The sequence below is a fragment of the Triturus cristatus genome, chromosome 7 (assembly GCF_964204655.1).
Source record: "Triturus cristatus chromosome 7, aTriCri1.1, whole genome shotgun sequence".
In the NCBI taxonomy this organism is placed as follows: domain Eukaryota; kingdom Metazoa; phylum Chordata; class Amphibia; order Caudata; family Salamandridae; genus Triturus; species Triturus cristatus.
The window spans coordinates 840,007,348-840,079,436 of NC_140590.1; positions in this window are offsets into that span (position 1 = coordinate 840,007,348).

Here is a 72,089-nt window from a genome sequence, read left to right on the forward strand (position 1 = left end):
CTTGAATATCCAATACCTTGGAGCATCTGCGAGTTTTGCCAATATTATCATGGGCCACTTGTATGGCGGGTCCTCTGTGAACGCGCTACTGGCCAGCACGTGAAGAAATGCGAAAACGTCGATCAGAAGAAAGACCAGAGGACACAGCGGGGTACTCAGTGGCAGACCTTTATTCACCGTGGCTTGCTGGCATGGTTGCATATATTGTCCAGAGCATGGATGTGAAGATATGGGGTTTGATCCTTGCTCTGTATATATATATATATATATATATATATATATATATATATATATATATATATATATATATAGGCATTGTATGTGAGAGTTGGTGTATATAAATAAGTATGTGTAAGAGTCAGTGAATGTGAGAGTAACTATATGAATGAGTGTATAATTGTAATGGTGATTTTTTAACATCTTAACTATGAGTTACTATGTGTTTGAATAAATGAGGGGTTGTTGGATAATTGTGTAAGTGAGTATATGTGAGTGTGATTAATTTTTTTCATGAGTGAGTAGGATGACTTCATAACCGACTAAGATGACTGCTGGTGTGTCAATGTCTATATATGTGTATAAGTGCATTTGATAGTGTTCTATTAATTAGTGACTGCATGTATAAATGATTCTGTTGTTGAATGGGTAGTTGTGTGTGTAGACTTAGGAATCAGTGAGTGGGTATGTAGTAACTGGTATTGGTGTGTCAATGGTTTCCAATATGGTACTCTGTATTTTACAGTGAGTGATGAAAGGTTATACTAGTGTATGGTAAGGTGTATCAGATTGTCACGTGGATGATGTCATCAGTGATGTCATCAGTGATGTTGTTTGAGATGTCATCAGTGATGTCATCAGTGATGTCACTGACCATGTCATGAATGATGCAATATGTGACATCATCAGTAGTGCATTGCGGGCACGCGAGTTATAGTTAGCAGAACTAACTATAACGGAGGAATTTCTATGGTTTTGTACGAGTGAAATGGCCAGCTAACTATAACACCCCTGAAAACTAATGTTTTTTTCTGTGAATTTCTAAGGATTTTTAAATGCTTATTTCTAACTATAATGTCTCTGAAACCTATGTTTTTTTCAGTGAATTTCAAAGCTTTTTAAAAATGCTAATTTCTATCTATAACGTCTCTGAAACCTATGGTTTATTCAGTGAATTTCAAAGGTTTTTTAAATGCTAATTTTTAAGTGTGATAGTAGTTATACCGATTTTTTTGTACTGATTTCCTACTGTTTTTTAACTGTGCTCATTTATAAATATTTTCTTCATTAAATAACATATATTTTTCTGAAAATTGCAAAAAAAACATTACAAAATTATTTTAATATATTTATATTATTTTCGGTGTGCGACGGCTGCGTGTTTTTCAGTCACATCATATACATTTAATATTACGTGATGTGCGAGATTGGTATGCAACCAGTCCGTGACTCCTGCTTCCACGCATTCGTGACACATGCGCATTAGGGTACGAGATGCTTGCACGGTGGCGGGTCCCGCGTGATGTCATATACGTGCTGGGGCACGCTGGGTGCGCAACTCCCGCAAAAAAATGTTATGTTCCAAAATGATATGTATGTGTCTTTAATATACATATTAGGGCAAGAGATTATCTAAGATAGTCATAAAAATAACATTGTACTTATAATAAACTTATATTATTTTTAAATATATTTTCGCGAAGTCGGGTGCGTGCATCATGAGTGCAGAGGTGCTGTAGAGCCAGAGAAACCAGGTCAGCAGAGCCGTTGTAGAGCCAGAGAACAAGGTCAGCAGAGCTGCTCTAGAGCCTAAAAAGCAGGCCAGCAGAGCTGCTCTAGAACCAGAGACCCAGGTCAGCAGAGCTGCTCTAGAGGCCGAGAACCAGGTCAGCAGAGCTGCTGTAGAGCCAGAGAAAGCAGGTTAGCAGAGCTGCTTTAGAGCATAGAACCAGGTCAGCAGAGCTGCTCTAGAGGCAGAGAACCAGGTCAGCAGAACTGCTTTAAAGCCAGAGAACCAGGTCAGCAGAGCTGCTCTAGAGCCAGAGAACCAGGAAGCAGAGCTGCTTTAGAGCCATAAAACCAGGTCAGCAGAGCTGCTTTAGAGCCAGAGAACCAGGTCAGCAGAGCTGGCCTAGAGGCAGAGAACCAGGTCAGCAGAGCTGCTCTAGAGCCAGAGAACCAGGTCAGCAGAGCTGCTCTAGAGCCAGAGAACCAGGTCAGCATAGCTGATTTAGAGGGAGAGAACCAGGTCAGCAGAGCTGCTTTAGAGCCAGAGAACCAGGTCAGCAGAGCTGCTCTAGAGCCAGAGAACCAGGTCAGCAGAGCTGCTTTAGAGCCAGAGACCCTGGTCAGCAGAGCTGCTCTAGAGGTCGAGAACCAGGTCAGCAGAGCTGCTGTAGAGCAGAGAAACCAGGTCAGCAGAGCTGCTCTAGAGCCAGAGAACCAGGTCAGCAGAGCTGTTGTAGAGCCAGTGAAACCAGGTCAGTAGAGCTGCTGTAGAGCAGAGAAACCAGGTCAGTAGTGCTGCTTTAGAGCAGGAGAACCATGTCAGCAGAGCTGCTTTAGGGGGGAGAACCAGGTCAGCAGGTCTGCTTTAGAGCCAAGGCACCAGGTCAGCAGAGCTGCTCTAGAGCCAGAGAACCAGGTCAGCAGGACTGCTTTAGAGCCATAGAACCGGGTTAGTAGAGCTGCTTTAGAGCCAGAGAACCAGGTCAGCAGAGCTGTTGTAGAGCCAGAGAACCAGGTCAGCACAGCTGCTCTAGAGCCTACAAACCAGGTCAGCAGAACTGCTTTAGAGCCATAGAACCGGATCAGCAGAGCTGCTCTAGAGCCAGAGAACCAGGTCAGCAGAGCTGCTTTAGAGCCAGAGAACTAGGCCAGCAGAGCTGCTTTAGAGCCAGAGAACCAGGTCAGCAGAGCTGCTCTAGAGCCAGAGAACCAAGTCAGCAGAGCTGCTTTAGAGCCATAGAACCAGGTCAGCAGAGCTGCTTTAGAGCCAGAGAACCAGGTCAGCAGAGCTGCTCTAGAGCCTAATAACCAGGTCAGCAGAGCTGCTCTAGATCCAGAGAACCAGGTCAGCAGAGCCGCTGTAGAGCCAGAGAAACCAGGTCAGTAGAGCTGCTTTGGAGGGAGAGAACCAGGTCAGCAGCGCTGCTCCAGAGGGAGAGAACCTGGTCAGCAGAGCTGCTCTAGAGCCAGAGAACCATGTCAGCAGAGCTGTTGTAGAGCCAGAGAACCAGGTCAGCAGGGCGTTTTCATTGCTTGTTTACTTGGTTCCATCAAGAAGGCATTCAGATGTATCATACATTTGCCATAAATACTGAATGGTAGCACTCTAGTTTCTCATTAGATCACTGTAGTAAAGCTACTGCTCACCAGGGAAGTCTGCTGCTGGTATTCAAAGTGCATGTTTCAGTCTGCATGTCAGAATTTTTTAATGAAATAGAAGAGGATTTGAGAAGTCAAAATGTGCCCTAATTTTTCTTTCTGCAGCACTAATCACAATTTCTATGGCAAAATGAACCTCCTCATTTTGTTCCTTTGCAAATTAAATGTTTTAAGTGTTACCACTTTATTCCAATCAAGATGGCTTCAGGTGTGCCATACTTTTGGCATAAGTAAGACTGTTAGCGCTCTAGATGTTATTTAGAACACTCTAGGACATTTTGTCATTGGGCTATACTTGGGCTACATCTGGGTGATATTTGTGCTACATTTGGGCTCTTTTGTCTCTGGTGGCCATCTTGGGAGACTTATTTGTTATGAAGTTTCCTAATTTCCTCATTTACTACAGTCTCCTCAGTAGTAAATACTTTCAGGTTTTTACTTTGATTCCATCAAGAAGGCATTCAGATGTGTCACACATTTGCCATAAATTCGCAATGTTAGCACTCTAGTTGCTTATTAGATCACTGTAGTAAAGTTACTGCACACCAGGGAAGTCTGCTGCTGGTATTGAAAGTGTATGTTTCAGTCTGCATGTCAGAATTTTTTTATGAAATAGAAGAGGATTTGAGAAGTAAATCAAAATGTGCCCTAATTTATCTTTTTTCAGCACTAATCATAATTTCTATGGCAAAATGAACCCCCTCATTGTGTTCCTTTTAAATTAAACTACTGACTCTCTACTACTCACTCGCTACTACTCTCTACTACTCACTCTCTACTACTCACTCTCTACTACTACTCTCTACTACTCACTCTCTACAACTCACTCTCTACTACTCTCTACTACTCACTCTACTACTCTCTACTACTCTCTAACACTCACTCTCTACTACTGTACTACTCACTCTCTACTACTCTCTCTCTACTACTCCCTCTCTACTACTCACTCTACTACTCTCTACTACTCACTCTCTACTACTCACTCTCTATTACTCTACTCTCTACTACTCTTTCTATTACTCACTCTCTACTACTCACTCTCTGCCACTCTACTACTCTCTACTACTCTCTCTACTACTTACTATCTACTACTCTCTACTACTCACTCTACTACTCTCTACCACTCACTCTCTACTACTCATCTCTACTACTCTCTACTACTCTCTCTCTACTTCTCACTCTACTACTCTCTACTACTCACTCTCTACTACTCTCTCCCTACTACTCACTCTCTACTACTCTCTACTACTCACACTCTACTGCTCGCTCTCTACTACACTCTACTACTCACTCTCCACTACTCTGTCTCTACTATTCTACTACTCTCTACTCTCTCTACTACTCACTCTCTACTACTCTCTCTACTACTCACTATCTACTACTCTCTACTACTCACTCTACTACTCACTCTCTACTACTCTCTACGACTCAGTCTCTATTACTCCAGTACCCTCTACTACTCACTCTCTAATACTCACTCTCTACTACTCTACTGCTCCCTACTACTACTCACTCTCTACTACTCTCTACTACTTGTTTTCTACTACTCGCTCTCTACTACTCTCTACTACTCACTCTACTACTCACTCTGCACTGCTCTACTACTCCCTACTACTCTCTCTCTACTACTCACTCTACTACTCACTCTGTACTGCTCTACTACTCCCTACTACTCTCTCTCTACTACTCACTCTCTACTACTCTCTACTACTCACACTCTACTACTCGCTCTCTACTACACTCTACTACTCACTCTCCCCTACTCAGTCTCTACTACTCTACTACTCTCTACTCTCTCTACTACTCACTCCCTACTACTCTCTCTACTACTCACTATCTACTACTCTCTACTACTCACTCTACTACTCACTCTCTACTACTCTCTATTACTCAGTCTCCCCTACTCCACTACCCTCTACTACTCACTCTCTACTACTCACTCTGTACCGCTCTACTACTCCCTACTACTCTCTCTCTACTGCTTACTCTCTACTACTCACTGTCTACTACTCCCTACTACTCACTCTACTACTCACTCTCTACTATTCTCTACTACTCACTCTCCACTACTCCACTACCCTCTACTACTCACTCCCTTCTACTCACTCTCCACTATTCCCTACTACTCTCTCTCTACAACTCACTCTCTACTACTCACTCTCTACTGCTCTCTCTATTCTCTACTACTCTCTACTACTCACTCTACTACTCTCTCTCTACTACTCACTCTCTGCTACTCTCTCTCTACTTCTCTCTACTACTCTCTACTACTCACTCTACTACTCACTCTCTACTACTCTCTCTCTGCTACTCACTCTCTACTACTCACTCTCTACTACTCTCTACTACTCACTCTCTACTACTCACTCTCTACTACTCACTCTACTACTCACTCTCTACTACTCTCTACTCCTCTCTACTACTCATTCTCTACTACCCACTCTCTACTACTCTCTACTACTCACTCTACTACTCACTCTCTACTACTCACTCTACTACTCTCTACTATGCACTCTCTGCTACTCTCTCTACTACTCTCTACTACTCACTCTCTACTCTCTATTACTCATCCTCTACTCTCTACCTCTCTCTACCTCTCTCTCTACTACTCGCTACCTCTCTACCTCTGTACCTCTACCTCTCTACCTCTACACCTCTACCTCTCTACCTCTCTCTACATGCACACATATGCACATATATATATGCATATATATGCATATGCATTTATATATATGTATGTGTATATATATAAATACATACATATATAAACATATATATATAATCTGCATATCTATATAAATACAAATATAAATGTATGCATACAGATACATATACATATACATATATGCATACATATGCATGTTATGTACATGAAAGTTTGAAAAACACTAATAAAAGCAAAGCTAAAAAGCCACCTAATTACAAACAGAATTGCTTTAACTTAAACGAGGGCGAGACCGATTGCATTTTCAAATGCTTGTTTATTTTGGTTCCATCAAGAAGGCATTCAGATGTGTCACACATTTGCCATAAATTCTGAATGTTAGCACTCTAGTTGCTCATTAGATCGCTGTAGTAAAGCTACTGCTCACTAGGGAAGTCTGCTGCTGGTATTCAAAGTGCATGTTTCAGTCTGCATGTCAGAATTTTTTAATGAAATAGAAGAGGATTTGAGAAGTCAAAATGGGCCCTAATTTTTCTTTCTGCAGCACTAATCATAATTTCTATGGCAAAATGAACCCCCTAATGTTGTTCCTTTGCAAATTAAATGTTTTAAGTGTTACCACTTTATTCCAATCAAGATGGCTTCAGGTGTGCCATACTTTTGTAATAAGTAAGACTGTTAGCTCTCTAGTTGTTCTTTAGAACACTCCGGGACATTCTGTCATTGGGCTATACTTGGGCTACATCTTGGTGATATTTGTGCTACATTTGGGCTCTTTTGTCTCTGGTGACCATCTTGGGAGACTTATTTGTTATGAAGTTTCCTAATTTCCTCATTTACTACAGTCTCCTCAGTAGGAATACTTTCAGTTTTTTACTTTGATTCCATCAAGAAGGCATTCAGATGTGTCACACATTTGCCATAAATTCAGAATGTTAGCACTCTAGTTGCTCATTAGATCACTGTAGTAAAGCTATTGCTCACCAGGGAAGTCTGCTGCTGGTATTTAAAGTGCATGTTTCAGTCTGCATGTCAGAATAGTTTAATGAAATACAAGAGGATTTCAGAAGTCACTCACAATGTGCCCTAATTTTTGTTTCTGCAGCACTAATCATACTTTCTATGGCACAATGAACCCCCTCATTTTGTTCCTTTTTAAATTAAATGTTTAAAGTTACCACTTTATTCCAATCAAGATGGTTTCAGGTGTGCCATACGTTTGTCATAAGTAGGACTGTTAGCGCTCTAGTTGTTCTTTAGAACACTCTGGGAAGCTGCAGTAGAACACAAAGGAATCAACTGACAGTCTCTGCCCTTGTTGGAAGTACATGTTTTACTGAGAATGTCAGACTTAATTCTCACATGACTGAGAAAGATAATGTGAATTTACAGAAAATATGCTCTCAGGTTAGCTTATAGATCACCTTCCAAACCTCTGTGGGAACAGCATGAAAAAAATATTTTTCTCGCAAACAGGATTCATGATAGCCCAGCAGAAGACTTTTTCACATGGTAAAAGCACCTTAGAACACACCAGAATTCCTAAAATGAGTATGATACGATCAATAAATGATTTATAATGTAACTAAAGTCTTAAAACGTTCTATTAACTGCAATGCTATTTAATGAGGTGCTATCATATTGGTCCCAAGATGGCTGCCAACACTTCTTGGATGAAGTGCTGACAGCCAATCAGATCTCACGATGAGATGTGTGGTTAGGCTGCGCCCAGATATATATGTGATTTTGATTTTCTCAGGAACTACTGAACAGATTGACACCATTTAAGCAAAAGGCATGAGTCTGAACTGAGGACTACCTCTTTGCCAAATTTGGTGTAATTCCTTTCAGCAGTTCGGGCTGTAGCTGCGGCTAAAGGTCCTAGGGGAAATGCATGGGGAAAACACGTTTTGGGACCCCCTTTTTTCTCGGCCCCCGCTATACAAATCATCCCGAGACATTCAGGATAGGAGCGGACCGGAGCTGGCCAAAAGTTTAGAAAATTTTGCGAAGATTCGTTAATCAGCGCCAAAGTCATTGGGAATAGAATGTTGCGGATTTCCTGTGGAAAATCGGTCCAAACTATAACTACCTACTGGCGACCGCCAGTAGGTAATATATATATATATATATATATATACATATATATATATATATATATATATATATATATATATATATATATATATATATATATGTATATATATATATATTCACACGCAAGAAATGCTCCACTGTGTTGTCATAAATGATGATGTGATTTAACAAGCTATTAGTGATGTCATCAATTATGTTATTTAAAATGTCATACTTGGTGAAATCTTTTAGGTCATAAGCAGAGCCTGGATGGGCACAATATATATTTAGCTCAGTAAACTACAACTGGGAAATTTCAGTGTTTCGTTTATTTTAATATGTTAGTTTTTAACTGACATTTACACATTACTATAACGTCACATTAGCTTTTGTTTTTTTCAGTGAATTTTTGATGTTTTCTTTAATGTAATGTAAGATATTTTACCATGCCCAACAATACCGTCACTTTATTTTTTATTTTTTTTTAGGAAATTTCTAGGGATTTTAATATAAAGTAAGATCTCATTACTATATTCAACAACTGGCAGGCAGCCATCCCTGCACACCCATGCCCTAAAGGCATGCGTTCTGTGAAGTTGAGCACATTGCTTGGCCTGTGGGCATGCCTTGCACCAACTCATCTACATAGGTGGCCAACCCCCCACCACACACAGCCTCTTTGTACTTCATTTTCCCAGTCCCTCAGAACTCTCACAGAACTCGCTCTTGAGTCCCACAGGATCACTGTGACCCCCACACCCAACACCATAATTAGCGAATTTTGGTTTATGGGTTCCACCTGGACACCTATACTAGGGACAGAGGTGTCACGGTATCCTTACCCTGCCCCCTTATGTCCTTTTTAAAAAACATTTTCAAGACGTGGGACCAAGTTTCTTCGTTCAGTGTTGGCTGCCGTGACATTACTGCTTATGTTGCGGTCTGCCAATCAGAGCGCTATCTTCAAAAAAGCCCCTCAACCAATCAGAAAACGTGATTTTTTTATTTGAAGCCCAATTGTTAATATATGTATATATTTTGAACTTTAATTTCTCAAAAACCTACTTAAGGGATATACACCAAATCACAAAAAGAAACCTTTCTGGGTAAAAATCAAGCTTTCTGTCAAAACGAATTCCATTTAGCCGTTTTGGCTTTAGCACTGTCCAAAATTCCCTAAGGAAATTGCATATGGAAATTGTGTTCTGAACTCCCCTTTTTCTCAGCCCCTGCTTGACGGATTACCCCCAAATTTTCCAGGAAGGTGTAGAGGTGCTTGAACTTTTTTTTGAGGGGGGGGGGGGAGAAATTTGTGATGGGTCATCAAACTATACCAAAACTATTAGCAAAACAAAAAGCTATCTTCCTTTGGTTAGTGTATCCTAAGTATAACTACCCAGTGGCAATTGCTACTGGGTAGTTATAAGTAGGATCACATTTTCATAGGAAATTGATTTTTTGATGTGCTTATAACTTTGGCACTGGCTGACGAATCTTTACAAAACTTTTCAGAAAAAGTGTAAGCCACCTCCACATCTTAATGGAAAGTTTCAGGGGGATCCATCAAGCGAGTAACGAGTTAAAGGGGTTTCCCAAAACCCATTTTCCCGTGCAGTTGTCCATAGGAAAATTGGATACAGCTGCAACCAAAAATGAGATGGATGTGATTTTAGAACTTGGGGTCTCAGTTCTCTGCCTTTAAAATAAGTAATACAATACATGCCGAAGGGTAGGTAGGGATCCCCTTCCCCTAGACCAGGTAGGAGGTCCAAGGGGCAACTCCTAGGGCCAAAAATGGTATATCGTTTTATGACTGGATCACGGACCTTGGCAAAAAAATAGGTGTTTCCCACCCTTTACAGCCAAAATCACATCGGGTAGGCCAGGATCAGAGGGTTGAATCATTACCTATTTTTAGGGGAAGGAGCATGCTGCCTCCCCCTTGAGCCTTGGGAAGGCCACGGGGACCTCGTCTCTTGGGGGTCGCATTCAAGTTTTTGGGGGAGGGAGGCTTGCAGCTCCTCTCCTTGAGCTTTGCCAAGGCCCCAGGTGCCCCATTCTCCAAGCCGTATTCAATTTGTTGTGTGGAAGGGGGTGTTCACCCCCCTTCCTTGAGTCAATTTCAGCCCCAGGGAGCCCACCACCTTGGGCTTGTTCAATTGCTGTTGCCTCTGTCTGTAGAAGTAAAGGTCCCCTGCTAGAGGAGCCGGCAAGGGTCAAGGGGGCCCTGGGGCTCCCTTCAATGCCCCCAATGGATTTGAAACATGTGGGTGCCCCTGGTGGGCACCGGGCACCCACCAAAAAAGAAAGTGGCCGGCTTCCGACCGCACCCATTATGGGTGCTGGCTGGGGAGCCGTAGCGGCAGGAAAACCCTGGGGCTCCTCTGACAGCCCTTACATTTTTTGGTTTTAAACTGCATGTATCCCAGGTCGGACCGGGACACCCACAAAAATAATATCAAAACATATATATTTAGTGGATATAGAATAATAAATGAGCATCTTGAGCTGCTCATTTATTATTCACTGCGCCACAAAGCAGCACCCTATAATGCCCTTCATGGGCTAATTTAACCTCTTCTGTGCCCATAACGAGATAGTCTCGTCATGGAGCACGGTCGCGCTGTGCCCATGACGAGACTATCTCGTCATGAAACCCGCCCACTAATGAAACGCCCGGCACAGGAGGGGGAAAGGGCGTGGCACAGAAGGGGTTAAATATACTTTCTTGCATGGTTATGCCATAATCTGGTTAGGGGCACAGCCAACATTTATTAAGTGTTGCGGGGAGCTGTGAGGAGCACAACAGCCCCTAGGAATATTTATAAAACTTAACTCAATATTTCCTGGGGTGTCTGTAACATGACCACCTGAAAAGTTCATAATTTGTTTAAGCATTCCAAAGCTGCAGTTTTTGCTCTTCGGCTTGTTAATTCAAGGGCCTCTTGTGGTTTTTTCTAAGACTGCATTATGTGGCTTAAGAAATATTAAAACATATTCTCATACTTGTTTAATGTTGTTTTGGTTACAAATGGTTAAATTAAATATTTTTAGACAGACACTGCAATATCCCCTTGACAAAACGAATAGACCTGTTTTTCATTGACAGTGACTTACAATAAAAAACCTTAATAATTCACGGGGAAAAAAACTAAGGTCAAAGTGATGTTATAGTTAAATGAGATAGGCCGCTGCAACATCACATTTGAAACAAAAAAAACATGAAGCTCGCCATTTTTAGTTAACTAAAGTAAGGATCGATGCAGACACATGATTCAATTGTGCCTTTTGTTTATTTTGCGAAACATCAGTCCGCCATAACACTTTTCGTCTGTCACTCATTGCCTTGATCACATGACATGCGCACCATTTTCATTTGTTTTTATACCATTGCATCGTCATGAATATGGGAACAATACTTTATGAATCAAGTGAAGGAGAGACTCTTCACTCCTGCAGTAAACATGTGCGGGCATACGTTATTTCCAACATCGCATGCAGTTACAAATATATATTTTTGCCACTTTTACTTTTCGGCACATATTGACCGCATTTGGGTGATATTGCACAATAGTTTTTAAAATGTCCTGATATCACATTCTTGCATAGTGGATTGAGCCAAAGTGGGCTAACAGACTGCATTAATATCCCACAAAATCATCCTTTCTTAACCCTTTCGATGCGCATGACGGAGCGGTTCCGTCATGCGCATCGGTTACGCTGTGCGGATGACGGAACCGCTCCGTCATGGCCCCGCCCGCGCACGAACCCTTCAGCACAGCGCGGTAATCCGCGCCACGCTGAAGGGGTTAAATGCATTATATTATCAAAATCAACTTTACTTGAATGCATTCCATGTTCGTGCATATATATTGGATTAAGTCCAAGTGCATTAATATCAAGCATAATTAACATTGCATCAATGCATTTTATAATGGTGCGTGAATTGATCTATTACTTAAATACAATCAAGTTTGAGTGGGCTAACTGTGTACATTCATATCGTACACACCTAGTTCAACACAAATGCATGTTATACAGGTACATAAATTACTGACGTGTCCCACTGCTGTGCATTTTGCATAACCCCTAAAGCTTTGGACCAAAATTAAAGTGCATTACTAACACACTTAATTTAAACACTGCACCTTTGCTTTCCTCATATTGCCACATTATATTGAGTCTAACTATAAATATTAGAAACCAACAAAAATCATTGTTAGAATTTCTCACATTCAAAACAAGTTTCTAAGTAGAAGACATGACAGTTGTATTTCTTCATCAAAATGTCATTTCTGCATCAGAGGGCTTTCTAGGAATACCTCAAAGACAAACATATACCTCTTCATCTGCATTGAGTCCATTAGGTATACTACAGTCTAAACTCAATATGTACCACACAGTTCAAGCTGCCTCAGTCCATGCACAGTTTTCTCATCAATAATTTTAGTGCAAATGTTGCAGTAATATTATGAATGATGTCACAGAAGATGTCATGACTGATGTAATATGTGGGGTAATTAAAAATGTATGGCAAGGGCACAAGTTATAGTTACCCTACAACATGAAATATAGTTTTCTTGAGATAAGTATAACTATAACTGCTGAATTTCTGTGGTTTTGTGTGAGTTAAACCTGAACCTAGGTAAAACACCCCTGTAACCTTCAATTTGTTTTTTGTGAATTTCTGAGGTTTTCTAAATTCTATTTCCTAACTATAACCTGCCTATAACTTTTGTTTTTTTCAAATGAATTTCTATGATTTTTAATGGCATTTCCCAAATATAACGTCCTTTGTAACCTTTGTTTTTTTCAGTGAATTTCTAGTTTTTTTCAACATAAAGTAACATTTAATTAACATACTTTAATCCAACTGCCACTCAGCACAGTGGGGAGATTGGCCTTAGAGCCTGGCCTATGGAAAGGCCCTGCACCCAAACCCCTGAATGCAGACAACCCCACATCACGTATGGCCTAAGACCCTGCGCAGCGGGGCGGTTGGCCGAAGGACTTACCCCTCACATACCGTCAACCCCATGTGTGCAGAAGGGTGTTGGCCATGGGGCCCGGTCTATGGCCGCCAACCCAAGAAGGGGTCATGCAGCCCCCTCCCTGGGACGGTTTGGGGCACTGGGTGCCCCATCCCCCAGGCCAGCCACATTTCTTTAGGGAAGTGGGTATGTGGCCCCCATCTCTGGGATGTTTTTGACCCCGTGGATCCCATCAACCGGGGCCCTCTGATAGATTTATGAGGAGGCGGCCAGCAACACCCCTCTCCTGGCTGATTTCAGTCCCAGAACCCCTTCTCCTCGGTCCTGGCCATATTGCAAATGGGAAGTAGGGCACGCAGCCCACTCTCTTGGATGATTTCAGCCCCAGGAATCCCATCCCACTGGGCTTGGCCACATTAGAATGGGGGAAAAGGGGCACACAGGCACCCTCCATGGGTCAGTTTGACTCCGGGCACCCCATTTATCGGTGCCCTCTGCTTTTTTAAATAGTGAGGGGTACACGCAGATCCCTTCCCTTGGGCCAACATCGGCCCTGCCAACTCCATCCCCTGGGGCCTGGCCAATTAATATTGGGGGAGGGGGGCCTTGAGGTCCTCCTCCCCATCTGATTTCTATCCCGCGGACTCAATCCACGAGGGCCCAGCTAATTACTTAAGGCAGAGTTGAGCTGCATGTCCCCCCTCCCTGGGCTGATTTTGGCCTCGATTCCCCATTCACTGGGACCCTGCCAATAGAGCCCACCTAAGGCACCCACTCCTTCCTTGTTCCTACAGAGAGAGCCTCAAGGCCCCTGGGCCTCAGCAGTCTATATACATAGGAGGTTATGGTTAGAAGCAAAGTTCACATAGGAAAAGCATTTTTTGTTTCGCTAATAAATTTGGTGCCGCTTGACAAATCTTCCCAAAAATTTCAAAGAACTTTCCCTTCTTCGATTAGCTGCTATTTTGAAAGTTTCTGGTTGATCCTTCAAGCGAGGGCCGAGAAAAAAAGGTGGTCCCAAAACGGGTGTTCCCCATGTTATGTCATTGGGGGGTTATCATTTTTTGAACAAGACTACAGCCCAAACCACTAAAGGGAATTACACCAAATTAGGTAGAAAGCTAGATGCTGGTCCAGAAATTGGTAATTTGGTGTAAATCTGTTCAGTAGTTTTTGAGGTATTTAATTTAAAAAATATAGATATCTGGGGACGCGAGTCCTTGCAGTGGAATCGTGGATCCTGCTAAAATTTGATTGGCTGCCAACACTTTAGTCAGGAAGTGTGGGCAGCCATCTTGGGACTCGGCTTGAAGGCGAGTCCTACAAAAAAAGTTTTAAAAAAAGATAAGGGGGCAGGGTATGAATTCCCTAAACCCCCAGATATGGTGGAGGAGGCCCACAGGGACTCCACTGGGTATTAAAAGCTTCTCTTAATTTTATTTTGCCACAATTGCGGGTGGATCTGTGTATTTGTGGCAAACGTTAAAACAAAAAAGCAGTGCTGGCTCCGGCATTTCTTTTTCATTAAGCACCCAGGTGGGCCAAATCTTGAGGGCAGTGTTTATAATAATACGAGGGGTGCCCATTAGGCATCCCTGCAACCCAAGTCCGACAATTTCCCGGGCACACATATATGTAAAGTGATGCAGAACCCGCACTTCCCCTGCATCCCCGGGGACCCGCACCTCCCCATGCAAACATATGTAAAGTGATGTGGGGGCCCGCACGGACTCCCACAGCCCCGGGGAGCGACACCTCCCTGGGGCTAGTGATTAAAATGGCCTCCCCCGCAGCCCCGGGGACTGCCACCTCCTTGGGGCTAATAATGTATTAATGCAGTAGAGGGCCCGCTTGGTCCCCTGCAGCCTCAGGGACCACCACCTTCTTGGGGCTATGTCTAACAGAAATGCAGGGGATGTGCACCCTACCACAACCCTGGGGACCGCCACCTCCCCAGGGCAAGCACCAATAGAAATGCGGGGGCTGCGAGGAATTCTGCAGCCCCCGCGACCACCACCTTCTCCGGGGCAATGTTTAACAGAAATGCAAGGGGCCGCATTGTCACCCTGCAGCCCCGGGAACAATCCCGGGGCAATTACTAATAGAAATTTGGGGGGGCCGTGTTGGCCCCCATGCAGCCCTGGGGACCAACACCTCCATAGGGCAATGTCTAATAGAAATGCAGGGGGTCACGCAGCCCCCCCAAAGCACCGGGACTACCACCTTCCCAGGGCAAATTAGAACAAAGGAGGAGGCCACACAGCCCCCATCCTGGAGTGGTAGATGGTCTTAGGGACCACCATACCCCAGGTTCGGCTCCTGCAATATCCCAGGGTACCCACCCTCCTAGGGCCGAAATTGGACTGGGAGGAGGGCAGAACAGCCCCCCTCCATTTAATTAATTGAAAAAAAGGAGATCTGGCCCTGGGTCAGGGCCGCCCCCCCATTGAAAAAAGGGCATGCAAAATGGCACAGGACGTCCATGGGGGCCATCTACCCCTCCTGTTACCTCCAGTAAGCCCCACACAGCAAGACTGCCAAGAGGTCTTCGGAGGCCATGCCCGCTTTCTCGACCACTCTGCAAACGTACCTCCAGGTGCACTACTGGTTGGGCATGATGTCCACTTTACTCCTGAGGGACCTTGGGAGCCAAGATTCCCTCCTACTACTTCCTCTAAGTCCTACACAGCGTGATTCCTGAGAGCTGGTCAAAGGCCCAGCCCCCTTTCTCCACCACTCTGCAAACGCAACTACTACTTAAAAAACCTTAGAAATTCACTGAAAAAAACAAAGGTTACAGGGATGTTAAAGTTAGGCTCAGATTTCACTCGAACAAAACCAGTGAAATTTAGCAGTTACAGTTACTGATATGTTTTTATAGAAATATGAGAGGCAACACAAGAAAAAAGCTGTATATAGGTAATACAACACAGGAACAAATTTCCAATTAACACGAAATATTCGCAGTGTTCAGATGTTCTTTATTCCATGACGCAGTGCAACAATCTTCACAGCCAACGCGTTTCGCCCAAGCATGGGCTTTTTCAAGGCTGTTTAGGAATCATACAAAGATATGGAATGTATCTTTACTCAGTACACATAGAGAATTCATGTACAAACCATAGTAAAATCAAAACGAAGGAAAAGAGACCTTAAAGAGAAGTGAAGATGAAAAGAAAAGAAAAGAGCATGCTGATGACGGATAGGGAAAAACGCCAACAAGTTGATTCAAATATAAAAAAATATATAACTAAAATAAATCAGTGCGTAATGAACCGAGTTGGTGAACTACCGTGAGTAGGCTAAAATCACCCATGTGCCCCATGTGAGGCGTGCAAGAAACTAAACCTGCATAGAAGTGGCAAAGCATTTGGGCTAACTCAAGTGACTGGACACAGTTGTCAGAAAAGAAATACACGAGGGCACAAGGTCAAACAGCCCTGTTAGCGACACCTTAATACTTTCCCCAATTGGACGGGTGTCTAACATAAACACGGACCCAATAAAAAATATAACGAAAGAGGAAGCGAGATATGAAACGCTTACCACGCAATAATAACCGTAGATACACAAAATATGTTCCACAGGTGTCGTAGCAAAAGGTGTAGGTAGAATCTATAGATAATAAGGCCACATATAAGTAAAATCGTAGGAAAAAATTAATGAAATCAGTTGTCCATAGAACTCAAAGACATACAAATACACTCACCTTGGCGCCGGAATTTAAAGCTGACTTTGACACTCCCCTGGTAAACCGTTCCGACACGACGGCAAACACGGCGTTACTGACCCCCCGATGGTACACCTGAAATACACTATTTGAAGTAAGCATGGGTCTGGGGTTTTTACCGTGTCTTCCTTGCATTCTACTACATACTTGTTATCACATTAGATGTACTTCAGCTGAATATTTTACTTGAGCCGTATCATGACCTTTTAACTGTTAAATTGGGGTAGGGCAGCTATGCGCTTGTTGAGAATGTGGTTGAGAAGGGTAGCGGTTAAATCAGAATTTCTGTCTTACGGTCAAACGTAGTTAAACGGGACTCTGCTCTGTCTATGGGGGCTTCATTTACGTGTACTAGTTCAGATCTACCGATTGATTGACGATGTTGGCGCAAAGCTCGAGGAACACGAGTATTTTTGTGATGAATATTATTCTATAAAGTGAGTTTTCCTTTGTTCCCCGTTTTTTGTCATGGGTAGAATCTAGCCTTGCTTTACTTAGGTTCACTTCAGTGATACTCTGATCTTGCATCAAATATTTCATGTTTGACTTTGAGTGTGCGATGCTATTCATCTTCCTTTGTGATCATAATTGGCCCGCCTACAGATAGGACGTACTTGTATTACAATGGGGCAGATACTAGCCCTTTTACTCAGTGTAGTTTCTCAGGAATTAGTTTTTTTTTTTACAAATTTGATATTTATGTTTTTTTTTTAGACCTAATACCACTAGGACTTCTTGCGAAATCTCATCCTGGATGTACTTTGTGACTTTTGTGCAGTTACGCTCTACTTTTCATTTTGGTGAGTGTATTTGTATGTCTTTGAGTTCTATGGACAACTGATTTCATTAATTTTTTCCTACGATTTTACTTATATGTGGCCTTATTATCTATAGATTCTACCTACACCTTTTGCTACGACACCTGTGGAACATATTTTGTGTATCTACGGTTATTATTGCGTGGTAAGCGTTTCATATCTCGCTTCCTCTTTCGTTATATTTTTTATTGGGTCCGTGTTTATGTTAGACACCCGTCCAATTGGGGAAAGTATTAAGGTGTCGCTAACAGGGCTGTTTGACCTTGTGCCCTCGTGTATTTCTTTTCTGACAACTGTGTCCAGTCACTTGAGTTAGCCCAAATGCTTTGCCACTTCTATGCAGGTTTAGTTTCTTGCACGCCTCACATGGGGCACATGGGTGATTTTAGCCTACTCACGGTAGTTCACCAACTCGGTTCATTACGCACTGATTTATTTTAGTTATATATTTTTTTATATTTGAATCAACTTGTTGGCGTTTTTCCCTATCCGTCATCAGCATGCTCTTTTCTTTTCCTTTCATCTTCACTTCTCTTTAAGGTCTCTTTTCCTTCGTTTTGATTTTACTATGGTTTGTACATGAATTCTCTATGTGTACTGAGTAAAGATACATTCCATATCTTTGTATGATTCCTAAACAGCCTTGAAAAAGCCCATGCTTGGGCGAAACGCGTTGGCTGTGAAGATTGTTGCACTGCGTCATGGAATAAAGAACATCTGAACACTGCGAATATTTCGTGTTAATTGGAAATTTGTTCCTGTGTTGTATTACCTATATACAGCTTTTTTCTTGTGTTGCCTCTCATATTTCTATAAAAACATGTTGTATTTGTGGTCTTACAAGCAGCAGGCCATTTGAGGTGGGCAATACTAGCACTACTGCAAGGTGACAGGTCTAGGCTGTGCACTCGTATATAACCTAGCTGCTTTTCTCTCTTAGCTATAAACAGTTACTGATATAGCTATAACTCGCACCTCTGCTATGCACTGCTTATGACCTCACATAATAAATCACTCATGACATGGTCAGTGACATCCCTAATAACAGCCACAGCCCGCATAAGGCGTGCTACCGGGGCGGTGACGTGGGGCGGGGGAGGGTTGTAAAATGCGGCATACAGCCGATTTCAGGTAAGTAACAAAACAAATAAATAAAACGTTTTTCTTTGCGTGCGCGCTGCATTGCCAAATGCGATGCAGCGCGCGCAACAAAATTTGTTTTATTAACTTTTTTCGATACCTACCTGAAATCGACCGTATGCCGCATTTTACAACCCCCCCACCCTGCCCCTCCCCCGCCCCACATCACCGCCCCGGTAGCACGCCCTGTACGGGCCGTGGCTGCCTAAGACCCCTGTGGCCTGAGCGACCTCCCCAAACTGCAACCATTGTGGTGCTGGTGGGAGCAAATCTCTTTAACTGTCTCTGGCTAGGTGAAAGCAATATTTTTCATTGCTCTCTCCTGGGCGGGAGCAAATTTGTGTTCCCTTCCTGGGAGATTGTGGACAGGGCATGCCTGCTCTCTCCCAGGATGGGAAGAGCAATTTCCGAGGGGATGGGGTCCCTGGGAAAATGCAGCTGTATCAGGCACATGGGAATGGGGCCCCCTAGACAAATATATGACTCTGGAGGGGGTGGTCACATGCCGCTCCACAAAATTAAAATAATGGCCTGGGGGATGGGGTCCTCGGGCCTCATAAAGGCTTAAGGAGGGAGGTCGCACACCATACTCCCTTAACATTAAATTCACATTGGCCTCCAAGGATGGGGTCCCTGGGGCCTCATGAAGGCTTGGGGCGACTGCTGCATGCCCCTTCCCCAATAATGTACTTATCTGCCCTGGGGATGGGGTCCCTGTGGCCTCAAGAATGCTTGGGGAGGGGGGCAGCATGCCAACCTTGCCGATCACAAGATTACTGCCATCCCGACTCTGGGGGCTTTTTTTAAGAACCTTTTGAAATCTCAAATCCACAGCATCGATTAAGAAAAACATTTCATTTTTGTCCCATGGCCTAGGTTGAAGAACTGTGACAAGAAAGTTAGCAGGTAGATGTGCCAGTAGTTGGCAAGTATGGTAGGGTTCGCTTAGGGCTTCTAAAGAGAGGGAGAACTGTAGTGTATTTGCAGGAATCTGGGAAGGTAGCTCTATTGATTAAGTTGTTCGGTATAGGAGTGAGGGCTATGCTGATGGGTCCAGTCCTTTGTGGAAGATATGATGAGGGCATAGGTCCGATGGATGTCCCTATTGTATTGATCGAATGGTAGCTGCAGTTTCTGCACACGCGTTATTCCAGAAGTTGTAGTTGGAGATATATCTGGTGAAGTTGATGAGGTGTTGGGTTCAGTGGTGTCAGAGCAATGAGGACCAGGATTCTTCGGAGACGTGTTTCAGTCACGAGAAGTGGATTTGATAGTGACAGTCCTGAGGTGGTAAGGGATGGGTTTGTTGAAGTGGACGAGGGCGTGGTCAAACCAGGTGATGGGTGTAAGATTGTTCACTGTGAGGTTGCTGTAGCTGGCTAAGATGGGGTCCATAGTGTCTCTTGTAGAGAGATTCTCCACAGACAGGACTTTTATCCATTTGTCCAGAGTAGCAGGGCTTTCAGCTTTTTCCTAGCTTTGAAGTAAAGGTCAGATTGCGGCTTCAAACAACGAGGAAGGAACCAGGTAGGTCCATATAATTCCAAGGCTTGCTTATTCAGATTTTCTGATGAGATGTTCCAACTTTTACGAGAAGCCTTTTGTATTTAGGCCAGCAGGTGAAGAAATTCAAACCAATATTCAATATTTGGACATCATCCAAAAAGGCCATGGCCATCTGTATATTTCGGTCCGCCTCGTAGACAGCCTAGAAAGAGTACTGTAGTAGATGAGCAAGCCAGGTTTCTCTTGCAACCAGCATCCTTTGACTGCAAAGTCTATGTGCAGCTAGACAGGTGAAATATATGGGTCATTGTTTTGTGGGAAATATTGCATATTCAAGCATGACAGCTACTTGGTTAAAACTGGGAGACGGGTTGATACACAGACACACACATTAGACAAGTCTCACACAAGCTGGGTGAAAAATAAAGGGATTCCCAGTCTTGGCGGTATAATGACCTTTCAAAAAACAATCAGAGGCCTCACTCAAGAAAACAAGTAAACTGCCACTAGACAGCAACATCAGATGAAAGAGGTCAAATAAGGTATCCTCTTGAGAGCAAATGTGGGGGAGGTGCTTTTGGTCATTCTCCTCTGCTCTAGAGCACACCACACATGTCTCTGAGGAGAATAGGAGATGCTGTTCTGGTGGCTACTGACCCTGGGACCACTCAAATTCAGTCCATTGATTATATATAAGATCTTCTGAGTCGATACATTCCTGTGTTTTGGGACAGAGAGTTATATGATTGATCTGAAAAATAAAAGACAAAATGTACTCTTCAAAACTTTAGAAATCCTCAAATAAACAAATGACTCATTATTTCAAAGAAGAAAACCTGGTGTAAAACAGGATATAATCTTGGAACAGGGATGAGCAACTGCAACTTTCCTAACAAACGTCATTAAATTGTATATTAGTGTTAATACAAAAATGCACTAATTTTTAATATTGAAAAATCATGAATTTCATTGAACTTCAATGGTGGAATACATATTTTGCAGGCGCTGCCTTTGGACCTACCATGCCTTTGTTGATTTGATATATGCGACTGACAGCTGTCACTCCATTTACTTTCCCTGAACTGCTCTCAAATGAAACTATACCTTTAAATAAACTTGATGATGTAGGAGAGACATCTTCCTTCAGAGACTCTTATTCAAGTACCGCAAGATGCCTGTAGGTTGGCACTAACGTGTTGACACAGGTCAGCTTGGCACAGATTTGAAACAACATTTCAATGCACATCATGTCTTCTCTTTTTATAAGGGCTGGGGGAAAAGTCCACTGACAAGCATGTGAGACATAGGACATGTGAGAAGCATCTGCCAGAAGTCTAGGCATGCTCCTGAAGACAATTCTATTTCAATGATCATGCTTATTAACAATACCACACATTGCAGCCATCTTAACCCTGGCGACCTCAAATATCCTTTCTCTTCCATGACCCAACCATCCTTCTATATGCTCAGGGAAAAAGCCCGCTGGCTTCTGCTCACTATGATTCCTCGTCCCACCTTTTCAACAACAATACTTTAAAACTTCTGCAATGCAGCTCATAAACATGGGCACAGGTGAATTATGTGGCATGGGCTCAAAGGTACAACTTAACTAGTAATCCCTCCATTCAGTAGTAAGAGTTTACTCAAACCTACAACTTCCTGATATTGAGTCTAGAACCTGTCACTGGGAAGCAGGCAGGTTGGGGGTTGTCTAATGTTCAAACATTGGTGTAGCTAGACCTATGACCGCCTGTGCCGCACCCTGCTTTTGCTGCCTCGTGGCCGTGTGTCACAGCGGGGGATGAGGGGAGGGCTGGCGGTTTCCTGGACTCACAAACAGCCACACCCTGGCAATCAATCTGTGACAAGTCAATTCAAAGAAAATGTGGATCTGTCAATACTTGACTACAGCGTGCTGGCGCTAGAGCGTCAAGCACAACCCGTAGGAACGATGGAAGAGAAAAATGGATTCTGGTAGCAATACCAGCCTCTTGAGCAGTTTATTAAAATTGGCAGAGGATCACGTAGCCTCCTTCACTGACTAGGTCTATCACATTTATTTACAAATGCCACCCAACTTGGAAGAAGCCTCTTTCGTGGGTCAGTCTGTCAGGGCCGTCCTTTGTCTCTTCTCTGTGTCCACCAGGCTCTTACAGGAAAACTGCTGAAAAAAAGCTGTTTATTTCTCCCATCCTTGGGTATATGCAGCTCCCTCAAGATGGGAACATGCCAGAGCTATTTATTAAAGCCAGTTCCAGGATGCCAGCCTATCAGTGCTACTTACAGCAAACAAACCAGCTCCTTGAGCTTTCCTTGAAGACCGCCTCCTATCCCAAATGGTTATCCTACCCAAAGCACCTACATTGCACCGACCTGTGAGAATTGTTTCTCACAACCACCTCAGGCTTGAATAATTCACTGCGGGTAATCCCGTAATTTGTGCGCCTGCTGCGACACAAGGCAGTGCATTGGAGATGCGCCTTTCTCCACTGCTTTTATCCCTTCCCGCCTCCCTCCTGCCTCCATCTCTAGGCTGATCCCTCCCGCAGCCTTGCATGTGTCTGGAAATCCGCATCCCCGGCCTACGATTAAGGGGACACTTGCTTTCTCACCAGTCACAATATCAAATCTTTATTAAACTCTGGTTCAACATCTGCAAGCCTCCGGGAAAATCCGGGCCGGGCCGCCATCGCCGGCGCGCGCAGAGGCAGCGAGAAAAAGGAAGTCATCCAATTAGCGACAGCAATATGCAGACAGCGGGATAAGTACAAAGGTCAGCGACCCCGCTCAAAAATCCGAAGCTATGCTTTTATAAATTACTTTCCCGCTTCAAATACAGCTTGATTCCTGGGCCAAGGGAAGGGAAATTGCTATTTCCCGCGTCTTACATCCAGTCGTATGAGGTTAATTCTTCTCCCCATTTCAGGAGGATTTGCAGGGATTTGAGGTTTATCTGTAACAAATTATATGTATTTTCCTCCATTGTGCAGCTATGAGGAGAGAATGGGAAAAGCAGCAGCTGAAAGGAAAGTAGAGAAATGGAACTGTCAAGAAAAAAGCGGGAATTAGTGCTTGTTTTGTATGGGGGGTCAGCTGTTAATGTTCTGTTTCCACCTTCTGCGAACACAAGTCTTGAAAAGGAATCCAGGGAAGGCCAATCGACGCTCATGGTGAATGTTAACACTGTATTGATGAGCGCTCAATGGGGCGGTGCCCTCTGGACACCAATCAATCAATCAATCAATCAATCATAGGCATTTATAGAGCGCTCTACTCACCCGGAGGGTCTCAAGGCGCTGGGGGGGGGGGGGGGGGTGCTGCTACTGCCCGAACAGCCAGGTCTTGAGCTTCTTCCTGAAGGCGAGGTGGTCCTGGGTCAGGCGCAGGTCGGTCGGGAGGGAGTTCCAGGTCTTGGCGGCCTGGTAGGAGAAGGATCTTCCTCCTGTTGTCGTTCTTCGGATGCGGGGGACGGCGGCGAGGGCGTGGCTGGCTGATCGGAGGTGTCGTTTGGGAGCGTAGAAGTTGATGCGGTTGTTGAGGTAGCTCGGGCCTTGGTCGTGAAGAGCTTTGTGTGCGTGGGTGAGGAGACGGAAGGTGATTCTCTTGTTGACCGGGAGCCAGTGCAGGTCTCTTAGGTGTCCGGAGATGTGGCTGTGTCGTGGGATGTCGAGGATGAGTCTGGCTGAGGCGTTCTGGATCCGTTGGAGTCTCTTCTGGAGCTTGGCGGTGGTTCCGGCGTAGAGGGCGTTGCCGTAGTCCAGTCGGCTGGTGACGAGTGCCTGGGTGACATTCTTCCTGGTCTCGGTGGGGATCCACCGGAAGATCTTCCGTAGCATGCGCAGGGTGTTGAAGCATGACGAGGAGACGGCGTTGACTTGCTTGGTCATGGAGAGGGAGGAGTCCAGGATGAAGCCCAGGTTGCGTGCGTGGTCTGTCGGTTTGGGTGCGGTGCCCAGGGCGGGGGGCCACCAGGAGTCGTCCCAGGCGGAGGGCGAGGATCCCAGGATGAGGACTTCCGTCTTGTCCGAGTTCAGCTTCAGGCGGCTGGTCGACATCCACTCGGCTACCTCTTTCATTCCTTCGTGAAGGTTGGCTCTGGCGGCGGCGGGGTCGTTGGTCAGGGAGAGGATCAGCTGGGTATCGTCGGCGTAGGAGATGATGTTGAGGTTGTGTTGGCGTGCGATGGCCGCGAGGGGGCTCATGTAGATGTTGAAGAGGGTTGGGCTCAGCGAGGATCCTTGAGGGACGCCGCAGATGACTTTGGTGGCCTCTGACTTGTACGGTGGTAGACGGACTCTCTGTGTTCTTCCGTCGAGGAAGGAGATGATCCATTCCAGTGCCTTCTCCTGGATTCCGACGTTGCGGAGGCGCTGCACTAGGGTGCGGTGGCAGACGGTGTCGAAGGCCGCGGAGAGGTCTAGGAGGATGAGGGCCGCTGTTTCTCCGTTGTCCATCAGGGTTCGGATGTCATCGGTGGCAGCGATGAGGGCGGTCTCGGTGCTGTGGTTGGCTCGGAAGCCAGACTGTGAGGGGTCGAGGGATCCGTTCGTCTCGAGGAAGGCGGCCAGTTGCTTGTTGACGGTCTTCTCGATGACTTTGGCTGGGAACGGGAGCAGCGAGATGGGGCGGTAATTCTTGAGTTCGGTGGGGTCCGCTGTTGGTTTCTTGAGTAGAGCGCTGAGTTCGGCATGCTTCCAGCTCTCAGGGAAGGTGGCGGTGGTGAAGGAGGTGTTGATGATGTCCCGCAGGTGGGGTGCGATGACGGCGTCGGCTTTGTTGAAGACGTGGTGAGGGCAGGGGTCGGTCGGAGATCCGGAGTGGATGGAGTTCATCATGCGGACGGTTTCTTCGGTGCAGATCGGGGTCCAGGCGCGGCGGGTGGAGGTGGGGGGCGGTGGTTCGGTCGGGTTGGACGTGGCGTTCGTCGGTAGGGTGTTGAAGCTGTTGTGTATGTCCGCGATCTTGTTGTGGAAGTAGGAGGCGAGGGAGTTGCAGAGTTCTTGCGATGGGGTGGTGTCGTTGTTTCCGGCGTTGGGGTTGGAGAGCTCTTTCACGATGTTGAAGAGTTCCTTGCTGTTGTGTGCGTTGTTATCCAACCGGTCCTTGAATGCAGTTTTCTTGGTGTCGCGGATCAGTTGGTGATGCTTCCGGGTGGCAAGCTTGAGGGTGGTCATGTTGTCCGGGGTTGGCTCCCTTCTCCAGGCTTTCTCGAGGGCTCGGCAGTTCTTCTTGGAGCTCTTGAGTTCGTCGGTGAACCATGGGGCCTTCTTGCTGCCGGGTCTGCTGGGCGGGGTCCTCAGTGGGGCGAGTTCGTCCGCGCAGTTGCTGATCCACTTCGTGAGGTTGTCGGCGGCCTGGCTGGGGTTCGCTGAGCTGGCGGGAGGGTGCTGGCTCAGGGAAGCGGCGAGCTGGTCGGCTGTGATCTTGCTCCAGCTTCTGCGGGCGACCGGTTGCTGGTGGTGGTGGGTCGTCGTTCTTTTGAAGGTGAAGTGGACGCAGCTGTGGTCCGTCCAGTGGAGTCCTGTGGCGTGGCTGAAGGCGATGTCTTTGCTGGAGGAGAAGACGGCGTCGAGTGTGTGTCCGGCGAGGTGGGTGGGGGCGGTCACCAGTTGCTTGAGTCCGAGGTTGGCGAGGTTGTCGAGCAGGGTGGTGGTGTTGTGGTCGTTGTTGTTCTCCAGGTGGAAGTTGAGGTCCCCCAGGAGGATGTAGTCAGCGGAGGGGAGGGCATGCGGGCTGACGAAGTCGGCGATGTCTTCGCTGAATTGTGTGCGTGGTCCCGGGGGTCGGTAGATCAGGGTGCCTCTGAGGGTGGTCTTCGGGTCGGTGTGGATCCGGAAGTGTAGGTGTTCGGCGGTAGTCAGGATGTCGTCGGTGTAGGTCGTGATGCGGATGGTGTTCCTGTGGATGATGGCGATGCCTCCTCCTATCTGGTTGGCGGTGCGGTCCCTCCGGGTGATCTTGTAGCCCTCTGGGATGGCGATGGCGATGTCGGGCGCTGAAGAGGCGTTCATCCAGGTCTCCGTGAGGAAGGCAACGTCAGGAGCAGTGGTGTCGATGAGGTTCCAGAGTTCGATGGCGTGTCTGTGGACTGAGCGGGTGTTGAGCAGGATGCACTTGAGGTGGTTGCTGCTGGTGTTCGGCTTGGCGGGTGCTGGTGTGGGGCGGGTCCGGATGCAGGTGAACTTGCAGGTGCGGCAGCTGAAGGGTCCGTGGGTGCGTCTCGGGGTGGCACGGTAGCATCCCGGGACTCGTCCGTCGTTGAGTGCGATGAGGGTGGCGGCGTCGTAGGTCCGGCGGGGGCCAGGGGTCCTGGCACTGGGCGCGGTCCAGGCGCGGACGGGCGTAGACGGGCTTACCTTTGGCGCACCTTCGGCGCTCATTCGGTGCTCCCGCTGCGCGCGTCCGCTGCGCGGTCGCTGAGGGGGCGTCATAAGAAGGGAGCCGGGAGGGCGGGTCAGCTGGGAGGCGGGGAGCGCGTGGTCCTATCAGCAGGCGTGGGGGCGGGGTCGCGGCAAAAACCGGCGCGAAATCGGCGTCGGGCGGCCCTGCGGCGGCTGGGGCGCCGGGCTGGATCGGCGATCGAGGCGGGCGGCCCTGCAGCGGCTGGGGCGCCGGGCTGGAGGCGTCAGCAGGTGGCAGGTAGGCAGCTGGAAGGAGACAGGCAGCAGGCAGTGGGCGTGGGGGCAACCAGGCCGGGGGCACAGTGGTCGCTGTGGAACCTGGGTCGGGGTCCCCTTAAGAAGGGAGCCGGGAGGGCGGGTCAGCTGGGAGGCGGGGAGCGCGTGGTCCTATCAGCAGACGTGGGGGCGGGGTCGCGGCAAAAACCGGCGCGAAAATCGGCATCGGGCGGCCCTGCGGCGGCTGGGGCGCCGGGCTGGATCGGCGATCGAGGCGGGCGGCCCTGCAGCGGCTGGGGCGCCGGGCTGGAGGCGACAGCAGGTGGCAGGTAGGCAGCTGGAAGGAGACAGGCAGCAGGCAGTGGGCGTGGGGGCAACCAGGCCGGGGGCACAGTGGTCGCTGTGGAACCTGGGTCGGGGTCCCCTTAAGAAGGGAGCCGGGAGGGCGGGTCAGCTGGGAGGCGGGGAGCGCGTGGTCCTATCAGCAGGCGTGGGGGCGGGGTCGCGGCAAAAACCGGCGCGAAATCGGCGTCGGGCGGCCCTGCGGCGGCTGGGGCGCCGGGCTGGATCGGCGATCGAGGCGGGCGGCCCTGCAGCGGCTGGGGCGCCGGGCTGGAGGCGTCAGCAGGTGGCAGGTAGGCAGCTGGAAGGAGACAGGCAGCAGGCAGTGGGCGTGGGGGCAACCAGGCCGGGGGCACAGTGGTCGCACCAAGCCACTGCCCTCTGTCTCATATGACGCTCCTGTCCACCAGTGCTCTGGTTGGATGCAGGGCCTAATCGTTTTCCCCTCTTAGTTCAACTTTTGAACAGATTCAAGGGAAAACCCTAACCACGTGCACATTGCAGGTAGGTATCAGTCTATCTTCTAGGTGGTCAGTGTCTTCTGAAAACCATCAATCCAAGTGTGCTGCTTTTTACTAGTTGCAGTAGAGAGGCCCTAATGGAATGGGCATGAAGGACAAGCTACTTCTCTGGGCACCCATATTTAATAACAGCTATTGACAGGTAGGCAAGGGTCATCTTCTGCAAGAATGTCCCTTCCATTCTTGCACATATATCTGATACATAAATAAGGTACAATCTGTTTTTCTGGGTCATACTTTAGCATCGATGTTTAATGGTGACATTATGACCCACGAGATTGGTGAGTGTTTGCAGGATTTTCCACTGCCCTGAAGAGGGGTCCAGATGGAGACTGGAATGTATTGGTTTGAGCAGGCCAGGGCAACCTCTCCCATATCAAACCATGTCTTCACTGTATGAATTTGGATCTGGCTGTCATGCATGTGGCATTAATGAAAGTGTGCACGATTTGATCTGAGGGATTCATTATTACAGGTCTTTGTAGAATTGTGTGGATCATGTAAAGTTAAAGTTTCAAGCCAAGCGAAGGAGCAGGAAAAAATTGTTTAGAATATTCACTAAGACTTATGTCCATTCCATAATGCATTGAAATCATACGGTAACTAGACATCATATCAAAAAAATAATATCGAATGGACATAATATCGAAGTAAAAATATAGAATGGACAAAATATCGAATTGACATAATATAGTGGTTAAAAATATCGAATTGAAGGCAAGTAATATCGATTGTCAAAATATCGAAGTATAAAAAATAGGCATTAAAATATATATCGAATTGTTAATAATATCGAATTTTTTAAAGTGTTTTGTATGTTAGTATATGTATTAAAAGTGTATATAATTTTTGTAATGTATGTTTAAATATTTTTAAGTAATGAATTTTATGTTATTTAATATTTGCGTAATTTAATTCCGTAGCGGTTTGTAGGGGAATAGCGTGGGAAGTAATTTAATTACAGTAAATTAAATATTCATTTTTAAGAATTATTAATTATTTTTAATTTAATTTGGCCTTTTAGTTCTGTAGCGGGTTGTGGGTTTATAGGGGAATAGGATGGGAACTAATTTAATTGTAATAATGTAAATATTTTTTTTATTTATTGGTATAGATTTCTAAGTTATTGTTAATTAATTTTTAATTGGTAATTATTTTTTATTAATTGATAATTACTTTTTATTAATTGATTATTGATAATTATGTTAATTTTATTAATTCATTTTCTGTAGCGGGTTGAGTGTTTATAGGAGAATAGGGTGGGAAGTAAGTTAATTGTAATTAATTACATATTAACATTATTTTTGTGTATTGATAATTAATTTACTGTTAATTAATTATTAATTGGTATATATTTTTATTATTAATTAATTTTTGTCCTTGAAAATTAATTAGTTGGTAATTAATTATGAATAGGTAATTAATTTTTAATAATTAATATTTGATTGTATTTATAATTGATTAATTATAAAATAATATGTACTTGAAAATTAATTTTACTTTATATTTTATTGGTATTGATATTTAATTTATTTTTATTAATATATTAAATCATTACTTTCCCTACTGTTGCACTCACTGGAGTGGGAATAGTAATTTTTACCCCTACGCTATCCAACGCTTTCCCTACTGCTGCACTCAGTGGACTGGGAATAGTAATTTTTACCCCTACGCTATCCAACGCTTTCCCTACTGTTGCACTCACTGGAGTGGGAATAGTAATTTTTACCCCTACGCTATCCAACACTTTCCCTACTGTTGCACTCACTGGAGTGGGAATAGTAATTGTTACCCCTACGCTATCCAACGCTTTCCCTACTGTTGCACTCTCTGGAGTGGGAATAGTAATTTTTACCCCTACGCTATCCAACGCTTTCCCTACTGTTGCACTCTCTGGAGTGGGAATAATAATTGTTACCCCTACGCTATCCAACGCTTACCCTACTGTTGCACTCTCTGGAGTGGGAATAGTAATTGTTACCCCTATGCTATCCAATGCTTTCCCTACTGTTGCACTCTTTGGAGTGGGAATAGTAATTGTTACCCCTACGCTATTCAACGCTTTCCCTACTTTTGCACTCTCTGGAGTGGTAATAATAAATTTTACCCTCCCGCTATACTACGGTAAAAATATTTAATATTTTTTCTTAATGTTACGTTCATATATATATATATATATGTATTAAAATATACAAATGTATGTTTCTTTTTTTAACTTACATTAATTATTTATTAATTTTAAGGTTATTTAAGTATTTTAAGTATGTTTAGTTAATTATATTTATTAATTTATTAATTTTAAATTACTTTTAAGACATTTTAAAAAATTCGATATTTTGACTAACTATATTTTTTACAATGATATTTTTGATTCGATATTTTTGTACTTACCTGTTTGAAGATAGGAATTCGACATTTTTGTATACGATATTTTGACCTCAATATATTGTCAGGTCGATATTTTCAGCATCGATATTCTGTCAGTGATCCAAATCATACATATTGGATCAGTGAGGGATCCATACAGAAAATGCAGAGAAAAATAAGAAACAGACATCCTAGTGCACCTTACTTACAAAAGAGTCAATAGGATTTTTCTCCAGGTGCAAAGCGCCAGCACCTGGCACAGATTCTCGTGTGTGCTCCTTTATCAATTTAGCAGCTGTTGGAGAGCAAAAGACACACAATTGATGGACGGAATGCAGAACAAATCAAAACATTCACCCCCAGTCAAGAGATCTGGGTTAAATCCATCATTCTTTTGCTCACCATGCCACCCCAATTTAGACTTGGCCATATGCAAATCAGTCTTGACCCTGTGCCTCATGGAACAGTCCAGCCCGAACTGCCAAGCCAGGTCCTCCCTGGACCGTAAACAAGCATCCTAGGACCGGTTTCGGGGTTTCAGCCCTCTTCAGCCAGGATATCTTGATTCTAGTGGCACAGTGAGCCCAGGACCCACGTCTGGGCATACTTGGCACACTTAGGGCGAGAAAGCAAAAGACACACAATTGATGGTCAGAATGCAGAACAAATCAAAACATTCACCCCCAGTCAAGAGATCTGGGTTAAATCCATCATTCTTATGCTCACAATGCCACCCCAGTTTAGACCTCGCCATATGCAAATCAGTCTTGACCCTGTGCTTCATGGGAACTGTCCAGCCCGAACTGCCAAGCCAGGTCCTCCCTGGACCGGAAACAAGCATCCTAGGGCCGGTTTCGGGGTTTCACCCCTCTTCAGCCAGGATAGCTTGATCCCAGTGGCACAGTGAACCCAGGACCCACGTCTGGGCATACCTGGCGCACTTAGGGCGAGAAAGCAAAAGACACACAATTGATGGACGGAATGCAGAACAAATAAAAACATTCACCCCCAGTCAAGAGATCTGGGTTAAATCCATCATTCTTTTGCTCACCATGCCACCCCAGTTTAGACCTCGTCATATGCAAATCAGTCTTGACCCTGTGCCTCATGGGAACAGTCCAGCCGGAACTGCCAAGCCAGGCCTCCATAGACCGGAAACAAGCATCCTAGGACCGGTTTCGGGGTTTCAACCCTCTTGAGTTCGGTCAGGACTGTTCCCATGGGGCACAGGGTCAAGACTGATTTGCATATGGCTGGGTCCAAACTGGGGTGGCGTAGTGGGCAAAAGAACAATGGATTTAACCCAGATCTTTTGACTGGGGAGAATGTTTGCATTTTCAGCAATCCGTCCATCATTTGTTTGCTGTAACACTTTTCACCCTAAGTGGGATGGGTATGCCCAGATGTGGGTCCCTTGCTCACTGTGCCACTGGATTCAAGCTAGCCAGGCTGAAGAAGGGTGACATACCCTGAAAACCGGTCCCAGGATGCTTTTTTCTGGTCCAGGGAGGACCTGGCCTGGCAGTTCGGTCTGGACTGTTCCCGTGGGGCACAGGGTTAAGACTGATTGGCATATGTCTGGGTCCAAACTGGGGTGGCGAAGTAGGCAAAAGAACGATGAATTTAACCCAGATCTTTTGACTGGGGCCGAATGTTTGCATTTTCAGCATTCCGTCCATCATTTGTTTGCTGTTTTAGTTTTTGTGCGTCTTTACTGTTCACACCTTTGCTCTACTGACATTTTCTGGACCCGTGGGTTCCTTTCTGTGTGTTCAATTTATGAGTGGGGATTGTACCCACGCTGGTCCTTAAACTTCCCTCATGCCTCTTTTCTGTGTGTGTCATTGTGTGAGCAGCGGCTCAGCTGCGGGCCTTTCCTACTCTCGTCTCTTTTTTACTTCTTTCTCCATTTAATCATGACATCAGCGTGCTAGTAACATTACATCCAATTTCTGTCATTATGGCAGAGCGTACTGGCTTAACCTTTGATGACGCTCTGGTACTGGACACATTGACAATGTCCAGCATCCTCTACACCCCATGAACCCAAACCATCACGACATCAGACGACTGGAGTAAATTACAAAACTTAAAACATTTACACATTAGAACAACCACCAATGGTTCGATTATGACTGAGTATCTGCGGGGTAACTGTGCATCAACTGGTCTCTTGGTCACGAACGTGCCTAGACTTTTTTTTAGACAATAAAGTCTTCCTCAAAGACTGGTCCCTCATTGCATGGAGATGCACGAGGTACTGGCTCATACTCATCAACAACACTGCAAAACAAGTGGCTGATACCATCCTAATTGATATTCCATCTTTGGAATCCAAAATCAAAGTTGGAGCGACACTGTTTAAGAAAAACTTGGATGAAACTAATAGAACAACTAAAGAGTATAAGGAATCCCTTCTTACCAGCAAGATCATCAAATTCAAGAAGGATTTGGCCAAGTTTGCCTTGGAAAAGGTATACCCATACACTAGCGATTCTTATAAACCCCCAGCTTACAACAAGGGAGGGAGATGCTACAGATCGAATTACTCATCCTCAGATGGTGAAGAAGGCTCCAGCGATTCGGACAACAGTAGTGATTCCACACGCCAACTAACACAGTACCAAGGCAACAACAATTGGTGTAGACCACGAGGAAAATCCCAACCAAACCAGCGTTGGCCGCCTGCTTCATGGGGGTACCAACCGTTTCCAGCTTATGGACCAGGACCACAAGGTCCAATGATGGCATACCCAGAACAACAAGGATTTATCCAGCCTTTTTTAGAGCAAGGCCGTGGCCGGTCCTGACGCAAAAGACGAGCTCAACAACAGGTCCACTGGACCACCCCCCTGAATTCACCACCGAATACGAGGAGCAATATAGGACAACAGGCAGGTCCCAGCTGGGACCGAACCTTGTAGTGAATTTAAGCCAATGGGCTTTGACGACAGATGAAAAACTGTTTTGGAACGAGGCTTGGGTTTTGTCCCCACGAACCGGGGTGACATATTCAAAATATAACAAGAGATCCATCAGTTCTTTCGAATAGTGAGGCTTCATTTTTTCTTTACCGACAAAACACCATCTGAAAACAATCTGACAACAACTAACACCAATCTCTGTCTCAAATCCACTTTGAATCCACCGACGATGTCAATACCGGCAGAAGTCATTACCTTCGAAAAGGCCGTTCTAAAAGATCTAGCACTCAAGACCTCTAATCCATCCCGCAGTTTTCATAATCTCCCTAAGAGGGAACAAAGAGCCTTATGCCAACTGAAGACGGAAAATACGATCACGATAAAGCCTGCTGACAAAGGGGGTGCCACTGTCATAATGGATACAACAGTGTATAGATCAGAATGCTTACGTCAGTTGAACATACAGACTTTGTACCATAAACTGTATCAAGACCCTACAGAAAGGATTGCTAAAACCATATCGACTATGACAAAGGAGGCATTGGACAATGGTTGGATTATGCATAAGGAGGCTGAGTTTCTTTGTACAAAAGAACCAGTCACATCCTATTTTTATGTCTTGCCAAAAATTCATATATTACAAAGACCTCCGCCTGGAACACCCATTATCTCCGGCATCGGTTCCATCTTGGAGCCTCTGTCCCAGTTTGTTGATTTCTTTCTCCGCCCATTGGTATGTACAATGCCAACATTCTTGCAAGATACCAACGACGTTTTAAGGCTTCTCAGAGAGATTTCATTCGACCATCACACTGATTATCTCGTCTCTTTTGATGTAGAATCACTCTACACCTGCATTCCACAAGACCAGACTTTGGCTACCTTTGAACAACTGCTGTCTCATAATGTCCCAGACACTATCACACCGATTCCTTTCATAATGAAGGGTGCTACTCAAGCTATGAAAGAGAACTTCTTTTTGTTTGAAACACAATTGTATCTTCAAGTGTCTGGCACTTCAATGGGCAGCACTTTTGCCCCAAGCCTGGCGAATCTGTTTATGCATGCTTTTGAGCAGAATACGGTACTCTATTCCAATAATCCCTTCCAGACCCATATTCGAGTTTGGAAGAGATATATCGACGATATTTTGGTTATTTGGAGACGAGAAGAAACAACTATCAACGCCTTTCACAGTTGGCTCAATACACGCAGCGAGTATCTTAAATTCACATGTGAATACAGTAAGAACAAACTCACCTTTTTGGACCTCTCAATTTATCCATCAAGGGACCAGCTAGACACTGAACCTTATACCAAACTAATGGCCAGCAATGCACTTCTCCATTATGGGAGGTACCACCCAAAATCGCTCCGCGATTATCTTCCGTTCGGACAATTTCTGAGACTGCAACAAAATTGTTCCAAAGTTGATAAATACAAAGAGCATGCTCACATGCTCAGAAATAACCTTTTAGATCGACAATATCCCAAAACATTGGTAAAAAAGTCAGCAAAATGTGCACTCAATAATCATTATGATGCCTTACTAGACAACACGTCCTGTAAGCCACCACAAACCAGACATGTCTGTGTCAATACCTTCAGTACACTTTCTAAGGCGGTCAAGAAATCAATCCTGAGCAATTGGAAGATCCTCAACAAAGGCCAGCTTACATTACAGAAACCCATGTTTGCATTTAAACGGGGCACTAGTGTGCAAGACACTTTTGTACATACTAGACCTTTGCCCTAACCCAGACAAAAGGCCAATACACTATGGCAACTACCATCTGTTCAGGGCCATTTTCCCTTTGGCTCATGCTCAGTATGTGCTCAAACACGCCCCACCAAACACATAGACATTGGGACCATTAAACCGTGGGAATTGACACATCACACCAACTGCAATAGTGAACGAGTCATTTACCTCATTACCTGTCCTTGCGGTCTCAGGTATGTAGGAATGACCACACGTGAGGTATGGATACAAGAATGTAAGAGCACCATTAGGTGTGAAAAACAGAATACAAGACTGACCAAACATTTCTTAGAAAAACAACACCAGGCAGATTCCCTGATCTAGACAGTAATTGACAAACCAAATCTCTCTGCCACCACACCTGACCTCACACTTAAGCTTTTACGCATCGAACAGCGATGGATGTTTAGGCTGGGCTCGTCTAGGATGGGAGTCAACAATGAGATCCCTTGGCTAGCATTGACATGACCACCTCCCCACAGCCTATGATTTACACGCTGAAATCCATTGATTAATCCTATACTTGGATTTTCGGATCAACTAAGCTGCTCATTACGGCACTTGAGCAACTTGTAGGTCCACTGTGTTATACTCTCAATGAATGATACCATCCCTCTTGTTGGCCACATTCGTTGCACAAGACATATTGCGCTCCACCGGTTTTGACTGCACCATCGTGCATACACACGACACCTCGGCCCAGGATATACCATGTCTACCTGGACGGGTTTTGCCCCTTTTCCTGTCTGCAGTTCTAATCCCACCCGGACTCCGTTTTAATCAGGCACCATATGGTAGCTCCATGTACCGTTAACAAGCACAGGGGCCTTTCTGTATATTTTTATCTTTACCGTCTTTATTTCATTTTATTTCACTGTTATGGCTCTCAGCATCCTTTGCAGCATCTTATTCTAAACTGACAGTAGCAGTTTTTTTGTCTTGTAAACTACTTGTCCCATGATTCGTCATGGTTTGACTACCACTTCCATGACCCTTTGCGGCCGGAAGTGTATCCTTAAGAATCCCTGACTCCGGATCACCCGAGAGTCCCTGCCGGTTGGACAGACACTGCTGTCCCATGCAGCATACTTTGAGGTGAGTTCTCCACACGCTCTGTTATACAAGTAGCCCGCTAAAAGTTATTTGGTGTGCATGTCCTTCTTATCATAGCCACGCCTTCCACTTTAGACACCTCAGCCACGCAACATATCACTTGCGTTGAGCCCGCTTACAGTTAATTGCTTAGCGCGTCCTTGAGCCATGTCTTTAACTCTAGATAACCTTCGGACATTTAGGCTTATCTTGCCCTCTTGGAGCCTCTGTCGGCGAGCTGTCAAGCGCCGCGCTTTCCTATATCGATATTACCGCCGGCGAGCAGTTAAGTGCCGCGCCTCCATGTAGTGATATAACCTTACTGCACGTTCCTAGTCTGGTACTTTTAATCTGTATGGCCTTGTGGGTATTCCCTTGGGTCTCAGACTGGTCCTCTACCCTCAGACCTACACCAGCGCTGTTTCAGTGCTCTATTGGCAAGGTCATATTTATTGTTTGAATGTTTACCAGTACACAGTTACACTGGTATTCACTGACACTACATTGTTTTGTGTTGACTGTGTTCTATTCTTTAATTTCTCTCTTACGCCACCACCTCTCTTTCTACATAGGTTGGCGTGTGTACCTTTTACTATTAGTACCAGACAGATGTGGTGACTCTATCAACCTAAATAGGTGAGTGCCAGAATAATGCTCACTGATAGCAGACTAATAGTGATTAGGGGGACAGGGTCAAGACTGATTTGCATATGGCTGGGTCCAAACTGGGGTGGCGTAGTGGGCAAAAGAACGATGGATTTAACCCAGATCTTTTGACTGGGGAGAATGTTTGCATTGTCAGCATTCCGTCCATCATTTGTTTGCTGTAACACTTTTCGCCCTAAGTGGAATGGATATGCCCAGACGTGGGTCACTTGCTCACTGTGCCACTGGATTCAAGCTAGCCTGGCTGAAGAATGGTGATATACCCTCAAACCGGTCCCAGGATGCTTGTTTCTGGTCCAGGGAGGACCTGGCCTGGCAGTTCGGTCTGGACTGTTCCCATGGGGCACAGGGTCAAGACTGATTTGCATATGGCTGGGTCCAAACTGGGGTGGTGTAGTGGGCAAAAGAACGATGGATTTAACCCAGATCTTTTGACTGGGGGAGAAAGTTTGCATTGTCAGCATTCCGTCCATCATTTGTTTGCTGTAAACCTTTTCGCCCTAAGTGGGGTGGGAATGCCCAGACATGGGTCCCTTGCTCACTGTGCTACTGGATGCAAGCTAGCCTTGCTGAAGAAGAGTGACATACCCTGAAATCGGTCCCAGGATGCTTGTTTCCAGTCCAGGGAGGACCTGGCCTGACAGTTCGGTCTGGACTGTTCCCATGGGGCACAGGGTTAAGACTGATTTGCATATGGCTGGGTCTAAACTGGGGTGGTGTAGTGGCAGTGGTTAATTTGTAAAATAAAAAGTGCTGGGGCTCTGCTCGGGAGGCAGCACTAACAGGAGAAATGTGCTGGTAAAAACTGCCTCCTGACTAGAGCCCTAGCACTTATCATTCCATAGAGGACTTGGCATAATGGCTAGAGCTGCCGGTTTTGGAGCTGGGGAACGGGGTTTGAGTCTCGGCGTGGCGCAACATCCTGTGATTCAGTGGAAAATAAAGTGCCTTCCAAATGAGTGTCCACTTAACTGGTGCTATAAGCACCGGTGTTGAGAATCAGGTGCCGGTGCTGAGCACCGGAAAGCACCTGCTCAAATTAAGCACTGTGTAGTGGGCAAAGGAACAATGGATTTAACCCTGATCCTTTGACTGGGGGAGAATGTTTGCATTGTCAGCATTCCGTCCTTAATTTGTTTGCTGTAACAGGTGGAGAGTATAGCAGCAGAAGGGCACTCTCACAGAGGACGACACCATGCACCCTCTTTGTGCCTTAAGCCCCAGTCCTGCATTTACAGGGCATATTGGTTTCTCCATGAAGGGATCTGTAGCATCTCCAAAAAAGAATGTGTCAGGGGTTGTTTTACCAGGCAGGTCATCCCTGGCACATCTGCGCTCGGGCACCTTGGCTCGATTTTGACAGGAGTTGTGAGTCCTCTCATGAGAGCCCAAACTCTCTTTGCATCACCATTTACCAGCTCTAAAGGTCTTTCTGAAAGTTCTGCCGTATCAGGGGTCTAAAGGAGGACAGGTGATACCAAGTAAAAAGTACATTTTTTTCTAGGTGACAAGCATTCTGCTTTCCTTCCTCAAACAATCAGTGAAGTAGTGTTTGTTGGGTGTAGGTAGTCACCCTAGGGGAATCAAGGTGCTGTGCTGCAGGTATCAGTTGAGGAGCCAGGTCTTGAGTCCCTTCCTGAAGTGGTTCAGTGAGGGTGTAGTGTAGAGGTGGAGGGAGAGGTTGTTCCAAGCTTTGGAGGAAAGGTCGGAGAAGGAGCGCCCTCCAAAGCAGCTGCAGCGGATTCGTGGTGTCTGAGCGAGGGCAAGGTGTGTAGAGCGAAGGTTTGTGGTCGGTTGGTGGAACATCAGGCTCTGGTTCATGTAGGCTGGTCCTTGGTTGTGGAGGGCTTTGAAGGTGTGGGTCAGGAGATTGAACTGGCGCCTCTTCTGTACGGGAAGCCAGTGTATGTCTTTTAGGTGCTGGGTGATGTGTGTCCTCTTGGGTAGGTTGATGATCAATCTGCCTGCTGTGTTCTGGAGGGTCTGGAGTCTTTGCATGAGTTCAGTGGTGGAGCCGGCATAGAGTGCATTGCTGTAGTTGAGCCGGCTGGTGATGAGGGCTTGCGCCACAGTTTTCATTGTGTTGATGGGGCGCCATCTGAAGATTTTGCGGAGCTATTATTTATAAAAGTTCGTTTATCTGCACTATATTAGCCAATCTTGACTTGGTGGATGCTGAAAGCCTTGGTTTTTTGTTAAAGGTATCGGCTCACCAGTCAATTGCAGGCACACTAATATACCGACCTCCAGGTCAGGTGAAAAGCTTTCTGGAGTCATTAGGCAATGTTATCGCCCCTATAACTGCAAAATACAAACAATGTCTGGTACTAGGGGACTTTTAACATTCATATGGATCAGGGCTTGGATCACGACTCCTTGAAACTTTATGAATCTTTTGATATGTTAAACCTTATTCCATATGTTTCTACCCCCACGCATGAAAGGGGTCATATTCTTGATCAGGTTTTTTCTACAGATAAGATTGAAATGGACCCGCCCGCTCTATCGTATGGTCAGACCATTGCCTACTCACTTTCAGAATAAAGAAAAAACTGGTTCAGTCTCATGCACAATGCATGGAGCGTACCAGTAGTTTTAGACCTTTTAATTTGATGACTTCGGTGGCACTAGGAAATTTACTTAAAACTCATCCGATCTGTTTTAAAGACAGTCTAACGCATAATGTTTTTGCGTTAGAGAGTTGGTTGGAAACCCGCGCTAATGAGCTTGCCCCTCCAAAACTCCGCGCTGCCAATAGTGGCAGAGCATCAGCCCCTTGGTTCACAGAGGCCCTTAGGAAAAGTAGAAGTCTTTGTAAACGTTTGGAGAGAATTTGGAGGAAGGACTTTAATCCCGCGGATAAGCTAACTTATAAGGTGGCATTAAAAGCCCATTATGCCAAAGTTCGCATGGAAAAAAAGAACTTCCTGAATTTAAAAGTTGAGAAGGCAGGCAATAAAAGCAAAGAACTTTATAAAGTTGTCAAAAACTTTGCGGCTCCGTGTGCAATAAAGAATCCTTTCACCCCCACTGATAAATGGACGGTAAGCATTGCACATTATTTCTATACGAAAATCTCTGCAATACAAGCTTCATTTGGAGCTGTATCCTCCCCTTCAGTAGGCAGCCTGGAAACCACCCCTCCTCTCTCACCCAATGCTGGTGGGACCCTTCTGAAATTCCCAATGATCACGTTGGAAGACTCATTAAAAATTCTGCGCTCGCTGAAATCGGGCTCTCCCTCTGATCCTTGTCCCGCAAAAATTCTCGCGTCTGTTGCAGAGGTGATAAACCCGGCTGTTAATAAGGTTCTGAATCTATCATTAGCTGAAGGAGTGTTGCACGATAGCTGTAAGCACGGGAAAATTCTCCCACTTTAAAAAAAACATCTGCTGACCCTTTGGTAGCCAGCAATTACAGACCTATTTCGCTGCTACCTTTTTTTTCCAAGGCTTTGGAGAAATTTGTAAATCAGGTCGTTGGGGAGTTTGTTGAAACCAATGGTGTTTTACACTCAAGCCAATCTGGTTTCCGTGCTAATTTTAGCACAGAAACAGCTCTCCTGTCTTGACCTGTCCGCGGCCTTCGATACCGTTCCTCATGAACTACATTTGGGTCGTCTCCGAGGATGCGGTATCGGAGGCACGGTCCTTCAGTGGTTCAAATCTTATTTGGAAAATCGCCAGCAAACAGTCTGGTCCCCTCCTTTTGCGGCATCCATTTTGCCCATGAATGCTGGCGTCCCTCAGGGATCTATTTTAGGTCCTACCCTGTTTAACGTGTTTATGGCCCCATTGGCACCATTGGTTGAACATTTCGGCGCCAAAATCGTTTCTTACGCCAACGATACTCAATTATTGTTCGCATGCGGTAAGGACGAGGCTCTCAACGGGAGTGTGATCAATCTTTGTTTATCCACAGTATTTGGATGGTTTCAACAGAGGCAACTTCTTTGCAACTCGGAGAAATCAGAAATCATTTTCTTCAGTTGCAATCCTGGGGATGAGTGGCGTGAATGGTGGCCATCGAACATGTCTCCTCCCACTACCTTAGCCACTACGTTCAAGAATTTAGGGGTCAAACTGGGCAAGGATATGTCCATGAAATCCCAGGTCCAGGCTGTGGCAGGCACCTGTTTCGGCTTATTGAAAATGATGCGCAACTTTCTTCCGTTATTCGCAGTATCCCACAGGAAGATAGTAGTCCAAGAGCTGATCTTGTCGCGTCTTGACTATGCCAACGTTCTTTATCTCAGCCTGCCGGACTATCTTATCGGCCGCCTTCAGGTGGTACAGAATGCTGCGGCAAGAGCCATACTTATGGTTGACTTCAGGACCCATATGACCCCTCACCTTAGGTCCTTGCACTGGCTCCCAGTATGCAAGAGGGTGAACTTTAAGGCCTTGGTGCTGGCCTATAAGGCCAGCCATAACATTGGGGCGCCGTATTTCAGAAATAGATGTCAGCTTTAAGTTCCATCTCGAAACCTGAGGTCCTCTAATTCATTTCTTTCACAGACCCCAAGGTTTCTTCGCTCTCGTTTGGGGGGACGTTCTTTCCAAGTAGGGGCCTCTTGACTTTGGAATAGCTTACCTCTTGATTTGCGTCTAGAGGAGGATCTTTTTAGTTTTCGTCACAATCTCAAAACTTGGCTGTTTGTATAACTGATCAGCGGCCTTGGGGCTGCACAGTTGTGTTCTGTCACTGGTCTCCTTTTCCTTTTAGCACCGGGACACTCCTGGGAGTAGCCGTGTGCTCTATAAATACCCAGTAACATTAACATTAACAGCATGCATGTGGAAGCAGGCAGAGGTGACGGAGCTGACCTGACATTTCATGGAGAGTTCTCTGTCAAGGATGAGGCTGAGGTTGCAGGTGTGGTCTTTCAGCATGGGGGTAGGTCCGAGTTCTGTTGGCCACCAGGAGTCGTTCCAAAGGGCGGTGTGTCTGCCGAAGATCAGAACTTCTGTTTTTTCTGTGTTGAGTTTCTGGTAGTTGTCTTTCATCCATGTTGCCACGTTCTTCATGTAATTGTGGAAGTTAGTCTTTGACAAGGTGGGGTTTTCTGAGAGAGAAAGACAAGCTGCGTGTCATTGGCATTGGAGATGATGATGATGTTGTGCGATCTGACGATGTATGTGAGTGGTGTCATGTAGATGTTGAATAGGGTAGAACAAAGTGATGAGACTTAGGGTACTCTGCAGATGGTGTGCTTGGGTCGCAAGGTGAAGGGAGGGAGGCGAACTCTCTGGGTGTGTCCCGTGCAGAAGAATTCCACCCATCTGAGTGCATAGGCTGTGATTCCAATCTGGCATTGTCTATCAAAGAGTGTGTGGTGGGAGATAGTGTTGAAAGCTGCAGAGAGGTCCTGGAGGATTAGGGCAGCTGATTATACTATGTCAAGTAGGGCTCGGATGTCATCTGGTACTGTGATCAGGGCTATCTCTGTGCTTTGGTTGGCTCTGGAGCCCAATTGGGATGTGCCCATCAGTTTGTTTCTCCCCATATGGTCAGTGAGTTGGGGGCTGATGACTTTCTACAGGACTTTGGCGTGGAACAGGAAGAGGAAGATGCAACAGTAGTTCTGGATCTCTTTTGGGTCTGCTGAAGGTTTCTTGGGGTGAGGTCTAACCTCTGCGTGTTTGCATGCATCAGAAAATGTGGCTGTTGTTACGGACGCATTAAAGATGGTGGTGAGCTGATGGCTGATCTTGTTGCTTCCAAAGTTGAGTTGTTGATGGGGGCATGGGTCGGCGGGTGCTCCTGAGTGGATGGAGTTCATCAGGGTGGTAGTTGACAGTGTGCTAAGTTGTTCCCTTGCAGTGAGCAGGTGGTTTGTGGTTGTGGTAGATGGGTTGCGGAAGAGGTTGGAGTGTTGAGGTGTCGAAGTTTCGGTCAATGTTTGCTGTCCTGTTGTGGAAGTGGTCAGCGAGGGTGTTGCAGAGTTTCTGTGAGGAAGGGATTGAGTTTTCTGTGCCTGACCAGCAGGTGAACTCTCTGACGATGGTGATGATGGAGAAGAGTTCCCTAATTTGGTATCCGCTGGTATCCATCTGGCGTGACAGGGCCTCCCTTTCTGCAGATTTGAGCTGGTGGTGGTAGTTGTTGAGGGCTGATTTGTAGGTGGCTCATCGGTGTCACTCCTGCTGGTTCACCATCTTCTTTCCAGTAGTGTACACCTGAATTTTGATATGCTGTGTGTCTGGTGTATACCAGCTGGCTTGTTTGGTGTGCTTGTACATTTTGGTCGGGTGACTTGGTGATCCAGGCATTGAAATTCCCCACTGTCTGGTCCAAGCTGGTGGTGATATTGGTCATTTCCACCTGTGTTTCTTCTGTAATGAGAACCATCAATTCTTTCATTTGTAAGGGGAACACCACCTTGTAAGATTAGGCACTCCCCAGTTTTAGTGCCATTTGCTGATCAAATCAGATGGAGCATTCGATTTTGTGGTTCCCTTCTCCATAAGACCTTTCTTTTTAATGTCCATAACTAACCCCCAGCAGACCGCCTCTGACAAATGATTACACTCTCCAGGTAGCGCTTGGACGCCTCAGGGCAGCAATTCGCGCTTTATAAGTCTACATTTCATTTCATTTCATTTCATTTCATTATGCTCCAACCCTACTGTCAATCATCAAAGGGCATGTTAATTGCTTTTTATAAATGCGCACTTTTGGCTGATTTTTGCCACTTGATTTGGCCATATAGTTTGTGTAAAAGTGGCCCCATTTTCAAATGATTTTCTGATTCCATGATGTTGGATATGTTATTCCACTGGAGCGTGCCAGCGCCACTACTTCTCACCCAATAGCTCCCTGGTGTTGAACGCAGTGGTGCCTGGGTGCTGCAGCACTCCCAAAATAACCATTTCAGATGAACAATGAGCAATGCAGGTGCCTTTAAATGTTGTATTCATCTTGTCACATTTTCTTTACTTTCAAAGACAAAGGTCACTAGTTAGGCTATGTCTTCTGATAAATAACTGTTTATTCTTTTAAAAGGAATGTTGGTGTTTGTTTTCTACACTAACTGAAAATTTAGAGGACTTTGTAAAGTGGCAATTATAATCGGGTACAGTGAGTGTGAAAGGAAAGCCTGTAGTATGTCATTTTTCCTAACACACAGCTACATGTAAAATGCCTGTAAAGGCACTACAGTGGGGAGGAGGGAAAGGGGAATTAGGGTAAAGTTATGTACAGTACTTGAGCCTGTGGTTGCTGGTGGGGCCAGTGGAGCTCATTGTTGGATACAGGAACTTATTTTTCTGAATCAGACATTTGATAAGAGAGGGAAAAACAAGCAAAGAGGAAAGATGGAAAAGATATAGATGGAAAGACTGTCATAAAAGGAGAAAGCAGGAACCAGCATGACTGAGATAAAGGAGCAGGGGTGCCTGGTAATGGAGTAAAGAGATGTGAGGTGAATTCAAGACTATGCATTCTTGGCATTGGATGTGCACACATTTAATTTCATCAATTGTGGACTTCTGAGAAGAGCTTTGGGCACCAGCAGTCATTCTTTTGCAAAATGAAGAACTAGCTATACAGTATTTTTGCATTTTTTTCTAATACTAACTTTGAGACAACTAACGCTGTGTTGTAATTCAAAAAGGTTATCTTCATCTTTAGCAATTTATCTCACCTTTCAATACCTCACAGTTTCATAATCTCCAAATCTGGTCTGCAAAAGGTTGTATATCCGGAATATCAAGTAGAGAAATATTGTGATACAAAAATATTGTGTCCTAAAAATAATGTAAAGATAAGTATTCAGAAGTAAATACAAATGAACTATTCTTACCCCCATATCCAGGCACTTTGTATTGTATTGTATAAAATATTTGTATAGTGCAGCTATCACCCCACAGGTATCCTGGCGCTTAGAGACCCTGATGACATAAGGCAAAACAGAAACGATTAGGCCGCTGAACAAGAATGTTACTAGCTGTTTCTGGCAAATAGCCAGGTCTTAAGGTTCCTCCTAAACATCAGTAATGAGTCAGCTCGTCTGAGGCTTAGGGGAATTTCATTCCAGAGGCGAGCTGCTGCTGAACCAAAAGCTCTACCTCCCAGCTTTGTCAAATTCACTCTGGCAACAGACGCCAGGCCTTGGCAGGTGGACTGAAGGAGTCTCTAAAGACAAGGCATAGAGATTTGAAACTGACTCAATCCTTGATAGGAAGCCAGTGTAGGTCCCTCAATGCCGACGTCGCGGAGGAGCTGCGTTGTCTCTTGAGGGCCAGTTTGGCTGCCATAGACTGGACTCTTTGCAACCCCTGCAAAATGTATTTAGGTGCGCCCAAATACAGGGAGTTGCAGTAGTCCAGTCTACTGATGATGATGCTGCGGACCACCAGTGGTCTCACTTCACTTGATAGTAGAGGGAGGATTTGGCGGATGGCTCTCAATAGTGCAAAACATATGCCAATTGTTTTATTGGCCTGGGTTTTCATTTGAAGGTCTTCGTCCACCATGACTCCCAGGTTGCGAACCGTCCTGGCTGCCATTATAGGAGCATCCTCTGGTCCGAACCTAAATACGCCCATTAGTTGTCTGGACAGTTTTGCTGCGCCACAGTACAGCAGCTCTGTTTTCCCCGCATTGAGCTGAAGGGAGTTAGCCCCTAGCCAGTCTGAGATCTGCCCCATACACGCCTGAAAGGAACTCATGGATAATGCATGTTTTCCTTTGATGGAAAATAACAATTGAATGTCATCGGCGTAGTTGACAACATCAATCCCGAAAGATTTTATGATGGGGATCAAGGGGCTAAGGTAGACATTAAAAAGGATCGGGCTGATTGCTGAGCCCTGGGGTATCCCAAAGCATAATGGGGACCAGGGGGAGACATATGACATCATACTGACGGCCTGCTATCGATCTGACAGATAGGATTGAAGCCACTTCAGGGCGCAGCCCTTCACTCCAATGCTCTCTAGTCTCGCCACCAATACCGCATGATTAACCGTGTCGAATGCGGCCGACATGTCCAGTAGGACCAACACTGAAGAGGTCCCACTGTCGGCTCGCATTCTCAACTTGTCCATTACTGTAATCAAGGCGGTCTCCGTCCCGTGCCCTGGACGGAATCCAAACTGGTCCCTGTCCAGAAGGTGATTCTCTTCTAGATAGCATGACAGGGACTTGCTAACCAACTTTTCCAAGATTTTAATAGGGAAAGGCAACCGAGATATGGGGCGGAAAGTAACTGGCAGCGAAGGGTCTAGAGATGGCTTCTTCAACAGGGGAGTCACTATCGCTTGTTTCCAGACATCTGGCACCGCTCCTTCTTTCAGGGATTGGCAGCATACATGCCGTAAGGCCGGGAAGAGGATGGGGCCATACTCCTTCCAGATTTTGTGAGGGAGAGGGTCAAGGGGTGATCGGATGATACCTCCTGTGCTAAGCTTGAAAAGATCGTCTGTGAGGGGTTGGAAATGTTCCAGTGAGGTGATATGTCTGTCTTCCTTAATAATTGGCGATGATCCATTGGAGCCAGTATCAAAACCTCCCACAATTTTGGCTACTTTGTCGATGAAAAAAGTTACAGAGACTTTGTGATGTCTGGAGTCTGTTGGCCGTGCACCCAGGGTTGCGAAGGTCTTTAACGATTTTAAAAAGAGCCTTGGTAATATTGGGCGCCTGTAGGATGGAGCTGGCATAGCACTGTGCCTTAGCTCCCCTAATGGCTTGATTGTATTGGGCTTGGGCTAATTTAGGAGCTGTTTTATCTATTTCAGACTATGACCTGCGCCATCTTCGTTCTGCCTGCCGGCGGACGGAGCGGAGCTTTCTCAGCTCCTCACTGAACCACTGGGCAGAAGGTGTAGCCTTGATTTTAAGTCTTTTCCTAGGGATATAGCCATCAAGAGTGTTGTTGATGAAATTGCTGTAACTGCTATAGTTCTTCTTTACTGAGACATCAGAATCGTGTCGAAATTGCTCAGTAAAAAGAGGGACTAGGCTCTCTTTTGACAGTTTTACCCAGTCTCTGCCCCACCGAAAGGAGGTTTGTTTTTTCCCAATCGATAAAGCTCTGGGTATAGTGATCCTAAAGCGAATCAAAAAGTGATCTGTCCAGCTTAGCGGGGATATGTTGAGCACCTCAAGCTCAGACTGCTTGGCGAAAACCAAATCAAGCATGTGTCCTCCCTGATGAGTTGGCTCTTGGATATGTTGAAATAGGCCGCAGTTTTCACAGGTTTGACTGAGAGCTTGTAGATGATTCCCCAGGCTCCCCGTCTCCCAGAGATTAAAATCACCAAGTAATAGCAGTCTAGAATGTGTTAGTGCTAAATCGGCAATGGTGTCGAGAAGGGCCTGTTGTTGATGATCAGGGCCCGGGAGTCTGTAGCAGACCAGGCCAGTCAACACTCTCCCTTTGGGTTCTTGTAGGGTAAAGCCCAGGAGTTCGTACCCAGCTATCTCATTTACCTGCAACGGTGCACAGTCCCATTTATCTTTAAATATTAACCCTACTCCTCCTCCTCTCCCCGTTAAGCGGGGTTTATGAAGAATTTGTAGCCTAGTGGACAAGCAAACCCAATCTCCACTGAGGAGTCCGGGATTATCCAGGTCTCTGTGATAAATAGGAAATCTAGGTCAAGGTCTTCCAACAGGTTGAAGATCTCCTGATGGTGCTTTATCAGGGACCTGCTGTTGATCAGGCCACATGTCAAGGTCCATAGAGATCCCCCCCGTCCACCTTTACCGATATTAAGTAAACTGTCCCTCGAGTAGCAGATCCTACCTGTACTGGTTGAACCAGCGTGGAGGGCGTTGGGCGCAACCGAGGCTTGGACGGGCGCAGACGGGCTTGCCTCTGGCGCACCTCCGGCGCGCCATCGGCGCGCGCTGCGCGCTTGCATTCCCCTTCTTAACCCCTTCGGTGCCACGCCCTTTCCCCCTCCTGTGCCGGGCGTTTCATACGTGGGTGGGGTTCATGACGAGATAGTCTCGTCATGGGCACAGCGCGACCGTGCTCCATGACGAGACTATCTCGTCATGGGCACAGAAGAGGTTAAGTAGGGCCAGCCACTAGACCGCTAACAAAGATGGCGCTCGGTAGGTGGCACGTTCCTCAGGCGTTCCGTGACCGTCTCACCAAAGCGGTGAAGTAAGCAATCTTTTTAATGTGCAAGTAAGTGGGCAGTGAAACAGTTTATTGTATTAAAATAACAATTCTCAACAGTTAAAACCTATGCCGATAGCCTGGAGTATTAAGTCCAAGCGTCGCGCTAAGAACCTGCCCTCCGTCTACGAGGGCACAGAGTAGCAGTGCGAACAACTGAGTGTGGATTCCCATCAGGGTGTCCTGCGATCTACACGCTCCGTTTGCCTTGCTAAGCGTCTCTAATGATAGTGCTGCGCGCTTGCATTCCCCTTCTTAAGTAGGGCCAGCCACTAGACCGCTAACAAAGATGGCGCTCGGTGGGTGGCGCGTTCCTCGGGCGTTCCGTGACCGTCTCACCAAAGCGGTGAAGTGAGCAATCTTTTTAATGTGCAAGTCAGTGGGCAGTGAAACTGTTTATTGTATTAAAATAACAATTCTCAACAGTTAAAATCTATGCAGATAGCCTGGAGTATTAAGGCCAAGCGTCGCGCTAATAACCTGCCCTCCATCTACGAGGGCACAAAGCAGCAGTGCGAACAACTGAGTGTGGATTCCGATCAGGGGGTCCTGCGATCTAAACGCTCCGTTTGCCTTGCTAAGCATCTCTAATGAAGATATATGTTGGCAAAGATAGATATTTGTATATTAGATCTTTGCTTACCTATATATACATTTTTGAAATTTAGGTACTCAATATTTTGCCTACAATAGTTTTGTATTCTGTTTTGTCCAGGATATTCTGTAGTATACCCCATAGAACTTGCCTAGCTCCGGTGGTACAGGATGACCATATTGGCATAGCCTCCCGAAGCACACCAAGATCCTGGAGTCACAGGCCGAGTCCAATCCAGCACAGGGTACTGCTCAGAAGAAGTTGTGAGCAGTACTATTTCTGGATATTGTTCTTTTCTTTGGTTATTTATTTTGGAATTCTTTTTCTGCATGGACAAATTGAGGCCAAAGGCTTGTGATTTTATTCTGCTAAAGACAAACCCACTTATATAGGGTCATATTCACAAGGACCCATCTCCGATTTATGCCCACATTAACGCACCAAGGGGTATATTCACAAGAACGTGTGATAACTACCGCAAGAGTGGCCTAACGCGACTTCCAACATCGCAGCCTAATGCGGGAAAATTACGCCGTGCCAGCCAAGTATTCACAACTCGGTGGTAGCATGTGATAGTCACCAGATAATGCGTCAACTGGCCGCGCATAATCCAACACCACGCCACAAAAATGCAAAACGCGAACGCAAAAAAAATGCGACGAGGCCAACTCGGTACAAAAAGCAGCGAAAACCAGCCACAGGCCTGCAAATACCACGCGTCTGGCGGGCAAATGCACCACAAAAAAGTCAGAAACAGCACACCAGTAACAAGCCAAAGCATGTCGCAACATGGATGCAAACTGACCAAGCACAGAGGCCAACGCGAACCCCACAACCCCTACAGACCACCAGCAAGGAACAATGGGGTTGGGGAAAGCCAAGGAGAAGAGGGAGAGGAAGACGGGGTGCAGACCGCAGGAAACAAGACCAGCATCACGGAGGTGACAGAACACTACCAGCAACTGGCCCACAAGCAGACCACCTGGAATGCAGTCGGAGTGCCGAGGAGGCCAATCCAGGAGGCCAAGGGGCGCCGGCATGACGTGACAACCGAAACCAGGCACATACCCGCTGCCAAAAGGAAGGCAGCAACGGCGACAGGAGGTGGCAGTCCAGTAACACAGGAGGAGCTGGAGGAAACCGAGGCCACAGTCATCAGTGTGGAGATGATGCAAGGAGTAGGGAGTACGGACACAGCTCGAGAGGACCTGACAACATCAACAGGGCGAGTAACGAACAGGGACTGGGGGGACGGGGGGAGATGGGCACAATGGCATACAGGCAGACGAGGTGTAGCACACTGCACACCCACAATTACCCAGGAACATGTCCCTCATCCCCTTGGCACACTGCAGCACACACACACATAGCAAGTACAGCACACCCACATTGACGACAACGTGGTACAATGCGCATAGCCGACACTGCAGAACAGAGGACACAACTGGCTGTTAACGCGCCTTATCGCCTGTTTTGTCTTCTTATCGCAGTTCTGGCTGTTCGTTGTGAATGTTGTGGAGTTGTGTTGTCGCGTCTTTTGGCACGGGAATGCCTACTCTGCATCTCATTAGCGATAGTTGCGGGGGTCATCCGTGGCGATGTTCTTGCGGCTGCTATCGTGGGTAAACTGGTGCTGTGGGCTGTTAACACCAGCTTTTGAATGGGGCGATAACTTTATCGCTACTTTGGCTGCGATAAAGTGCCGTTAACTCGGCGATAGTTCCTTGTGAATATGCCCCCAAAAGTGGAGATAGATTTAACACCCCATTCACAATCCGGTGCAAACTGCAGACATCGCCAGTATTCACGCGATAACTGACCCAAAATTTAACACCACGTTGGACACCACCAACTAACACCAATGAGATGCAGAGTAGGCGTACCCATGCAAAAACACATGAAAAAATAACAACACCTCTTTCAGAACAAACTGCCAGATCTGCAATGCGAACCGAAAACAGGCAAAGCCGCGTCAGCCGCAGGTATTTAACACCTGCCTCAAGCAGGTGTAAAGACGGTCGACTCCCTGCAGTAGGCAATGTTGCCCCACACACAGTCACACCCGAAGAACAATAGACGCCATGGAGCTACTCATCATACAGCTCGAAGCCCACCGCCACCACTCCCAGGACCTCCACCACCCCTGGACCCGGACCCACCCCCCCGGACCACCACAGAGGCAGTGCAGAGTAAGGCAGTGGACCTACCAAAATGCACCACTCTCACAGACCTAATGCCCACGGAAGTCATTGCCCACTACAGGCTCAAAAGGGCAACCATCCTCTGCATCCTGACCCACATCGCCCACAGGCTGACGGTCCCAACACAGCGGAGAACTAACATCCCTCCGCAGACAAAGCTGCTGGCTGTGCTGCACCTGTTGGCCTCTGGTACCTTCCAACCAACAACTGCCAGAGTAGGAGGGGTCTCACAGCCAGCCCTATCAAAGTTCATCACACCTGTCCTGGATGCCATCCTCAGCTTCATACCCCAGTACCTTCACTTCCCCAACACTGCGCAGGAACAGCTAGAGACAAAGCAAGGCTTCTACGCCATAGCCGGATTCCCGGCCATGTTGGGGGCAATCGACTGCACACATGTTTCACTTGTGCCCCCTGCAGATACTGCACACCATTACCACAACAGAAAGCATCAGCATTCTATCAATGTGCAGTCAATAGTGGACCACCGGGGACTCTTCACCAATATCATCACCAACTACCCAGACAGTGTGCATGATTCCTTCATCTTCCGACAGTCCATCATCAACCAGCGCTTCCAGGATGGCACATATGGAACGGGACTGCTCGTTGGTAAGTGCCAAATCAACACATCACACACCCCAAAGCCACAAACACACAACGCAAACTGTGGGAATGCACACGTGACCAAACCACATACAACATGTCAATTTCTCTTCAAGAAAAACACGAACAGGCATAACCTTTTACATTTTTCTAGCTTTCACCAGTTACCTTTGAAACGTCTTCTGTACTCGCAACTCTTGCGAGTCAAAAGGATTGTTTCACAATCTGATAAACTTGCAATGAACATGAAAGATATGATTAAAAAATTTGAGGATAGACATTATCCCACACAGATACTTGAGGAAGCCGTACAAAGAACAGCTCTCAAATTGAGAGAGGAATTACTTAAACCTAAGACACCGATTCAACCACAAGAAGGTATGGTAATGGTTTCTAAATTTTCAACGTCCAGCGCTGCCATAAAAAAAATTGCAATAATTTTCACAATATCATCTTGGGCAATATTGTTACGCATCTTACAAAAGGACACAATATCAAATTACGAACATCAGCAACATGCGACAGCACCAATGTAATTTATATGCTAAAATGTCCATGTGGCCTAGTATATGTAGGTGAAACCCAGTGCAAAGTGAAACTTCGGTTAAATGAACACAAATCGAATATACGCACTTGTAACATGAAATCATGTGTGGCTGCACATTTCCAAGCTCACTAATGTCAGTCAATTACGTTTGTTGGTTTTGGAATGCATCATTCCTAAAGAAGGTTGTGATACCTCCAAATTGTTACTAAGAAGAGAACTGTTCTGGATCAAGTTATTGGACTCACTAAATCCCAACGGTCTTAATGATCGTCTGGAATATAGTTGCTTTTTGTAAATATTTCATGCATATACCTCGTTTAAACTATTTTGTATACCAATGTTCCTTTATTCACTTTGTTTAGCCTTATGCACACCACTCCAATATGGCCGCTATTTATCTTATGTTTTTTCACCATGAGACTTAGTCCGTCGTCACTTTTCACGCATTTAGATGCACGCTTTCACTGAGCACACTGATCAACTTCCCGGATCTCTACCGGCTCGCGTTCATTTCCCTTGAACCACTTTGAACCACGTAGCACTTATCGGATGCAATAAATGTACGATTACAGAAGTTTATTAGTTGCATGTATTTGCACATTGAGCCGCATGTAGTATAGCCACATGTTCATAGTTTCTAAGCATTAGGGAACGTACCAGCGTTCATGTCTTTAATTTATTTAACTACCATCAGCTTCACGCACACGTTTATGTTTCTTAGGGAGCACCACTTAACTCGTATTTCACTTCACCTTTCATGAACCTGACAGATTCACTTACGTTATGGTTTTCAGTTCACCTCGTGTCGGCACCTTTTATCATGTTTATTTGCACAAACGTTGGGACACCCACCCGCGTACTTCATGGCACAGTTCTACCCATTTACGTTTGCCCATTGCTGTGAGCCTACATATTTGACTTAGACATATCTTGTTTTATGTTCAGAATTGAAATTACCCCTGACGAAAGGCAATACCCAGCCCGGAATGCCTTGGGGATATGGAATTGTATATAATCAATTTGCATTGCATCATGATAAATAGAAGATTTATTTTGAAAACATATTTTGAAAACATATTTACGATGGAGGATTGAATAAAAATCCTGTGAAGAACAACTGATCAGCTTATGGCAATGAACTTTATTTTTTAAAACCTTATCCAATTGAACTTTACTTTATGGATCAATGAACTTGAGAAGTCCACACTGGACATTTAACGCTGTGCGTGAAAGGGCCGTAGACTCGTGAGAGAAACGCTATTTCACTGATACAATTGAGGATGTCCAATAGCGCTGCATGTGTGATTAAAACATATTTGCAGGTTACAGGGTGTACATGTACATTGTCATGTTGCATTTTCGTGCGGTTTCAGATGTGATTTACCATGGTGTGCACATTTGCAGAACCTGTAGTGTCCTGTGTTCTGGTGTGGAGGGGTTGCTGTTTGTACCGGGATGTTGTCAATGTTGAGGTGCACTTCTGCTTATGTGCGTATGCTGCACGGTGGGCGAGTTGCTCCTGCGGCTCTGATTTGTCTGCCACTGGTCTCTTTCATGCAGTGTGCTTATCGGTTCTGTTCTTCCACGGTGCTTGGATGTTGTGGTGTACATGTTGTCCTCTGCAGTCGGTCTGGGTGCATCCTTGGTACTCCGCTGTTGATGTTTTTTTCTGTGGCATTTTCCGTATGCTGTTCTTGTGCTTTTTCCCGCATTACGCGTGTGTATTTCTGCCCTCGCGCTGGTTTACATTTTTTGGTTTAGTGAAGTTAAATTTGTATTCCAATAATCCTCATTATAGTGAACATAATTTGAGGTAATTTTAGATACAAATAATTCAAATGTATCAGTCAGTTATTATTTTAAATTGAACCAATTCTGTGTCACAAATTAATTTCAGGAACTGACCCCCACCTCTAGCACAGCTGAAGTCCTTTTCACGCAAGCAAACTAGCGGTGGGCCATTTAGTTGCCACTGTAATTTTCAAACTGGTAAATTATGTAAATCCATTAGCCAGAAGTTCAGACAGCCAATCAGTATGTGTGAAGTCTCTGACAAATCTTCCATGAGGCAACACTACAACTGCTTAGAACACTCAATTTGACGACCACCCTCGTACCAGAAGCCTGGACACATCGCCTATGCTCTCTACAGATACATATGAGACTTACGCCAATCACAATTTGTGGTACTGCAAGTTCTTCCTTGACTGCAGTGCTTCAAACATGATGGCAACCCATCCATCACTAGCTTAGCTACTGGAAAATGTTCCATTCACATGTAAATGAAACTGGGATCTATTTTAAAGTAATGATCGTCAAGAAGCAATTTACATAAAGACACATATACCCCACACACATTAATGAGTGATTGCAAGGAGGAGAATTCAAGATAAACGGGATCAAAATCAAGACCCATGACCTTATGACATGCATCAATGCCTAAAACCAGTCATGCCTCTTTCACTTTCTTCAATGCAACTATCCCCCTCTGCACTTCCTGTGTAAAAAGAAAAAGGAAATGCTTGGGATTTGTCTCAATGACTCAATATGAACAACACATCAGAATGTTAACTGAGGCACACTTCGATCATTGGTGAAGGGCTGTTCGGTTTCCTTACACACGGAAATGGTGTCAGGCGTCTCCTCATGGGTGTCCCACATAGGCCCTCATGGCAATCTGACGGTGCTTGATGGAATTTGGAGAATTGTTTTACAGTAGATGAGCCAGGCACCAAACTCTTCTTGACATCAGGACGAGGAAAAAACCTGCCCAGAATCCAGTTTAAGAATCCAAGTGGAATCCTGTAGCAAAAGGCCAAGAAATCAGGGATAAAAATATAGCCCAAGAGCATTGAAAAACGGAGAACAAATGTGTTGCAACACATCTTCCTTTCATGATTGCCTGTCTAATATATGATTTAAACAGGAACTGTCATCACAGGAAAGACTCATACTTAATTTTGGATTATGGACCTCCAATACTTTCCCTTAGGCAATCTACTAGGGGTTGGCGGAATTGGCGGAGTTTCATTCTTCGGAATTCCATGGAATTACATTAAAATTCCACGGGGGCCACAGTGGGCAATGCAATGTACAGTGCACACCCCTCGGTGCCCTCATATTAGTATGTGCGAGCACTGAGCAGTATGCATTGCAGTGCAGTGCATACTCCTTAGTGCCCTTACATAAGTTTGTAAAAGCATTGAGGGGTATCCACTCCAGTGGATACCCCTTGGTGCCTTTGCATACTGATCTAAGGGCACTTACAGGTATGCACTGCATTCCAGTGCAGTGCATATGCCTCAGTGTCCTTACATACTTATGTAAGGGCAACGTGGGTTCTGTGCTGCACTGTGTTGTAGCGCATGCCAGTCAGTGCCCTTACATAAGTATGTAACTCCAGTGCATATCTCTTGGTGCCCTTACATACTTTTGTAAGGGCACCGAGCGGTGTACACTGTACATTGTGGTGCTCTTACATAAGCATGTAAGACCACCAAAGGGTATCCATGCCAGTGCATACCCCTCGGTGCCCTTACATACTTATCTAAGAGGAACGAGGAATATGCACTGCACTGCAGTGCAGTGAATACCTCTCGGTGCCCTTAAATAAGTATGTAAGGGCATTGAGGTGTATTCACTCCAGTGCATACCCCTCGGTGCCCTTACATACTAGTGTAAGGGCACCGAGGGATGTGCAGTGTTCATTGTTGTGCTCTTACATAAGTATGTAAGACCACCGAGGGGTATCCACCCCAATGCATACCCCTCGGTGCCCTTACATACTAGTGTAAGGGCACCAAGGGATGTGCAGTGTTCATTGTGGTGCTCTTACATAAGTATTTAAGACCATGGAGGGGTATCCACCCCAATGCATACCCCTAGGTGCCCTTACGTACTAGTGTAAGGGCACCGAGGGATGTGCAGTGTTCATTGTGGTGCTCTTACATACGTATGTAAGACCACCGAGGGCTATCCACCCCAATGCATACCCCTCGGTGCCCTTACATACTTATGTAAGAGGAATGAGGAGTATGCACTGCACTGTAATGCAGTGAATACCTCTCGGTGCCCTTAAATAAGTATGTAAGGGCATTGAGGTGTATTCACTCCAGTGCATACCCCTTGGTGCCCTTACATACTAGTGTAAGAGCACCAAGGGATGTGCAGTGTTCATTGTGGTGCTCTTACATAAGTATGTAGGACCACCGAGGGCTATCCACCCCAATGCATACCCTTCGGTGCCCTTACATACTAGTGTAAGGGCACCGAGGGATGTGCAGTGTTCATTGTGGTGCTCTTACATAAGTATGTAAGACCACCGAGGGGTATCCACCCCAATGCATACCCCTCGGTGTTCTTACATACTAATTTAGGGGGAAAGAGGGGTAAGTGCTGCACTGTAGTGTAGCGTGTAGAGCATACCACTCGGTGCCCTTGCACACTAATCTAAGGGCAACGAGGGGTAAGTGTTGCACTGTAGTGTAGCGTGTAGAGCATACCACGCGGTGCCCTTACATACTAATCTAAGGGCAACGAGGGGTAATTGCTGCACTGTAGTGTAGCGTGTAGAGCATACCACTCGGTGCCCTTACATACTAATCTAAGGGCAACGAGGGGTAAGTGCTGCACCGTAGTGTAGCGTGTAGAGCATACCACTCGGTGCCCTTACATACTAATCTAAGGGCAACGAGGGGTAAGTGCTGCACCGTAATGTAGCGTGTAGAGCATACCACTCGGTGCCCTTACATACTAATCTAAGGGCAACGAGGGGTAATTGCTGCACTGTAGTGTAGCGTGTAGAGCATACCACTCGGTGCCCTTACATACTAATCTAAGGGCAACGAGGGGTAAGTGCTGCACCGTAGTGTAGCGTGTAGAGCATACCACTTGGTGCCCTTACATACTAATCTAAGGGCAACGAGGGGTAAGTGCTGCACCGCAGTGTAGCGTGTAGAGCATACCACTCGGTGCCCCTACATACTAATCTAAGGGCAACGAGGGGTAAGTGCTGCACCGCAGTGTAGCGTGTAGAGCATACCACTCGGTGCCCCTACATACTAATCTAAGGGCAACGAGGGGTAAGTGCTGCACTGTAGTGTAGCGTGTAGAGCATATCCCTCGGTGCCCTTACATAGGTATGTAAGGGCACTGATGGGTAGGCACTCCAGTGCATATCTCTTGGTGTCCTTACATACTTATGTAAGGGCACCGAGCGGTGTACACTGTACACTGTACATGTATGTAAGACCATCGAAGGGTATCCATGCCAGTGCATACCCCTCGGTGCCCTTACATACTTATCTAAGAGGAACGAGGAATATGCACTGCACTGTAATGCAGCGCATACTCTCGGATCCTTTACGTAATTATGTAAGGGCACCGAGGAGTATGCACTCCAGTACTCCATTACGCCTAGATTTAACAAAATCGTTAAAGGCCCGCATCTGCTCCGACACCATTACAATATTAATCAACTCCACGCCAGCCCATACTTCCGCACACCCATCACTCGGAGCGATAAACGCCAGGAATGCAAATGTTACAGCATTGGCTGCCCTCAGTCCTGATCCAGATTCAGAAATGTCACATTTTACGTCTTGTGCCCTACTATCAAGGCCCAGGGTTCTGGTTTCATTCGTGTCTCTAAGACTGACGAGGGCTCCACGGATCTTCCTTTCAATAAAACCATGAAAAACTAAACGTCAATGTGGGAATAAATATGCAGACGTCGCTCCTCGATTCGGTCTGCCTTATGCGATGGGCCTACTGTACACGAATGGCCAGTTCCAGCTCCTTTGTCACTCCAATCCTCTCCCGTCTTGCAGCGTCATATTGCACCCTCCCTGGTCATGGCCCGGCTAACGGTGCATATCTTTATCAGAATGGGGAGAAATATGACTCTCCCGAGCGTTCTGTGGCCTTCCAATTGGCGCACCTGCTCCAGCGATCAATTTCCAAGTAACTCTCGCCATCACTATCAGCTGTCACTCACGCCGCCGCGCATCACTGTCTCTCAGCGCGCGCTCTGTGACGGATCGTGTTGGGAGAAAGCTGCTCAGCTCATCAAGAAGCACCGACATCCTAACAGGCCTATCACATGTCTGACACGTCCTATGGGAGACGTAAATGTCATTTGTAACATACGTTCAAGTATCAGTGTCCCACTTAGCGGTACTCATCACTTAAAAATGATGGGTCCTAATGGTGATCTCTGCGTTTAATGGGGTATCCTCGGCTCTTCCCCTCCCCAAAGAACGTGTTCTACCAAATAGCGCCATCTTTTATTTTATTTTTTTCAAGAAAGGATGCTGTGCTTTGTTGGAAGAGGGGTGAATTTACAGCTCTGTACCACCAGCTGAATTTTAAATGGAAGAGCTAAACTGGAAATTGACATGAAACTGGTTTTATTTCTGTGCCTCCCTGCTCGTATAACCATGAAAGGAGCGCACTTTGAAAGTAACAGGCATAGAGATGATACTAAACACAAATATATTTTCGATGTATTATTTATCGAGGTACTGCGAGGCGCAACTAATCTTTCAGAGCAGTTTCAAAGGCGGCGGACAGATGGATATATGCGCTTCGACTCGCTTCTTGCAGCAAACCGTGGGGGGTCATATTCGGCGTTTAGTTACACATGAAATTATTATCAAAGCATTATTTAGCGGGCCATCGTCTCTGGCCCCCAGCCGGAGCAGCGGCGCAGCACTTTGAACTAGACGCACTTTTATGGAGAGGAAAATCATTTATCTAGGTTCAGAGCTAGGACTGCGAATCCTGCCGCCCACGGGCCACGTGCCAAGAAGTCCTGGGCATGGCAGTAAAATAAATACCGCAGATGCTGAGACTCTGAAGTCTGGGTATTCCACCTATATATCCAGTACAACATACTGTGGGGCCAAATTATTGAGACCTAAATATTGAGAAAAAATATCATGAAGGTAAGAATATATATAGGTAAGTACGGGTGTACTATGCATAATTTCACATATAAGTACCTTGATGAGATATCTATTTCAATGTATGTTGATGTGGCGTTAACAGTAGCAAATGCATACTCAGGGCTACTGGAATTATGCAGTGGGGGAAATTTTGCAGAAGGGTTGAGTAAATTATGCGGCAAGAAAAGGCAAACTATGCAGCCTAATGCAGCACATTTTGTGACAGTATAACTTAATTATTTTGTCATTTTAACACTTGTTAACACTGTCAGGACAGTAGTTGCACCACGTTAGTACCAGTTTAACGGCCAAATATAGCAATAAGTAACAGAAACGTCAACAGCCAACCTTTTCAAAGGGCTTTTCACTGTGCGGCAACATGGGACACTGAATTTTTTTGTAACCTTTGAATCTTTTGAGCTAGGAACATTTCTTTATTACGTCTGCAGATTATGCAGCAGGTGAAGGATTATGTGGCAAATGCAGCAAATATATAATTCTGTGAAAAAACATGTCATGGCCACACAATGACATAATTCCAGGGGCCTTGTCTATACTTACCTATATGCACTTACCTGCACAATTTTTAGGTCCATGTTATAAAAGTACGCAGTATTTTTGTCCCATGATATATTGTACTGATATTCTGACATACACTCAAAGTCTGTTGACTACTGAGTGCTCTGATGGGGAAGCTCAAAAGACTTCGTTCTGGAGGATAACATTAATTCAATGATCCTGAAAGTAAAGGGGGCAGCAAAAGATAAAGTTGTTTTGGAGAATAAACTCGAGGAACTTGAAAATCATTCTCAAGGATTGAACCTATGCCTCGTTGGAGTACCTGAGGGGAGCGAGGGCTCTCAATCTCTCCAATGGGTTGAGTCATCAAGCAGAAGGTCCTGCCAGAGTTTTCTGGTGACCTCACGCTTGCTAGGGCGCAACGAGTTCCATCACATCCCCTACCTAATTCATTGATCCCCCGTACAATTCTTATGAACTTTGCTGATTATCGGATCAAAGAGAGGATCTTGAACAAGGCTATACAGCAGAAACAATTCTCTGCAAATGTGGACTCAAAATGCCGGATCTTCTCAGATATGTCTGTGGTAGCAGCACGTAGGCGGAAAGAGTTTGTCAAACTCCTATATCTTTTTAAAGCACAAGCGGCGCAGGCTACAATAGCCCAGCAATCAAAGCTTCGAGTCCTTATTAAAGAGAAATTTCATATGTTCTCTTCAATAGAAGAAGCCCAGGGTCTGCTGAAAGAGATTTCATCTGGAAAATGATTCTGCATTGGATTAAATGTTAAAGATCTTCAGGGTCGGTGGAAGGAGAGAGAGCCACCTAGGGTGTGGTAACAAGGCACCCTATTGTGTATCAGGGGAGGGTGAGATGTGGCTGGTGGGGGTTTCCACATTTCTGGTGGGGGGGTTATGGAGGCAGGGGCGGAGGGTCTAATAGCAGTAAAAAGAGCAGGGGCAAAGGGAACAAAGAGAGGAGAAAACAGGGGTTTGAATCTGTTTGAATATCATGATTATGTAATTAATAGATATGACTAGTAAATGTAGTATTTTGTCAGTAAATGTAAATGGTATGCTTAACAAAAAAAACATACAGAGGGCTTATAAGACGACTTGCCTCATTTAAGCCCCAAGATCTATTTCTCCAAGAAGCACATCTTAAGTCAAATTCATCTAAGCTCTTTCTGCCGAGAGCTATTTCAGACACTTTTTTTTGCATCAGCTGGGTTAGCAATGAGAGGTGTAGCTATCTACTTTTCTAGAAACATGTCTTGGGAATTTGTGCAAGTTCAGAGAGATCCCCAGGGAAGATGGTTATGGGTAGTGGTGAAATTAAATGGGACTATTTTGAGCTTCGTTAATTACTACGGTCCGATTATGGATGATGCTACTGTGTTGGCATAGATCAATGAGCTGCTTAGGGGAGCCCTGGTCAAATCATTTTTGGTGGGGATTTTAACTATATCCAGGACTTAAAAAAAGATACTTCTAATAAAAATAATAAACAACTTAAGCCAAACACAAAAAAAATCTTCGAGGTTATAATGCATGACTATCAGCTTATGGGGAACAACCTTTACAACGCAACTTTTACAACGCACTACACTTACAACGCATTTTTTACAACGCACAATCCATTACAACGCATGACATTACAACGCATGACACTACAACGCATTTTTAAAAACTACCTTTACAACGCATTCCATTACAACGCATACTACCATTACAACGCATACCATTACAACGCATAATATAGTAATTTTTACCCCTATACTATCCAACACTTACCCTACTGTTGCACCCCCTGGAGTTAGAATAGTAATTTTTACCCCTATACTATCCAACACTTACCCTACTGTTGCACCCCCTGGAGTTAGAATAGTAATTTTTACCCCTATACTATCCAACACTTTCCCTACTGTTGCACCCCCTGGAGTTAGAATAGTAATTTTTACCCCTATAGTATCCAACACTTACCCTACTGTTGCACCCCCTGGAGTTAGAATAGTAATTTTTACCCCTATACTATCCAACACTTACCCTACTGTTGCACCCCCTGGAGTTAGAATAGTAATTTTTACCCCTATACTATCCAACACTTACCCTACTGTTGCACCCCCTGGAGTTAGAATAGTAATTTTTACCCCTATACTATCCAACACTTACCCTACTGTTGCACCCCCTGGAGTTAGAATAGTAATTTTTACCCCTATACTATCCAACATTTACCCTACTGTTGCACCCCCTGGAGTTAGAATAGTAATTTTTAACCCTATACTATTCAACACTTACCCTACTGTTGCACCCCCTGGAGTTAGAATAGTAATTTTTACCCCTATACTATCTAATACTTACCTTAAATGCAATTTAATATTATGCGTTGTAATGGTATGCGTTGTAAAGGTAGTATGCGTTGTAATGGAAATGCGTTGTAAAGGTAGTTTTTAAAAATGCGTTGTAGTGTCCTGCGTTGTAATGTCATGCGTTGTAATGGATTGTGCGTTGTAAAAAATGCGTTGTAAGTGCATGCGTTGTAAAAGTGTGCGTTGTAACGACATACATCCTCAGCTTATTGATCCATGGCGTAATGTTAAGCTGGCCATAAGTAGTTATACATGCTATTCTCGTCAATTCCAGACGGCATCTCATATTGATTTTTTTTAACATCTTCGTCTTTAAATATCTCAAAGGCAGAAATTGGGGCTAACTCATTCTCTGACCATTCTTACATTAAGCTTGACCTAGAAATCGAAGAGGGAAGGAGGTAGAGATCCAGGTGGCAGATGAATCGTCTTCTTCTTCAAGGTCAACAATGAGTTGAAGGTTTAAAAGAATGGATTCTTGAATATTTTAGGTTTAAGGAGGGGATGGCTGAACCATTCTCAGTATGGGGTGGGTTCAAGGCAGCTGTGCGTGGAAAAATGATCACCTACTCAGCCGCTCAGTCCAAAATACGTCGGGTTAAAATAGCAGAACTCCCGCAGGCAGTTAAAAGTGCCCAGAACTTGAGAAATGCTCTCAACAGAATCAGCTTGAAAATGCTAAACAGGCACAGAGGGAATTCTTTTTATTAGAAGAAATTAGCAGCTCCCGAACTTTCCAACAACGGGTATATGAAGAAAGCCAAACGGTGGCCAAAATGTTAGCCGGGTCTACTAAAACCAGACAGGAAGCTGCCTTAATCTCAGAGGTGGTGGATCCTAAGACCGGATCTGTAGCGACAAGTAGGGACAAGATTGCTCTGGCTTTCATGGAGCACTACCATCAGCTCTATACAACGGAATATCCAGTTGGGAAAAATGTCATACAGAATTATTTTGATTGCGTAAATTTCCAGCGACTGTCTAATTCCCTTGTGGAATAGATACAACTAGATATATCAAGTGCTGAAATTCTAACAACCCTGAATTCAATTGCTGGAGCGAAAGCCTGTGGAGAAAATGGGCTGCCCACAGAATTTTATAAGGTATTCACAAAGGAGTTGACCTCGTTCTTGAAAAAACAATTCAATCATATTAAAAATGGCGATGCAGTCCCGTCACCTTTGAAAGAGGCAATTATTGTCAGCTTTGTGAGAAAGGGCAAGAACCCTAAGGACATCAATTCCTATAGACCTATCAGCCTCCTTAATGCTGATTATAAGATCTTAATGAATACTTTGGCGAAGTGTTTTATACCAGCAGCACAGGAAGTAATACATAAAGATCAGTCTGGATTTATTGCCGGGAGGTCGATGTCCTCAAATACTGAATTTTTAATACAAGCTCTTAATTATTGCAATATTATCTCCACTCCGGCTTGCATTATGATGGTGACCCCGAAAAGGCGTTCGACCTGGTAAACTGGAATACTCTTTTCTATAGTCTTGGCAGGTTTGGAATTCCTCCTCAGGTTATTAAAATGCTCCAGAACATCTATCAGGGGACTCAGGCACATGTGGTAATTAACATAAACTGTGTGGGGACAGTAAGAATAAATTGGGGGAAGAGATAAGAGTGTCCACTTTCCCCTTTATTATTTACGTTTTTTTATTGAACCCCTACTATCTAAATTCAAGACAATGAAGCAATTGGTGCTTCAATTTTGGGTATGTCCAAACTAAAGTTGTTTGCGGGAGATATTATTTTATATCGTAGTCCCGATAACCAGAGTTTGGAACTGACCTTAAAAGAATTTAGTAAATTTGAATTGATTGGGGGCTATAAAATAAATCAAAACAGAAATTCTGGTTTTAAATTCTGATAGGAATTTTTCTTCCAGCTAATCTTAAGCACCAAGCCGCTAAACCCGACCCGATACGTTAATTGGGGAATCTTTGTCTCGGATCAACATCAACACTTATATAAGCTGAACTATATAGCTATGTAGGGTAAAATTAAGAAACTGCTGGACAACTGGTTGCTATTACCTTTAACTTTGATAGGCCGAGTATCCCTTATCAAGATGTCCATTCTCCCTTTACTTGTTTTCCTTTTTATAATTATACCTCTTAAAATTAATACCAGCCACTTTGAGGAGCTGGAAACAATGTTTAGAAAGTTTGTCTGGGGGAAGAAAACACCGAGGGTTAAACTCCCGGCGTTACAACTAGTCATCGATCAGGGCAGACTGGCATTACCACATGTCCGTACATACTACAAAGCAGCTTTTTTAGATTTAACAGACAGTTTATTGGTTGCAAATGGTTTAAAAGACACATTTTTGGGGGGGGATAAAACGTTGCAGGAATCAGATCCCAATATTTTTAAAAACTTCTAAACTCCCCAAGAGGACAAGATATAAGACTTTGAAGGATTACTGTATTAGACTACAATCCTTTTTTAAACATGCTGGTTCTACCGGGTTTTATTATCTAAAACTAGGTGAATGTAAATACCTAGACCACCAAATTCAATCAACCCACTTTAGAAACTGGAAGGACTGTAGGCTAGAAGAGTTAGGGCATTTTTCAATTCAAAACAGAATAATTACCTGGCAAGAGGTACAAATTAGGAGTAGAGACCGGAGAAAGCCAGTCTTTTTTGAATATTTACAAATCCTACATTTTCTAAATAGACATAACTTTTCGTTCTGTGACACCTCATCTGGGCTGGTGACTGCCCTTTTTGGAGCAAAGTTAAGAGGGGTGGGGAACTGGTATCGTTTACTGTGCAATCATGGTCAATCTTTATTGGTTGAGAAACATTTAGAAAGGGTAATTCGAGAAACTGAATGTACCTTCTCTAGTCATGAGTGGCAAGCCATTTTCCAGCTAGGGAGAAAGGCCTTGAGAGCAGCTAATTTCAAAAGAATGGACTTTCTGTCCCAGTGGCTGGCATACTTTACACCAAAAGCCCTTAATAAAAAATACCCAGAAGATGAAAATAGATGCTTCCGCTGTCAGACAGAAGGTGAAGGGGCCTGGCTTCATATTTTGATAACGTGCCCAAGATTAGGGCCCTTTTGGGGTGAGATTTTTTCGGCTTTAAATTGGGCAATTAAGAAGAGTGTACAATTAGAGGCCAAGGTTGCCCTTTTTGGAATCAGTACATTTAGGGCTAATTGGACAAAAGCAGAGACTTTTCTATTAATCTCCTCCCTTGTAGCCTGCTCTCCAGTTCTGCAGAATTGGAAGTCAGTGGAAGCACCCTCTTATGAGAAGTGGTTAAATAAAATGAAACAGACAAGGATTTTTGAGAAAGCCAATGCGAGGCGGATGGGTGCTTCCAAAAAGTTTAATGAAACCTGTAAGTATTTAAGGAACCTGGAAACCCTGACAGACTAGTAGTTTTATCTTAATAAAAATGTAAGGTCTTTTACATTTTAAATCTGGGGGAATAGGGAGAACAATGCTTTGGGGTCTGGGGGGTTTGCTCACTGGTAGTTCCAGCATATTAGCACCTTTGCACTTTAGCACTTTAATAATTTAGCACTTTAGCACTTTTGAGAGAATGAATGGTATATTGTTAAAGCTGCTTTATTATTGCTACTACTGTGTAAAATGGGTATGCTGTAAAATCACTGATGCAATATGCTTCCTGCACTTATTCCGCTTTTTTAGCGTACTGTTTTTATCCATATTTGGTATGTGTCGATCTAATGATGTTTCCCTGTTATTTATTTATTATCATTGTTTTTGCTATGTTTTTGATGCTCTGCTCAATAAAAAAATAAAAAAAGAGTTTACTTTGAGCCTGAGAGTTCCCATGGATGGAGATAGCAGGCCAAACCCTGATACAAGCCAAACTATACCCTGATACCGCATATCACAGGAAACAATGACGTGTAATTAGGCACATTTTTTGTTGCACTTGTAAAATCGTGAAAAATTACTATATTTCTCATTACACAGAATTTCATAAGATTTTATGTGTGTAGCGTTTTGCAATTTACAGAATTGTATCCCTGAGACACTGGTCTGAGCAGAAGATGGCTTGCAGGAAACATACTTTCATCAAGCTAGTGTCCTGCAGTTATTGTGTGTTACTTTTGATGGCAAAATTTGAAGTTATTTTGCAAAATGTAGGGGAACAAAATTAAAAATTGAAATTATGTGATATTTTGCAGAATTATCTCGACAATAACTTATATGGGCATTGAAAATTGATTATGAAGGCATACTTCCTAATCAATTTTCAATGCCCATATAAGTTATTGCCGAGATAATTCTGCAAAATATCACATAATTTCAATTTTTTAATTTTTTTCCCTACATTTTGCAAAATAACTTCAAATTTTGTAGCCTCCAGAGTTTGCAGGTGCAGAGGTAACAGTGACGTGTAACCATCCCAGCGTCAGTTACCACCTGAAGATGCTGATGCTCTCTCACTGCTTCTCCCACAAACTTTATTATCATAAGGTCATGGATGTCATGTTGCAAGTGCAAGAAACCAGTAGGCACAATGGCCCAGAAATCGAGATGTGTGTTAAAATCCTTCATATTCCCTCCTTCCACCTGCTCCACCCTTGGAAATACCATTCCCAGGTGTCCCGGCAATTCCAGCGTTGTGGAAACAATATGGATTGCATGTTTTTGTGGAATTCCATGCAGGAATCAATGTTTCTGCATGTTCCAACTGGAGTTTTACAAAGAGCTTTTTCAGCTGCCTCCAGTAGCCCAAATGCCCATTTGAAGAAAGAAAAACCTTATAGTTCTGTGGGCCGATAACAGACACTAACAGGTCTATTGGACTTTATGGGCCACCTGTAATTAGGGCTTCTGAGTGATTTATAAATGATATAAAACAAAACATCTTCTAATGGTTATCAGTGTCAATCGTTAGACTCTCATAGACTAAGAGTAATCTAGAAATTGAAGGGTGTAATCCCTACAAATACCAGATACTAAGGGGCATATTATCAAGGACGGCGTTAAAAATTATCGCTGTTTTAGCGGCAGAAAACTGCCGCTAAAGCGGCGATAATGGGCTTGATAATATGCCCTTGAGAATTCCAATAGAAGTCCATGTTCTGGTTTGAAATGGGCTTCCATTGGAATTCTCCAGGGCATATTATCAAGCCCATTATCGCCGCTTTAGCGGCAGTTTTCTGCCGCTAAACCCGCGATAATTTTAACGCTGTCCTTGATAATATGCCCCTTAATAACCACAATAAATTGCAGGATGGAGGGTTATACAATGCACTGGTATCACAGTAAATCCCGAGAAATGATCCACAGCCTGAGAATTTCCAGGCACTGGAAAAGCCCATCTGATCCAAAGGATTCAGGTCCAGACCCCGGGAATCCGAGGTAAAGACATATCGCTGAAAATCGTAAGAATCAGAGTCCGACCATGAGATTTTCCTAGTATAAAGGTATCGCAGCGTATCCTTGTAGTTTTGGAACTACATATCCAGAGTCAGAAGGAACCCTGATAGTTTGGGCGACAATGAACCCATGCTCCAGGCCTGAAAGACACATTTTATCCTAACTACCTGGCGCTGAATACACTACGGGCAACAAGGTGTAACAAAGGCTTATTTTTATGTAGCACTTCTGAAGTTTCTGTGCACTATTAACACCCGGTTATACTGTTGTCTCATTTATTAGGACACAATTTACTGACCTTAAAAGGATAGAAAGGGGAGTTGAACCTGCGTGACAGCAAATGTCAAATGAAGCAGTGCAATTGACAAATCTTTATTGGTCAATGGAACCAGGATTTTCACAATTTACTATCTGTATAGAGTATTCCCTTGCTGTAGCATTAGTAGACTGGTATCCGATCAAAGTGAGTGTTTATTAAATTATAGAATGTAAGAAAACATGACATGATCTCGAAGGCAGTGAGTAGACATCTCACTATTGTCCTCGTGTACATCACGGTGAGTGATTGAGCGTGGTGTCGGTTGACCTTAGGCACGAGGCAGAAAGCAAGAAGCCATTCATATTCCAAGTGGTAAGCTGTTGATTCAAAATCGAATGGAATCCATATTTTCCCAGGTCCCCACATTGGTGCAGTACTCAGAGGTTTCATTTCACAATGTAGCTAATATATAGAGGGATAGAACGTCTGACTTGGGAGGATCAGTGGGGCTCCTAATGGCTGAGGAAGGCTTTACCATTCAGGCTGCGTTGGTTGGAAAGGCGAAAAGACGAGGAGGTCTCAGGCAAGTAGGGAAGCATAAAGATGGACTGTATGATCGCCCATTCCTACTCTGTAGGCCTAATTCATCATCCCAAGTGAAATGTTCAATTTAACAGTTAATCTAAAAGTTCACAGCATAACCTTTCATTGCCTCCACATTTTCTTGCTGAGGGTCAACTTTCCTTTATCCGAGGAATTTCTTTGCATCATTGGAAAGGATTTTTTGGGACTGAAATCTGCTAGATTGTGCCTGTTGACTGGAAGACTTCATAACTTATCCAGAACTTTCAGTCGAAAATCACTAAGAATTACCTATGTAAACTGAGCAGGATTATTCTGCTTATGCCATACCTCCTGAGTTGGGAGCCCGTCCAATGTCCCATCTCTTTTAAGAGATGCTTGGCCTCCAGCTAGCTCCGGCCTTCCTGGACCTAAAGTGTAGCTCAGGAGTCCCGGAAAGATACTGTCCTGGGGCAGCCATCTTGTAAATTCAATGCCAGTGTCTATCGACCATCCGGAGAAATCACTATCATTGCTGGGGACGGTAGCTTATAGAATGTTAGCACAATGATCTGGGTTAGCGTATAAAAGTGTAACATTACAGAGTGATCCAGTAGGCCTCCTCCCCAGTGTCAAGCACAGATAGGAAGGTCTGGTCATACCTAATGATTCTCGAAGCAGGGTATATGACAGGAATCTAGTGTCAATCAAAGTGGGGCTCTATTGGTGCACCCTTTCAAGGTTACAGGACATCAACCATGTTAATGGAAAGGCCTAGACCTTAGCAAACACAGTAGATTAGTGTGAGGTTACTTAAAAAAAATAGAATACCAAATACTTGCAGTCTACTATTCAGCGCTTGGAAACATGACTGTACACCGCACAGGGGATGGTCCCACCTCAACAACCTGTCTCCCCTCTCCTCATTTCAGTGTCAGGGTCTCCTCTCTCCAACTTCAGGCATGTCAGCACTACACTTCCATTCTCAGAGAAAACAATCTCACCACCACCTTGCGTAAAGACCTCACCGGTGGTATCCAAAATGGATCCCTCATGCCTTCATTGTTCTGGCTCACTCACCTATACACCATGCATATACCACACAGGCTACACACACATGCATGCACAACACTCAGGGCAGCGGAATATGAATTTACACTATGCGAGGGACATTCCTGTCCCAACCACAAGTGTCATCTGTGGTGGAGGGAGAGTCCCCATTTGATGGACAGTGTGGACCACTGAGACATTGAGACAAAGGTGACTGACTGAGCAACACAAAAATGAAAAAGAGAGAATCAGGAAGTGTCTAAGCAAAGATAGTGGCCAAGCAGCCTGCAGAAGAGTGCCCAAAAACCAGGCATTGATTACATGGGGCGGTCGGAACTGGAGGTCACACTGCTCCTACCAACATTGCCCCTTGGGTATTAAATGGTCTTGGAATTGCAGATCATGGGACAATGGACCCAGGAGAGTTTTTGTTGTGAGTCCCTCAGTGTGGGAGATAACCAGTGAGAAATGTGAAGATTTCACAGCCCCTTGCAAAGCAGACCCTATAACACCTGGAAGGCTTAATGGCACAACAGACATTCAGATAAATAGGATTATGTACACGTTTGAATTAAGCTGCCCACCCCATGCAGCCTCTATGGCCACATCACCACTCCCCTTCTAATGACAGCATAAGCTTCTACACGTCTTCTTTCCCTCCACCTAATTTACCACAGTACCTTTATAAGAGCATTAGGGTCACTGGGGCTAGGAGGTTGTTGATTTTCCACGTGCATACTTTGCATTTTGAGGCCTGGCCTGACAGTGCAGCTGTCTGCAATACAGATGCATTGTGTACAGAAAACAATTGTCTTTTATTGTGTCACTGCAGTAGGCCTTTAAAAATATATATATTTTAGTCAAGACTGAGAATGCAAGCCAGACTTTTTGTATTTGTAAATGCAAGCTCGTTTTTATTACTCTTTTTCACAGAGCAAGGAATTCAAAGGTTGTGCTCTGCCAGGGTTAGCTTGCTTGACAAATATTGTTAGTTTGTTTATTTAATAGTTTTAGATAGCACTAGAGCACCAAAAGGAATTGATGTTGTTACATAGTAACTGTGGCAAAGGTCTTGCACTGAACTAGAAACAAACACATAAGGAGTGAGGAGAAGAATGGAGGGGCAGTGAGAAAACTGGTGTGAAGACAGCTACAGTGTGGTGGACAAGGGAGAGAGAGAGAGAGAGCGAGAGAGAGACTGGAGGAAGGGGAGGAAGAAACAAGGATGGTTGTGCATGCAAAGGAGGGAAAGACAAGCGATAAATAGAGTGGAAGGTAGGAAGACAGAACACATAAAGGAAAAGGGTATGAATGAACAGGGTAAAGAAGGAAAAGGAACCACAAGAAGTGAGAACTAGGAGCAGAGAGAGAAAGGGGAGAGGAAGAAGAGAAATAGAATGCAGAGTACGAATGTGGTTACAAGGATGAGAGGTGCTGAAAGAGGTTTGCAAGGAGAAGAGTGGGAGCTAGGGATGTGTAGTTTGGGGGTAGGAGACTGGGTGTGACTATGCATTCACAAGAACCAGATTATAGGGAAGAATAATGAGTAGAGAGGGCCAAAAATGCAGTGTAAAGAGAGGAGTCTTTAGAAGATGGCACAAGGACTGAAGGTTAGGTTTGGTCCTAATTTCCAAATCGAGGGAGCTCTGAAAAATGACTGCTGGAAAACAAGAGGTTCTGTAATTGGGGATTTCCTAAAGGCTGCTTTCGCTCCTGAGATTTCTGGTGCTTCCGATCTCCAGAGTAGATTAGCTAGATAAAGTGGCTGTCTTGAGTGGACTTCTTTGTAGACTGACGCCCCAGTGTAAATTCGAGTCTGCTCTTGATGGGAAGCCAGTGAAACTCAATTAGGATTGAAGTGATGTGGTCACATTTCTTTACAAAGATAGGAGTCTGGATGGGGCATACAGGAGAGATTAGAGAAGCGTAAGGACAGATTGAGAGGTTCCTGCCTAAAGCACATTGCCAAAGTCCAGGCAAGAGAGAATTTGTGAATAAGATGTAGATTTTAGTTTCTCAGCAGGCAAGTGCAGATTCCTTTTTTTCAGCGCCTGGAGAGCTTCAGCAGTTTTGTTTGCTTGGGGTATCCAGATAGGGAGGAGTCGAGCGTAATTCAAAGAGACAGGACAGTGGGGGATAGGGAAGGAGAGCATTCTGCAGTGTTTGGATTCTTCAGCAGGTCAGGGTGAAGGGTTTGTTGTGTTTAGAAAAGAACAGGATAAATTCAGTCTTTTTAATTGCATGCAGAACAATGTACCATAAAATTACATATGTGGTGTTCATTTCGGGAAGGAACAGAGCCTGAAAAAACATTCTGTCCGAGTGACCATAATGCTTTAAATGAGCTTTCACAACAATTCGTTTCGGTTTTCTGAGATGTTCTGCAGGCATGTTAAGTTTCTTAACAATGCGCGTTTTATCATATCAGTGTTGGAGCATGACTCCTAGCCTGGAGCACAAAAAAGACAAAAGAATCAGGACGCTTGGCTCTCAAAGGGAGAATAGGGAGTGAAACCCGGTTACCAGAGAATACAATTAACTTAATACCTGCACATTTTCGGGAGAGGAACTCAGAATAAATACAAACTATTACATCTTAAAATAAATCAAAAAATGAAATGGATGCTGAAATAATAGAAGTGTCGATTTGAAAGCATTCTAAATAGCTTTGCCCTGAAAATAAACCCCAAGGTGTGAACAGTGCAGAACACTTCGTAATCTATTTAGAATCCTTCATGGGATAATTCATAGTATTGTCGGTAACCTTTCCTTTGTGAGGGGGCCTTGATATTCTGTTTCATTCCGGTTTGGGCAACCATGTGAATCAAGCCTTTCGACAAAGCCCACCTGGGTCACAAAATGGGGCCTTGGGCAGTCAATGCTATTTCTCCATCTTTAGCGATGTTAATATCAGCTTCATGCAGCACAATATTATTATTTTAATTCCAGCTCTTCAGATTTGACCTTCAAACAGACTTTTAATAGAGTACATTTTCGCGATAGTTTTTTCTTTAATTGCCTTTATTATCCTTTCAACATAAAAAGACAAACAAAGTACAGCCTTGCAACATGGCAACACAGTAACTTGGCAGTGTAGTCCTTCCAGTATGCATGGGCAACTCACACAGTGTCCGAGAGCAAGTCAGCTGAGGTGGCTTCAAGGGATCCAGATATCCCACACATTTTTTCCAACCAAAAACAGGGGGAGGGGGGCGCTCCACCACCCACCAACCATTTGTAACCACAAGGCATACCCACTTCCCTAACTCAACTCATTCGTCACCTCGGGGAATATTGAGCGGGGCCCGCCTCTATCCTCC